The following is a 69,997-nucleotide window of genomic DNA, read 5'->3' as shown; positions in this document are numbered from 1 at the left end:
CATCTTGGTATCTTGGTGGATGATGGGGGCTTTCTAAAAACTCTAGAGGTGAAATTCAGTTCCCACCCCCACCCCCAGGTGACAGGAGCCCAAATTCCTAGAAGCACATTGGGTCTGGACTTGGATAACAGGTTCCCGCACCTGCCAGACCTGGACCATGAACTCGAGACTCTGATCTCTCGAGCGCCCTGTGCCCCTGCCCTCTGACCATGACCCTATTTAGGCCTCTTGGCCCCTGCTGCCATTGCGCCATACCTTGTGTCTCCTGACTCTCCTCAGGGCACGATGGCATCCCTCTTCGACTCTCTATTAGAGTTGATGTGGTCTGTGGAGACTGTTTTCTGCTCATTCTTTACTCTAGTACACTCGGGGTTCGGTATCCTAACAGAATTAAGTATACTGGATGCTGCAAGTTTTAGGGGGACATGAGTCTGCCTGCCATCACCAGCTTTCTAGTAAAGACTCTGGATTCAACCTCTTAAAATGTGACTTCTCTATTATCTTGTGATCATATTCCCATTAACAGCTGAGTGGCAGGATTGGGCCTTCGTGCTGAAATCAGGCTACAGCCAGGATCATTTGCATCCCAGGCAGTTCCTTCAAACCTCAGAGTGCTGAGCCCTGCTCTCTCCTTGGTCTTCTGCAGGAGCCCCTGACTCTCCAAGGCCTGAAGCCAGGGAGGCCACTTGCAGAGAAGGCAGCTGTGAAGCCCCTGTGTGCTGCCAGAGACGACCATTTCAGAGAAGACCCTGGAGACACTGCAGTGGGTTTCTGTGCCATGGGGGTTGTTTGTGGGAGGGGAGTGCCTCTTCCTCATCCCACACCATTTCCATCCAGGAGCAGAGGATGAACTACCTACAGCTGTCCTGGGCAGCCAGGAGGCTTGTGGGGTAGATCCCAGCACTGAACAAGCGCTGGTGTGGGCCCGCCCTGGCATAAACCAGCTCCTGCTGAGCAGTGGACCACCCCTGAGCCCGAAACATTCCCCACACAAGAACATTTCCTGTCTGCCTCCTGACCCCAGGCGAAGCTCATGTGGAGCACCAGCGCTGCCACCATCCCGAGCACCCTGTGCGCCTCCGTCCAGTCCTCCCTCAGCGCTCACCCCGGGACATCCAAGCTCTCATCGTGCAGTCTTCTAGGAGGAAACACTGAGGCCAAGCAGGTTCAGTAACTCACGACAGAGCCAAGTGCCTTAGAGCTAGGACTTTATCCTAGAAATTTAATTCTAGAACCTAGCACTCCACCTTCTCTATACACTAAGGTGGAGTCAGAAGACGTGGACAGCAAGGCATGGGGGTGACCTGGTTGCAGGAAGAGTGACAGGGCCGCTGTGGCAAACATGACAGGCCAGGCACCTGGGAGCCATGGAGGCCTGCAGGCAGAGGCCCCATGGGGGTCTTCCTCATGAGATAGGGATGAGCCTGTGTCCCTGGCGTCCCCTCTGGCCTTACCCTATCTGTACACAGAGCAACCCCCGCCCTCCCACCTCCCTGCATCCCAGAAGTGGTGTCAGTAGCAAGAGGCACCTTTAAACCCAGGCACTGCTGTGGCCCAGTCTTGGCTTCCCTGGCCTGGGGACAGGGCATCTCCTGCCATGCCTATGCCTTACCAGGAGACTGCCCAGGAACTGGGAAGCCTGGGAAGAGGGCAGGACCACAGGGCCTGTGTTACCATGAGACCTAGCCTGGCTGTAGCCAGCCCTATCCTGTCTGCCTCCCTGGGGCCCAGGCCTGCTGCCTGCTGGGACCCGGGGGCCCATTGAGCTCTTCCCGAGGGCGGGCATACTTACGGCTCACTGTGCCAGGGGTGTCGGAGACAGAGGCTGAGGAACACAGCCCTGTCCTTGGCTGTATTTAAGCAGGGGATGGAGAGGGGTCTGGGGAGGCTGCTAGTGAATATTAACTCAGGTCATCTCACAAAACTAAGAAGCAAACAGACTAAGGGACTAAGTCCACTGACTAGCTGCTGAGCCACCTGCCCTCCCACGCTGCTGTCTTCACCTGAGCAGTGCCCGGCCCTGAACCTCGGGGAGTCATGGCACCCTGGTCATTGTCCACAGCTTCCATGGCCAAGGCCTGGCTCTGTGGCCCTGGCTGAGCTCCAAAGGGACTGAGACCCAAAGAAGGAACCTGAGGCTGGGTCCATGCTGGGAAAGAGGAGGGGACAGACCCAGCCCTGGGGGGGTGGGGCTCCTCAGCTTCTGCAGGGAGAGATCAGATCCACACTGAAGACCCCACAACAGCTCAGGCCTGGGAGGAAAAGACAAGGAGGAACAGGCCCGCCAGATCAGCCCTACTCAGTGCTCACCCTGAGAGCCTACTGTGTGCTGGGAGTGCAGGGCAAGGCTCTTCTTCCAGGCTCTGTCTGGAATAGCAGGCCAGCCAAGCCTCATATGCTTGGTTTCTGGTTCTGCCCACAAGTGCAGCATCTGGGTGCTTCTATTCCCCTGTGTGGAGTGGGGATGCTGAGCCTGGCCAGCAGCTCTCAACACCGACCTGAACAGCTCAACAGGAGGTGGATGGAGAAGGACTCACTGAGGGGATCCTGGACTGGACGGTAGCACTGACCTTTCAAACTTTTGCCATGGGAGTTTGGAGAACATGGGAGGGAGATGGGGGCACCAGTGTGTAGGGGACTAGGGGCCTTCATGTTAGAAATGAGCCTGAGGCACTTCCTGAAGCTGATGATGTGTGCAAAGTGCCGCTCCCACCTGAGACCCAGCTTCCCTACCTCCAACTGTCTTATTCCAGGGAATCTAGCTGATTCTAGACTGTCTGGATGGGACTTGGTGTAGACACCCTGGGGTCAACCAGCACCTTATCAGACAGCTGTGAGAAGAGATAATGGGTTCATTTATGTCTGAGCCTGTTCTTGTGCATGCTCCATGATGGCTTCCAGTAAATACCACCTGTTGAGCTCAGTGAGAGTGTTATATGAGAATTTGATCACACGATAGAGAAGCCACATTTTGAGAGGTTGAATTGGGAATCATTATTACAAAGCTGGAAATGCAAAGTGGACTCATGTACCCCCAAAACTTGCAGCCCTGAACATAGCTAGCACAAAGCTGATAAAGGCAAAAACCACTTGATTGGAGTGGGGACTAACAAAGTGTCATATATATAAACAAACCAAACTATCTCAGGGAACAATCATGGGCAACATAGGGCAAACATTCTCTGGGACAAAACTGTCTTGGGGCTAAATATGACACATCGGCAATTCAAAGAAGGATCTATATAGCTCACCTCTAGAGTTTTGGGAACTGGGTGAAAGTCCTCATTATTATTAAGACACCAAGAGGGTGGTGAGGACCAGATGGCATTATTTAGACCCGATACCATATTTCATTCGCTACTAGTTTTATGCACAGGGAATCAAATAATTGATTCTTCAAATCATTGATCTTATGCACAAGGAATCAAATCATTGCTTTGGGGCCTGTAGGACCATGAGCTTAACCAAGTAACACAATTTTGAACAAAGTTTACAAAATAATTGAGAAGACATTGATCTATGATTTTACCCAAGAGAAGCAGAATTAAGGGTCCCATGACTGTAGCTATCAGAGTTGTTAGCCATGGGGACCAATTAAACAATTTTTGGAACAAGTTCTGGGAATTTTTCCAACCTTTGCTTTCTTGTTTCTATGTTTTGAGAGGCTCATCTGTAGTAGACCTGTTGCATCAGCGTAAAAACCACAAGTTTCTCCCAAAGCTGCACAGAGTTCACCCTTTACAGTTTTTGCCTGGGCAGGAATCCTGTCTACTTTTTCCATGGTGGGAATGGTCATGATGATGGTGTAGGGTCCCTTCCAGGTGGGAGTGAGGCCCTCTTTAACAAATTTCTTAACCCAAATGGAATCCCCAGGTTGGAAGGGATGGGCTGAATCTGAGCTGGGCAGTGGCCGGGGCAGTGTCTCTCAGACCAGTTTATGCATTTACCCATGTCTGTAAGTTCTGCAGAAAGTTAAGTAAGGATCAATTATTAAGTTTAGCCGATATTTTAGAGTGAAGCCTGGAGAGTAAGGGAAGGGTTCTTCTAAACATTATTTTGAATGGAGTAAACCCCATCCTATCGATAGTACACCAAGTTTTTAATCACAACCATAGCTGTTTCCTGTTTCATGGGAAATGCTTCTACCCATCCTGAAAAAGTGTTGGTGAAAACTAGGAGATATTTGTAACCTAAGGGGTATGAGTGTGGGGGTGATGCCTTCAGTGAAATCTAGCTCTCAGTGTTCTCCTGGAGTGTGTCCTCAGGTCCTTACTTCTGGGTGGGGTGACTTTTCCCTCTGTTTTGTGTTGACCTGAGCACAGCAGAGTACCTGGAGTCTATTAGTTCAGTTATCTGTTCTAATTTAGGAACAAAGTAGTGTCCCTTTAGAAGGCTCACAGTCTTAGTTGTTCCCCAGTGAGTTGCTTGTTGCACCTGGTTGCTCAAAGTTCTGTCCAGAACTTTGGGTAAGAAAATCCTACTGTCTGGCAAGATCCACCACCCTTCATCATTTTGTTCTCCATCCAACTTCTTGGCTAGATGTTGTTCTTCCTCTGAGTACACTTGCTTGGATGGGGTCAGTAGCAGTCCATAAAATATTTAGGGGCCCCACTTGTTTAAAGCAGCTTCTCAGGCAGTAGCAGCAGCTGTGTGATTTCCTTTTACTACTGCAGAATCCCCCTTCTGATGCCCTGGATAATGTACCAGGGCGCTGACTTTTAGTAACCAGATTTCCTCCAATAACACTAGGATTTCCTGGGAAGACATAGAAGGCTTGGGCCTGTAACCATCTCTCATAAGTGAGGTCTCCACACTCTAGGGAATCTGTACTTGTCATCACTTTGTTCCCATGACTATCTTTCTAAAGTATCTACCCTGCCTCATTTTTTTCCCCCAAAATGACTTCGGTCCCTCTGTCTAGCCAGAGACCTAAAGTCTTGTCCTCTCTAACCAAGGGGTGTCATGAGAAATTCAGTTGTCAGATTGCCAAGATCAGCTGTTATTAGGAGCATTGAAACCATATGAATTGAAACCGTATGAAAAGTTAGGAAGTGTAACAAACCACAGAAACAATATAAGGAACAACATAACTCTCATTATATTAGTACCAAAAAGAAAAATAGCAAATTTTCATCCAGTGGTTCCAGAAAAACATAGGTAAAGAGCTCATTAAAGCTAAGATCAAAGTGCTATATAACATTTAACTTTTTACAACTGTTCAGCTTTTTTATGGGCTAAAGGAAGGATGTTTAAAGGGGTCCTGTTTTGTAGGACAGCTTGTCTTATCATTTTTACCTCTGGATTTAACAAAGAGAACTCTTTGGAAATATCCTTTAGGCCAGCATATGGAATGGAGGCAGAGGAACGTAATCATACCAGTGGGAAAACAGACTTAGATTACCTATGTTTTAATGCTGGCAGATTTGCAGGCTTTGTTAAAGTTGGCACCCATCACAAAAATGAGTTACAGTTGTAGGAGTACTGAGAAGAACTGCACAGGGTTCCTTCTATCTAGGTAAAAGTTGATCTGAAGGAACGTAAAAGCCATTTTTCTACAGCAGGTTTGTTAGTGCGACCTGTTTAGATCTCCAGTTTGCAGAAGCATTTTTCCTGTCTGACTGGGGGACTTGATCTTTGACCCTTATGATACATAACTGTTACCAGTGAAGGTTTCCAGCCAGCATTTTAACAGGGACACAAACTCAGATCCATGTTTTATTGGGAAGTTCTCATTAGCCAACAAACCTCCTTTTTTGTCTGCGTGGATATGTAATACCAAGAAAGCATATTGGAATCTGTACAGACGTTTACTAAGACCTCATTACATGAGTGTGTGAGGTCTATCAGGCCCAACTGCCCAGGTATCCAGAAGAGGGTCCTGACTACTAACACTCCAGCCTTACCTTCTTTCCTCGACCAGATGGATTCATGTGGCTGGTACCAGACCAACATGTACTGCCTATTAGTGCCTTTAGCAGATACTGGGGGATGGGCTTTTTGTTAACTTTGAACTATCTCCCATTTGACAACCCTAGCATTTTACTACCCACTATAACAACTGACTAATAGGTAAGGGTGTAAGTTATGGCCCCATTACAAAGTAGACAGGTATGGGCATTAGATAGGCATGCTTATGAGCTATTTTTGAATGACCTCCTGGCTTTACTTTTGAAAGGACAAGCACAAAGTGACTCCATTTAGGATCTGACACCCTCACCTCTCATCTGAGTAGTTTTTTCCAACTATCCCTGGATGATCCCTTGTTGCCAATATCCTTCATTGCTTACACAAGCTTTGTTCTGGTGGCTGTCTTGTTCTTGCTGAAATAATATCCTAGGTAGCATTTTTGCTTGCTGCTAGGTTGACACGTCCCAGTTGGCTGAATCCCACATTGGAGAGAGGTGACTAACAGGTTGGCTAAGAGTCAGTGCCAATAATCCCTTTCTATTTCCAATTCAAGTGAGAAGGGGGTCAATAGAAATAGTTTTAAGCAAAGCTTACCTGGAACTTATTAAGAATTGAAGCTATATGTGACAAACTTGTAAAAAGCTATCTGTTCCTCTAATAGCCTGATTGTAATTGCTACAGGAGCTCTGTATCCAACGAGGCTTACATGACTGGGAAACAGATATATTAGACAGCAAAAAAAATAGCATTGGGATTAAAAAGTATTCATTTGAAGAACCTTGACATAAACAAATTCTTAAGTGAACTTTGGTTTAGTTACTAGTTTTATGTCATTAAAAAATCTGGCAAATGCCAGGCCCCCATGCCTTATGCCTATAATATTAGCTACTTAGGAGGCTGAGATCTATGGATCATGGTTCAGAGCCAGACCAGGCAGAAAACTCCATGAGACTCTTGTCTCCAATAAACTACTCAAAAAAGCTGGAAGTGGCACTGTGGCTCAAGTGGCAGAACATTTCCTTGAGCAAAAGTAGCTCAGGGACAGCAGTCAGGCCCAAAGTTCAAGCCCCATGATCAGCCAAAAAGAAAACTAACCCAAAACATGACAAGCTTAATAGTACACAAACCATTACTTTCATAGATGGTCATAAAGAATGAGATACTGGTTTTGTATCAGTGTATTACTCTTGACCTTATTTAAGCCACAGCCAACTTAATTATGTAGTAACATTGCTAACTTTACTAATAAACTTTACTATCTTATAAAATTTAAAGCATACTCATACCATCTGCTACTTACTCAAATCTTCTGTGGTTAAATTTTCCCTTTCTTCATTTTGAAACAAACATTTAAGACAATTTTTACTTCCCAAATTCTTTTTTATCTAAAGGAAACCGTTAGAGAAATCAAAGCTCAGAAGTTCCTACAGAGAGGAGAATGGCTTGTCTGGCTTTAATTCCTAATTCCCCAGACCTACTTGCTCATGGAAATTGTGAAAGTGCTTCAGAGTGGAGAAGCGAGGAGCCTGTGTCAGATGCCCTGCCCTGTGCCAGTCTGCGCTGTCAAGCAAAGATGAAGCCGTGGAAGTGGGGACTTGGGCTTGCGTTGTGGACTGGGCCTGCTTAGACAGGTGCGTCCCTCTTACCATGGAAGGAAATGGAATTCACCAGGCCCAGAGCTGTGTGTATCCTGATCCCTGATCAAATCCACTATTTTCCCATGGCACTTCTCCTCCTTGTGACTGTTGATCTCTTGCGTGGCCTCCTTGGGGTCCCTACAGTGGGTGCAGATGGTCTTCAAGTGGTACAGCACCCTGATGTCCTGCACAAACACATCCACCAGCCTTAGATGCGCATCAATAAACAGGCTGTTGCCTGTGGTCAGCCAGTGCTGGTAGTTCAGCAGGTAGCGGGTGTGCAGGAGGTGATGGAAGCATTTGTGGTCTTATCCCAGGGCTTTTCTGTGAGCCTCAACCCCTCCAGGATCTGGGTGCAAGTATCACCCCTGGTGATACTTGCAAAGGCGGCTGTGATGCTCACTGGGGACAAAAGGCTGTTGGTAGGGTTTGGCCAATGGACTTTCTCTTGGAGGAAGTACAAGGAGATGTTGATGAGGTGACAATAGATGCTGCTGTGTGCATAGTAGGGGCTTCTGTGCACACAATAGGTGCAGCTTATGTATCTGTGGTCACAAGACTGATTCAGAGCTGCTGTTTAGTTTACTGCTGCCATCCAGTATCAGGACTTGGGAGTGACCTGTTCCATCAGCTCCAAAGCAGAATTCCTAGTTGATGTGTGTCCCTTTACACCATTGGGAAATCTTAAACAGGATCTGAAGGGTCACAAGAATGCGGTCAGACTCCTCTGCACTGGGGGAATCTGAGGTTTAGGAATGCAGATGTCAAAGCCATCCTGATTTCCCAGGGCAGGTGTCACAGTCAGCCTCTGCCACTGCTCAAGACACAGCTGGCTAAAGATATTTATTTTAGCTATTGAGTCTCTGTGATTTGATCTGTTGCAGAACTGATCTATGACAATGTTTTTTAAAAAAAATTATTGGCTTGCATCAATTGTGTTACATCTCTATAAACCTTATATTGTTGCGTTCCAATTAATTTCACCACCTCCATCACAACTGCCTGTACTCTTTCCACTAAGAAATAATGTTTCTGCATACTACCTCTCAATGTTTTGCTCCTTACTTCCAAATTCACCCTGCAGCCTGAGCCTTGTGCTAATGGAGGGATTCCTTTCTGTATTTCTGCCTCGTGCTGAGAACGTCAGGCTTTCTCAGTAGGGGGCGCTGGAGACGCACTGCTAGGGGACAGGGTGGAACAGGGCTGTGCAGTTGTGAGAACATGGATGATGCGCTGTTCCTGTACATGGTGGGGACATGCTAGGCTGTCTTTGACAGCCTCATCGCCATGCCCAACGTGCTGGTGGCCACATTGCAGCCTCCCCAGCAGAGGCTCTGTGAGTTTCAGGCCTCCTGTTCATGGGCCTGGTGTACCATGTTCATGGAACGGGTACCCTATGTCCTTCTCCTTAAGTTCCGCCATGGCCCTTCTGACCCAATGGTTCTTCAGTGTGGACCTTGTGTTTTCCTGCCTCCCCTCCCCTGGCTCCCTGTGTACATCTGGAGATCAGCTATGATCTAGGAAGTCCAGCAAACGCACACAGAAATATTATCTTCTCCATTGAGGTCCCAAACTCTGGGGAGAACATCTTTCTTTGGGCATTCTTCATCAACTCTAGTATTCTACAGCACTCTCTGTACACAGAAGGTTCTCTCTAGAGCCTTCTAGTTACTCTACGTTTTTTTTTTTTTAGTTTAATATTGTGTGGGGTTTTTTTGTATTAAATCATCCTATGATTTTTCTGCCTCCTGATTGGACGTATATCAACAGAGGAATCAACATTTAATTTGCACTTTCTGTGTTCTGAGGGTACACATGTCATTTCATGTACTTTACCAATGGTGTAGAAAGGTGGGCAAAGGCATGTGCTCTGGAATGAAACAGGGCTGTCCCTCCATTCCTGCTCCTCCACCATCACATTTGGGAGAAGGCTGTGCATCATGGGCTGTTGTTCTGGAAGAAGATTCTCATTCATTCAGCTGTCCACAGTGCTGGCTGCTGAGAACTCATAGCTTTATCTCCTTCTGAAAATTGTTCTCTCCACACCCACAGTTATCACTCCTCTGGGGAGAAATCCACACCAATGATGGGTTGATGGAGGGTACAGAGATCTGGTTCCCTTTGACTCCATCTGGTACGTTTCCATTTCATATTGCCCTGTGGCACCCATGGTCACCATTGCAATTTGTATCAAAATTCTTCTATCCAGGCTTGGTTTTCTTGTAGGATCGTGAGAACAGTTCCAGAGAGTATTCCCTAATAACCTTCTTGCATGAAAATCTCAGCCTGGGTTTTTTACAAGCCCAAATCACAGTAATACATTGTTAAATGGCTCTGAGCTTCCATGTTTTTTTAAACTGCAAATAAAATGTGCTGATTGCTAACATTTCAAAGACTATTGTGCATTTAAATGGGAAAGTGGGAGTCAAGCATTTGCAAAGCACCAGACACACAGTGAGCATTCTCAGGAGACAAGTTATTAGGGTCTTTGCTGAAAAAAGGGGTGTTAGTATCCCCATTTTACACATAGGGCAACTGAGGCTTAGTTTAAATAACTTACTTAAGTCACCTAGTGAATAATAGAGCTGAGATTGAGGCTAGATAGATTAGAGATAGATATGCTGGCAGATAGATAGATGATGGATAGATATATAAGTAGGTAGGTAGATGATAGATAGATAGATAGATAGATAGATAGATAGATAGATAGATAGATAGATAGATAGATAGATAGACACAGACAGACAGACAGATAGACAGACAGACAGATAGATAGATAGATATTCTGCTGTTTCTAACTGGTAGACTTAGTTAATATTAGAAGGAAATGTTGGAGGGCATAGAGGGGCTTGTCTCAGGCTGACAAGTGTGTAGCAGCTTTCCAGAGATGGTGAAACAGTCCCCATGCACACCTGACCTATGGTAACAGCTTCTGTGGGACTCACACTAATGAACAATAAAGATCACAGAGCTATGCCCCAAATCATTATATGACTCTGCAAGTCACAAGGCGGATATTGAGAAATTGAAGCAATATGCTTCCCAGAATTCTTAGCGGTTCTGAGTTATTTCCAACTACTTCCCAAATTATTAGAACTGGAAGAAAAGCCATTGGAATTTCCATTCTTTATATAATTTTCACAATCCACAGGCAGTTATTCTTTTTCTTTTCTTTTTTTTTATTCCAGGATATTGGAAGCAATCATTTTCTCTATGAAGAACCCTCCTGAGCATCCTCTATGGAGAATATTGGAACATAAAATACAAGATGAAGAGGATAAAATGCCTGCTGTGGAATTGGCAGTCCTTGGGCGGGTGTGCAGCTTAGGGATAGAGGACATTTTTAACATGCATGGAGCCCTAAACTTTATTCCCCAGAGCCATACACATACATCTCTTGTATTCTATCTACCAAGTTCTCTTCCAAGGTTTCCAATTGAAAGTGATGGAGATTTCTAGCCACTCAAATACTCACCAGCATCCGCTGTTGTTAGTGTTCTGGATTTGACCATTCTCGAAGGTGTTCAGTGATGTCTCATTGTTCTAATTCTCACTTTCCTGATGACTTATGAGGTGGACAGTCTTTTCACATGTTTACTTTACCATCTGTTTATCTTCTGGGGTGACATGTCTATTGTATTCTATGTCTCACTTTCTAACCAAGTTGCTAGTGCTCTTGTTGAGTTATAAGAATTTTTTTTATGTTTTTGGATAAGCATCCTTCGTTAAGAATTCTTTTGCAACCATTTTCTCCCAGTTTGGCTTGTCTTCTCTTTTCCCTTAGCGTTGTCTGTCACACAGAGCCAAGGTTTTAGTTTCAATGAAGTTCATGGGTTGTGTCTTTAGAATAAGAGTTAAAAAGTCAGTGCCATGCTCAGGGTCATCCAGATCTTTCTAGTTGTTTTCTAGGAGTTTTATACTTTTGCATTTTACACTTAGGCCTAGGATCTGTTTTGAGGCAAGTTTTTGAAAGCCATAAGGTCTGAGCCTAGAGTTTTTATTGTTTTGTATGGGATGCCCACACAACACCTTGCTTCAAGGATCACTGACAACATGGTAAGAGTGGAGTTATAAAGCAGAAACTGGAAGGGGGAAGAGAGGAACAGCCCTCAGGTTCATCCAAGTTGGCTGGGTACCAGGATGTGCATCAGTCCACTGAGAGCAAGTATTACCTAGCCACTAGCACTTTCCATCTGGCACTAAGGAGGTTACTTGAGCAAGTAAAAATCCTTCTGTATGTCTGTGGGTGGGATGAGGATGTCTGCCTTTTCAGGGAAGCTTTTTCCTACAATCTCTACCCCCTTCCACCATGTCACAGCCATCTTTGATCCCTTCGCCTCAGGTCCTTCTGCTGCTCCATTATTGATGTTTGACTGCGGTAGCAGGCCCTGATAGCAGAATTGACTCCATTATGGATGTCTCACTTATGACAACTTTTGAGTCTCATCCCTCCCTTGGGCCCTTCTGCCCCCATCTGGGGTTGGTCATGAGAAGACACAGTGCTTTCTTCTACAGTGTCACTGAGCAGTGCAAACTGAGATGGGGACTCCTTGCCTCATGTTCACCAATATTCACTATAAAAATCCCCAATAGTCTCTTTTGCTGGCTTTCTCAAGTTGCTTTTGAACAAGGATGGGAGATGAGCCCTGCTGATCCTAGGAAGTCCCAATAGCATGACTATTAAGCTTTTTAATGTGTTTATTTTTTTGAGACAGGATCTCATGATAAAACCCATGTTGGCCTCCAACTGTCTAGTTCTGGGATTACAGGTGTTTGCCACACTTCCCAGTTTGGTATTAAACTCTGTCATACCCTCTGAATGCTCATGCTGTAGGACCATCCATTTGGATCATCATTCCCAAACCTCATTTGGGAATGAGGTCCAGCCTGCCTCTGTTTATCAGCCATGTTCTCTAGAACTTGACCCTGATATACTGGGCAGACACCAAAACTGTGCCTTTGTCCCTAGGCTGGAGTTAGAAGTAGAAAAAGAAAGCAGTGATTCTGAGAGCTGAGTTGTAGTTGTGGGGAAAACAGGAAGGAGAGCTACAGACTTCTGCAGCTGGTCCTGGGGCTGTCTCCCCTGTGGTCCAGTGGCTGTCTTCCCTGTGGTCTAGTGGCTGTCTCCCCTGTGGTCCAGTGGCTGTCTCCCCTGTGGTCCAGTGGCTGTCTTCCCTGTGGTCCAGTGACTCAATGATCCATCTTTTTTTTTATCCATTTGTTGAAGCAATCCAAAGTGTCTCTATGATGCTTTGCAAACACAAGGGCTTTGACTAGCACAGCAGTTTTGTTTTGTTTTGTTTTTGTCAGTTGTGGGACTTAACTCTGGGCCTGAGCGCTGTCCCTTAGCTCTTTAGCTCAAGGCTAGCGCTCTACCACTTGAGCCACAGCACCACTTCCAGTTTTCTGAGTGGTTTATTGGAGATAAGAGTCTCACAGACTTTCCTGCCTGTGCTGGCCTTGAACCACAATCCTCAGATCTCAGCCTCCTGAGTAGCTAGGCTTAGAGGCGTGAGCCACCAGCACTCAGCATACAGCAGTTTTTTTTTAATTTAATAAATAATGAAACAACATTATAATGTTGTTTTGATAAATAATGAAAACAACATTCTCTAAATTGGACTAAGTACTTTCTCAATTTTGTCCTTAGTATTTGTTTGCCCAGCATACTCATTCTTCATAGCTCAACCCATCCTTGGGCGGAGGTTTGCTAGGATTAATTGTAATCCTTCAATTAGTGGCAGTGGGTGAGGAGACCATCACGTGCCCCGGGTCCTTCCAGAGAGGACTGAGAAGGGATTGGTCCATCAAGTCGATGAAATATAAATGCAGTCTTGACAGCTCCTCCCCTAGAAGGTAGAATCTATTTCCTCTTCTTCTGACATGTCATGCTATGCTGGGCAGCAGGGAGGCTGTGCAAACTTCCAGAGCTGAGTCCTAGGTACAGTGTGACATTAGAAGTCTGAGTCCCCCAGGGATGCTGCAAGGAAGCCTTAGATAACTGAATAGAGACAAAGAGGACACGTGGAAGAACACCACTCCCAAGAGTAAGCCAACGTGGGCTGCGGGACCCAGCCCAGCATGGTGTGAATGCAACTGAAAGCGTAACACCAGTCAGCCTGAGGCAGAGCATCCATGAACCATCAAATCCTGCAAATGAGGCTGCTGGATTCCACCCCAGAGGTTTGGAGTCATGTTCTCTGTAGCCATCTCAGACATCAAAGCTTTTCTAATGGCTGTCCTGTTTTGTTTTTCTCTCTAAGGAACTCCAAAGTAACTTCACCAAGAGACATGAAATAGTCCAACGTGACATTTGGACTAATGATGTTCTGGTGGATGGGAGAGGAAGCTGAAGCGCAGCCAGGCATGCACAGAGCCATTTACTCAATCGTTAGTCACTGGTTGCCACCTACCTCGTGACAGGTACCATGCAAAACTGAACACTGTAATGAGCAGAGCCAGGTCTCCACCTTCAGGGAACTCACGTTCTCAACAGAATCATGAGCAGCAAATAAAATAATTTTGGCTGGTAGTAAGAGCAAAAAGCATAGCAGAAAGAAGGGGCTAGAGAGTGATGGGCCCACTGAGTCCACACAGAGGTGGTAGCAGCTGAGGCCAGACCCACAGGAAGGGCAGGGCCAAGCCACCCAAACCTCAGTGACAGCGCTCCAGGCTGAATGGCGGGTGTCATCTGAGCCCGACTGGAAGTCAGCAGCAGGGACATCTGAGGAAGGACAGGGAGGCTGTGGAAAGGGCAGCCATGGCTTCTCTGGAGGCCACAGCTCCCGTTGTCATAGAAACCTAACAAGGAAAGCAGTGGTCCCTCTTCCTCACTCTGGAGAGTTGTAGAGATGAACCATGGAAGGAGACGGGGGGAGGAGAGAAGCAAGCAGGGCACTGGCTTCCCACAGCTGTGTTGGTGGGACGACAGGGAATGTAAGGAGGAAGGACAAGCTTCACCACGGAGCCGGCAGGGCAGAAGTCCTGCAGATCATGTGATTGGATTAGGATGAAGAAAAGAAAACACGAAAGGTACAGTAGCCTAGCCGGGCTCTGATGGCTCACGCCTGTCATCCTAGCTACTCAGGAGGCTGAGGTCTGAGGATTGTGGTTCAAAGCCAGCCCAGGCAGGAAAGTCTGTGAAACTCTTATCTCCAATTAACCACCAGAAAACTTGAAGTGGGACTGTGGCTCAAGTGGTAGAGCACTAGCTTTGAGCTGAAGAGCTGAGGGACAGTGCCCAGGCCCAGAGTTTAAGCCCCGCCACCCACCAACAAACAAAACCAAAAACCAAAAACCAAACAAGGTACAGTAGCCTTACTCAGTTGGCTGGGTCGAAGGAAGAGACCGAAGCTGCCCTTCACATACATTCCTTATTGAAGTGGTGGACTCTCCTTTAGCTGGGGCAGCGAGGAATGTGCCTTAAAGACTGGCTGACCCGGTCAGACCAACTCAGCTATCTCATTGAGAGAGGCTTCAGGAGAGGGAAAACCTATGCAGAATGGACTTGGGCAAGGAGCAGAGCAGAACTGTGATGGGGAACAAGGGTTGATGGACGGTTTTCAAGGCAGGGGAGCATGGCTCAGACCAATGTCAGGTGAAGGAGACACTGTGTTTCTAGGTTCCTGTTTGCCCTGGGTCACTGGGTGGTGATTGGCAAGTTATTCCCTTCCTGTGCCTTAGATGAGCCATCAATGAGTGCAGGTGATTGGTGTGATTGTAACTGACCACCTCAAGAGCAGGTGTCACAGCAACAACCAAGTAGGCCACAGGAGTATGTGCAAAACCTGTCTGCGCCCCCAGGACTGAGTTCAGACTGTGTCACTGCTGTGAAAGGTGAGTGCTGGGTCTGTTCATCCTGTGGCAGGTGCTCCGCAAAGATCCCTGGGAGCCAGGAGGGAGCCTGGATGCCCCACCCTGCGGCCACTCCAAACTTCCTCATTTTCAAGAGAGTTAGAGAGTTAGACTTCAAAAAGCATGAACTATCTCTGTCTCTAAATCCGGGCTCCTAGTTTCAGTAAGTATACAATCGGCACGTGCTCAACAGTGCTGATGTGCATACCTTAGGCTAGGAGAACTTCGAGCTCTACCTCAGTCCCAGAGGGACCAAGATGGTTGTGTAAAAGATATGGGAGCAGAACCAAGAACTTCCCCCCAGAGTAAATGTAAAAAGATCCAGACTTTAAAGATCAGACCCAAGCAACCAGGAAGGATAGAAGTTAAACCATGGCCTGGATGAAGGCAATTATGAGGAAGAAAAGCTTCCGTTGCTATCAGGGCCTGGTCAAGTAAACAGATCAGAAAGCCACACCGGAAGGCAGTGTGTACAGTGTGTGTTGAAGCCCATTGGTCTCCAACTTCCTGGAGACCAGAGTCAAAGGCTCTTTCCCACTGGTCACATGGGAAATAGATGTTGGGTCCCTGGGGGTCAAAACTGCCCTCCCTCAACACCCCTTTCCCTTGGAGAATGCTTGGTATAGGGATGTCTGTATCTGTCCTCTCTTTTTGTTCCAACAATCTGGCTTCTGCCCCCAACTTGTAAATCTTCTACAAAGCACATACTCAAGCTTTATGTCCTTGGTTTATTTTTTCCATCCATTCCTCCAGGTGGTTCCAGGGCTGCCTGCCAAGCAGGAGAGGCTAGGTTGGGAGAACAAAGGCTCTGGGTGGCCAGCAGTGATGCTTGCTGAGGCTTTGGTGGATTCTACCTTCTCTGCCTTACCCATTTCCTCATTTATTCCAGAGTCAGGTAATGCTAGCGGAGAGGGTACATACAGCCCCTGTTCTGAACCAAGATTCTACAGCTAGGGCAAGGTGCTCTTGGCATCCAGTAGAGACCCCAAGGATGCTGCTAAATACCCTAGGACATGTAAGACCCTTGTGTGGGTTGGGAACTGATTTTAGAGGGGGTTTGAAGCAAACAAAAGTAAGTATCAACTGTAGCTTCTTTGTTTGTGTGTGCACTGGTCCTGGGGCTTGAACCCAGGGTCTGAGCTCTGTCCCTGAGCCTTTTTTCTCAAGGCTAGCACTGTGCTGCTTGAGCCACAGCTACACTTCTGGCTTTTTGGTGGTTAAAATGGGATCTAAGAGTCTTACAAACTTTTCTGCCCAGGCTGGCTTTGAAGCGGGAGCCTCAGATCTCAGCCTCTTGGGTATCTAGGATTGCTAGTGAGCTACCTTTACCTGGCTCCAAGCTCCTATTTTATGAAGCTCTAAGTCTATGTGGTACCCAGCAGTGGGCAGAAGCTTGAGTTAGAGAAGAGCTGTGGGTTTGGGTGCGCACTGTCCTTGTCTCTATCCACAGTTTTAAAGACCTCAGTAGCCCATGGCCAGGCCATGGGAAGGATGGCTGTGCTCTGCTGGGACCTGGGGCACCCCCTCTGTTCATAGAACACCTGGATGGTCTGACACCACATGCCTTATTGCTGGGACCCAGTGGTGACTCTTGCTTTGAAGGGAGTGTGGACTTCGAACAAGTATACAGGTGTATCAGACAGCTATGGATGTGTAACAACACCGCACACTTTCACTGGCTTACACTCATAGATTTATTGCTCAAGCACAGGCCTGTGTGTTGGCTGAGGGTTGGATGGTTTAGGTGGATCAAGTCTCAGTTTGGGTCTATGTCTGACCCACGTGGCTCTCATCCTCCTGTAGCTATGGGGTCTTGATGCATGTTCTCACCCTGGCCAATCTCACAAGTGGTAAGCTGCACTACACATCATGTGTTCAGCCTCTGATAGCCTCATGTTCTCCCTAGGTTTCTTCCCCCAGGTGGCTGGTGATGTACTATTTGAGGCATCCCTCTTCCAGCATTTTGTTGATTAATTGGAGATGAGGATCTCTCAGGATTTGTTTGCCTAGGCTGGTTCTGAGCCGTGATTCTCAGATCTCAGCTTCCTGAGTAGCTAGGATTACAGGCATGAGCCACTGGTGCCTGGCTCTATAGTTTCTTTTAAATGTAATGAATTTACAGTATTTTATTCCCTAACAGCTTTTCATAAGGTACCAATTGATATACATTATTTGATTTCTCAGCACATTTCATAAAGCAAAAGCAGAAAAATATGATCTATAAAAGCTGTGTGTTGGTTTGGGAGAGTTGCTCAAGTGGTAGAATGCTTGCCTAGCAGGTGAGAGGCTCTAAGTGCATTTCTCAAAGCTGAAATAAATGAATAAATAAACCATGATACAAAACCCAAACTGTGTCCATATTATTTTGCCATTAAAACACCTGATTTTTCTCCTTTCTCTGCATAAACATGTAGAATGAGTGACTATTGTAGTCATAGAAATATCCTTTTGCCTGGGACTCTGGATTGAATGTCTCCTCTATGATTTGATGTTGAAAGTCAATGGCCATTGATACTGAGAAGTGGGGCCTTCCAGAGGTGACCCTTCATCTCACGTGCATGTGCAGTTGATGCTCTTATTATAGGGTATGCTATCATGAGATTGTGTTGCATGCCCTCTTTCACACACTTTCTCATCACACCCCCACCACGAACTGTCTTATACCAGGTTATGAGACTACACAAGGCCAGATGCCAGCCCCTGTCCTAGACTTCCCAGCTTCTAGCACTATGGGAAAAACTCACATCTCTTGTTTACACATGACATTGTCTGGTATTCTATGGCAGCCACAGAAGACAGACTGAAATCCCTGTACCATTCATAGACTGTGGTCTCCTGACAGGGACCTGCTGTATTTCCCCAACCTCACGAATATACCAACATCCATTACATCATGGTCTTTGGAAAGAGAATGAGAATTATTTCTCAATAAAGCTGTTCAAGTATATGGGAGTGACACCCAGTTACACTCATACGGAGAGCCCTGGACAGGGTGTGGCCCTCAGCTCCAAGAGACCAAAGAGCCATTTTTGTACACACTAGTGCATGGCATCTTTTTTTTTTGGTCGGTCATGGGGCTTGAACTCTGGACCTGGGCACTGTCCTTCAGCTCTTCAGCTCAAGGCTAGTGCTCTACTACTTGAGCCACAGTGCTACTTTCCCATTTTCTGGTGGTTTACTGGAGATAAGATTTTCCTGCCCAGGCTGACCATGAACAGCAATCCTCAGATCTCAACCTCCTGAGCAGCTAGGATTACAAGGGTGAGCCACCAGTGTCCGGCTCATGGCATCATCTTTTAAACTTGACAGATTCCTTACTTTTCTTTACTACTCTTTACTCCCCTGCATGAGTCCTGCTTTCTTTTTTGATCGATGCATGTGTATAATACCCAAGATGACATCATTTCATCCCTCTGACCCTTAAGAAATGGTCAGTCCTTAGTTCCCTACAGGAGCTGCTCTTTCACTATCTTCTTTCCCTTTCCCTGAATCCAGAGGGGTTTGGTCCAGGGAGGGTCACCTGACTCAGGTAAGGACAGATCCAGGTGCATGATTAGGGACTTTGGTCAGGAAGACCAAAGGCACAAGATTCGATGGTAAAAGCTGTAAGATGTGAGACTATGTGACACACCAGGCAGGTGTGTCAACTTAGCCCAGAGGGGAGCATGCTTCTCAGATTTCTCCACCCAGCGTGGTTCCAGACAGTGGTGGCTACCTGAGCAATGTGCATTGGAGTTACATTCGGCTCAATATGTATGAACCAGTCACAAGCCTGGCAGTGCACCAATTGCAGGCTTCATGCTGAGCCCTAGGGAGATGTTCCTATACCACTCCTGCAGACAGAGCCATCCCTCAAGGCCTGAATTTCCCACCAGCCCCCAGTTACAGGTATTGGTCCAGAGAACATCTTTTCTATATGCCCTGTTTCTGGACACTGCCTGGATATAAACCCCATGGACCCCACCCACAACATGGTAAATCCTGATCTCCAAGCACCTGCTAGCTTCCCAGGCTGTCCTAGTCCTGGTCCAGTTTGCCCCTTTCCAGCACTGAGTTCTAAGCATTATTCTCCCTCCTCTGCTAGGCATAGCTAGGATGTGAATCATAGCTACTAGGGCCTGGGTGAGACTACCAGCCTGGTGCCCTTGGCATTCAGGCATGTGCCTCTCACCTAGCCCAGCATGCTGAAGGTTGCCAGAGTATGCAAGGCTATTGCCAGCCGTGGCTGAGGGGTGGGGAGGGTGATGTGGCCACATCTATGGAAATACACTGCTTGCTGTGGCTAGTCAACTTGGGGTTGCTGCCCTGAGACAATCAATGCCATCATCAGTGTCATCATAAAACAATAATTAAAATTGCATGTGATAATATAACAATGATACAACACAGAAGCCATTAAGAGTGCTCTGTGTGTCGGGCAATCCTGGGACTTGGAAAAGGGGACCTCCCTTAGCCCCTCAATGTGAAGAGATAAGCATGGTGGATCTCAGTTTATAGCAACGGGAGGCCCAGAAATGTGCCTAGGAGGCTGGCCTGGCACCATGCTGACATCTTGAAACTCTTGTTTCTCCTCACATTGTGAGCCTTCTGCTCAGATCCACTAGAACAACCTACAGATTGCCTATTAGTGGGAGGGAAAACTTTTCTAATCTGGAGCTGCTTCAGAGGGGAGCTGATTGGCCCAGGTTCCTACTCTTCAGACATTTTGTTACATGGAAAATCTTCATCCCATAAAATCCCTTAGTAAACTTAGCTCTTGGGTCAGATTCTACAGATAGGCATGTTAAGCAGATGAAAGAAATCTTTTGTCCAAGACTATAATACGAGTAAGCTTGTCAAGCAGTTTGTCCATGTAGAATCACAGCACTTACTCATGGTTATCTTTAGCCAGGCGTGGTGCCTCATGCCTGTGATCTCAGCACTTAGGAGGTAGATGCAGGAGAATCACAAGTTTGAGGCCAGCCTGGGTTACACAGAGGGATTCTGTATCAATCTCTCAAGCTGCCTTCACTCATTTTGGCAATCACACAGCTGAACCATGCAGGATTAGCTTCCCACTGGCTTTGCTGTGATCACACCTCTGAAAGGTGGGTTGTAACAGCTCTGTTGCATGACTGAATGAAATAAAATGTTGACATCTCTCCTTTATGTTATGCCTGTCCCCTTTGTTGGCTTAACCCTGAGTCAGATTCTATTGAGACCTGCATATAGACATGTTGCGTATTCTCTGAGACTGTATAATACAAGGTTGGCTTGACCTCCTGCTTATTAGAACTGCTAGGAATTTGTTCTTCTCTGTCCCTGTACTTTCTTGGCCACTCAGGAGCCTAAATCCTTTAGTTTTAGGCCCCACCAAACCTTGAAAATTGGGGAAATATTTGAGAAATCCCACCAATCCCTTCGTGACTACTAACTGAAAACCACAACCACGGAAAGACCCAGGCTGCTGTGTGAAGTGGGAGAGCCTCACGGTTAGTAATCACCAAGGGATCGGTGGGATTTCTCAAACATTTCCCCAATTTTCAAGGTGAGGAAATCGGGGCACAAGAGAGGAAGTCACTGGAGAGGGGCTGTACATCCGGGAAGTAGTGGATATGGAAGCCCTGCTTCATTTTCTGACTTCAGATCAAATTATCTGGCCCTCTCACCCCCCAAGTCTGTCATCTTTCTCCTAGCCTGTTTCAGATGGGTACCTTCTGCTTCTTTCCTGGTCATTTACATTTCTGTGGGAGGAACTTTCTATCCATACATTCCCTCAGAAATCAAAATCGATCATTCTTCTCTCAAAATCCGTTATTTTTCATTCTCTTGGATTTTCAAGAACATGCCCTGTCAAGGGACTCTCTGATACCAACCAGCAAGCAGTGGAAGCTCCAAGTATATCTTTGCAGATAAAAGGTGATCTACTTACAAACACGGGCATGGTTTGTGCCTGCCTGCTGCTGCTGCTGCTGCTGCTGCTTAATCGTGGGGTGATGAAAGACATCCTTCCCCTTCCAGGTGCAGTGTGAGCTACATGAGGACCATGTCCAGAGGCCTCCTTCTGCTGGTGGCACGTGTGAGTCCCGGACCCCCCTGAGAGTACACATTCCATGACACTCCTTTGCCAACCATTCAGTGTCCTGGCCTGGGAACAAGCTCTTTCCCGATGTGAGGTCAATAGTTGCTGTGTCTACCTGAATGTCTAACAGCTTCCTATCCTTAACCTGCGTTGTAGCATAGAAAGCACGAGTCACACAGATATGGACATCTTTTACTTTGCAAACTATTTACAGAGCCTGGCCTTCCTTTAAATCCCATCATTCTTACCCAATTCATTATTTATAGCACACTTGAAGGGACAGAAGAGCCCTTCCCGGGTCCTGCAGCTGTATTAAATGCACACATGTGCTCTATACCAGAGGACGGCACAGGGTGAAGTGGGTGACTTGGATGATGCGATCAGCCCTCGGTCTTTACTTCATTATCACCATTATTCATTGCCATTATTGCTGTGATGACTAATTCTTTTTAACTTAGTTCCTTCGGCTTGGCCATTGCTAACCACTTGGTGATGTAAGCAGCACAGGTCTTTCAGTCATTACATTGAGCAAATAGGAAGAATAAGGTGCAATGAAGGCATGGCCGTTGTAGAAGCAAAGTCCACTGCAGGACTTGTGGTCTAGCTCACTGTCACAAGCTTCTGTGAGCGTGGACCTGGGTGGGTAGCCCCCCAGTGGGCAGGATCCAGGTGAGCTGGTTATGGGGATCAGGGACCAAGGGACTGGGAGCCTTGACTGTATTAAATGTGCGGCTCTGCTGGGCACTCACAGAGTGCGACCCATCCTTCCCTGGAACCTGGCTCTCCTCTCTGCCCTCCTTCCCTTCTTTTGACAGTGCCTGCCCCAGTTTCCAGGTGGGTAGATTTGGCCAAAGACTTCACTCAGGCTCAGCAAGGAGGGATGGGTTGAAATCAAGCCTGCACCTGGTGTGATCATGCTGACTTCGCCCTGGCCTCCCCTGGGGCCCTCGGAAAGGGAGGACTCCCAGGATTGAGTGCACCTCAGTGCTTGTGTGTGTGTGTGTGTGTGTGTGTGTGTGTGCATTCCTATAAATAGTCACACTGCTAAAAATCAAATTGGTTCTCATACCACAAAGTATAGTAAAACATTACATTAGGGACTCTCCTTCTTACTTCCCCTGCCCCCTCCTCCTTCCCTCCTCTGCCCTTCCCCTCCTCCTTCTCTTCTTCTTCTTCATCTTCCTCCTCCTCCTCCTTCTTCTTTTTCCTTCCTCCTCCTCTTTCCTCTTTTGCTCTTTTTTCTTTCTGCAGCTGATGATTTAATTTCTTGCTGCTACGTTTTCTGTAATGCTCCATTCTTACGACTTCTGCTAGAGTGACCCTTAGCACAGACATGTCACTAATATTTTAAGTGAAACTGATTGATTATGATTTCCAAGAAATCACACACACCCTCCCAACACCAACCATAGATCCAATGCAGCCCACTGAAATGTGAGTAAACTGGGAATCAGAGGAAAGGATGGTTTCTCCAGCCACCCGATGTATCTCCTAGGCCTGCATCCTAGAACCCAGACTCAGACCTGAAATATCCCAGAGTTTGGGGGTGAGATGGGGTTACACTGTCTGCTCCCTGCATGCCCTGGGGGTTGGGTCTGGAGCCAGATAAGCAACCATGGTGGGTGGCTGGTATTTCACAGCACTGCCAAGGTACCACAGCCGCAACTCCCCTGCCACCAGGAGGAATCTGGGGATGGTTGAATCTGCCCAAAGACATCTCTAAATAGGCCATGGAATGGGCTGGAATAGCAAATGTCATCCTGGCACCTGGGGAGCATGCATTACCTTTCCCTCTGAGGTTTGCGAGGTGCCAAAACTTGGATCTACAACCCAGGTCCCCTTCAATGAAATCTGCAGAGCACTGGTGTGTGCCTCGCACAGAGCGTATAGTAAGTACATTGAGGAGAAGGCAGAGAAAATCCAGCTCCAGTCCTCCGGAGGGGCAAGGACGGGAACTCCCAGATGTGTTGCTACCTGGGCGTGGCTCCCATAGAGCCAATCCGGGGAGGAGGGATCCAGGTGGCAGAGGCAAGCTCAGCAAGTCAGGAGAAGCCCACCCAGTAGGCCGAGGAGGCTCATGGGGCAGGGGAAGGTACGGAGGCATACTAAAAGCCTGAGGGTGCCTGCCAGGGCAGAAAGCATTCTCCAAGGAGGGGAGCATCCAGCCCTGGGGAGGACCAAGGAAGAGACATTAAGGGGAAAAGGGGCCTGTGGGGACTTGTCAAGGTGAGTGTGTGTGTGTGTGTGTGTGTGTGTGTGTGTGTGTGTGTGTGTGTGTGTGTGTGTGTGTGTGTGATAGAAATGCTATGGTTCCAGCTGGTCTTTGTGGTCATTCAGAGTTGATGACAGAATGAAGAAGTCAGAATCAGAAGACCTGATCTTTGAGTCCTGTGCTTGCTGATTACGTGGTTCTTGGGACCTCAGGGGTTTTGTTGTTGTTGTTGTTGTTGTTGTTGTGGGTTTCCCCGTCCCCCCCCCCCAGCTAAAAATGGATCGAGCAGCTCAGAACTTGCAGCCCAAGTGAAAAATCCCTGCTTCCTATCAGTGAGCAGATCTACTTGGAATGAGAACAGATGAAAGGGAAAAGAAGTAAAGAAGGAGGCTAAGTTCAGAAGGAACGCAAGGCTCCCAGCCAGAACATTTTGGGGCGTTCCCCACTCTTGTCTGTTGTCTGCCGAGGGCAGATGTGTGACTACTCTCTATCCCGAAAAGCACCAGTGTTCTGGTACATGCACCCCGAGCTGTGATTTGCCCTTCTTTTGGATGTGCTACAGTTTTAAGACAATATGAGAACATTCTGTCCATCCTACCTGGTAGGGTCTCTGCCTGTGTATCATATTTACAAACTTCTTTCCAACTCTAACATTCTGGACAGATTTCCTTCTCTTCTTCTTCTTCTTCTTCTTCTTCTTTCTTCTTCTTCTTCTTCTTCTTCTTCTTCTTCTTCTTCTTCTTCTTCTTCTTCTTCTTCTTCTTCTTCTTCTTCTTCTTCTTCTTCTTCTTCTTCTTCTTCTTCTTCTTCTTCTTCTTCTTCTTCTTCTTCTTCTTCTTCTTCTTCTTCTTCTTCTTCTTCTTCTTCTTCTTCTTCTTCTTCTTCTTCTTCTTTTTATTTTTTTTTTCAGTTCCAGGCTTGAACTCAGGGCCTGGGCAATGTCCCTGAACTTTTTCAGCTCAAGGCTAATGCTCAACCATTTGAGCAAGAACTCTGCTTCAGGCTGTGGTGTGTGTGTGTGTGTGTGTATGTGTGTGTGTGTGTGTGTGTGTGTGTGTGTGTGTGTGTGTGTGTGTGTGTGTGTGTGTGATTAGTTGGAGGTAAGCATCTCTCAGACTTTCCTGCCCAGGCTGACTTTTAACTGAGATCCTCAGATCTCAGCCCTCTGAGTAACTAGAGTTACAGGTGTGAGCCACCGCTGCCCAACTTCTTCCATTCTTTTTAATCAATTTGATTTTTGGAAATAGTTTGTTTCCCAGAAACATTAAAAGAGTCGTTCACCTTTTCCTCATTGTTTTAAAATGATCTTGAGTGATATTATTCCTAGCTTTTCATGACATATTTTATGTTTCTCCTTTTTCTTTCGCCTGTTTTTGGTGGGACTGAGGTCTGAACTTAAAGCCTCATGCTTGGTGAATACCAAGCATCTAAAGAGATGGTCTATTATTTGGGCCTCAGCCTTTTTTTTTTCTTAAAAACCTAAACTCTTACAATTTTGTTTCAACATTTTGGATTAAAATCTCTGTAGTGTTAGGAAAATGGAGGAGAAAGGAAAAGGAAAAAGCTGGACTTGGTTCTGCACAGGAGAGGGCTGTTGATTGAGTCACAGCGAGGGGCCCAGCCTTCCCAAGGGAATGAAGGTTGTGCAAGGAGGTGGGGTTGGAGTTAGACTTTTGTGGAGTCTGAGCAGGAAGACAGAGGTTACTTGAGTTTAGTACAGGAGACTGCAGATGCAGGCAGAAAATAGTGTAAGTATAGTGACAATTGACTCCTTTATCCAAGGTCTCAAACTTTTCAGTGCTCAGACAGCTCGACACACGCCTTGATGGTTTGACCTTCTTGTGGTCCAGTTCTCAGTCTTCCAACCTCTTAACCCTTTCCTGTTTCCTCAACTCAGCCTCGGCGTTCCCTACAGATTAGGCTTAGGTTGGATTTCCCTGCCTGCATCAAGCACATTTGCATGCACCTGGGAAAATAGGGTAGGAGTGAATCCTTCATATTTTATCTTTGGATAGATAAAAAGGTGGGGACCAAGGATCTTGTTGCAGATTGCCTTAGAAGTGGAGTCTAACTCAATGAATCAAGTGGCATTTTTGTTAAATTTCTCATTGCCTGGCTGCTGGGCAGCAGTTTAATTTGCCCTCTGTGCCTTGGGCACTGTGGTGTGTGTTCCCGATTTCCATGGTGCCTAGCAGACCCAGCTGCACTATGACAAGACACCAGGGCTGTTGCTGCTTTGGGGCCTCATCTGTAAAGCTGTGGTGGACACTGCGTATGCATCTTTGGTGGCCAACAGGTGCTTGTTCCTATTGGGCAAATGCCCTAGAGCACAACTTTCGGGCCAAAGGGCAAGCAAATGGTTGTTTTTCATCATTCCTGTGAAGCAATTTTCCAGAGCATTCATGGCAGGTGATGCCCCACCCCCACTGTGAGAGTCCCCCTTGCTCCATACCCAGCTTTTGTCCGTCCCTTTAATTCTGGTTGTTTTGCTGGGTGTGTTATGACGTCTTGTTGTGGTTTTACTTTATGGCTTTATTTTCTTTACCCTTCCAGCCGCATGGTGAGAGCACTGGTGTTTTCTTTGGTGATGTATTCATTCAAGATTTGGCTGTTTTCAAAGGTCGACTTGTTATTTAATGACAAATTATGGCTCTTTCATTTGCTATAAATTTTACCAATGCTTTCTCCCAGCCTGAGGCTTACATTTGACTTCCTTAGGTGGTTCTGATAAACCAAGTTCTTAGTGGTAACAAAGTCTGGTTTAGGGTCTTCTGTGTGCTGTTGAAGAAGTCTTTGCTCAGTGCAAGGTCATGAAAATAGTGCACTATATTTTCTTCAGGAAGCTTTGTTTACTCTTTTAGATATAGTAAGAAGGTAATTTAAATTAAAGATCTATAGTGAACATAAAATATGTCTTCCTAACTTGTAAGTACAAAATGACCAAGATTGTTCAAATATTTGAATACATGACTTAAAAATGCCAATATTCCAATAATAAAATCAGTGGGGAAAAACTTCAGGAATTCAAATTATTATGAATAAATTTGGTATTGTTTCACAACTATAGCAGAGATAATACATATTGCCTTTGAGTATGCCAAAAACTGACTTCCTTGCTTGTGGCAGAAGGCGTCAAATGGCTCAGCGCGATCTTCTATTTGTTGAAAAGATTGGTAAGAGGAGCTTTCAGAGCAAACATATCAAATAGATGGGGCTGGGAAGATGGCTCAGTGGTAGAGCGCTTGCTTTGCATGCCTGAGGCCGTGGGTTCGATTCCTCAGCACCACATAAGCAAAAAGAAAAAAGCGGGAAGTGGCACTGTGGCTCAAGTGGTAGAGCGCTAGCCTTGAGCTGAAGAGCTGAGGGACAGTGCCCAGGCCCAGAGTTCAGGCCCCCGGACCCTCCCCCCCCCGAAAAAAACATATCAAATAGACTTGTCAAGTATGCCCGTGTTTCAAGATTCGGGAAGCTTTATTGCTTTGATCACTGTGATTTGTTTCCTAAAAGAAGGGAAAACCATTATTTTGTGTGGCTCAAGCTTTGTATACATAGAATAAAAGAGGAGTCCAGGCTTCTTATTCTTCCCCACGTGACTGCCGGGATCCCCAGCCCACTGCAGGCCGGCGGGACTGTCCTTTCCCCTCGGATTCCGACGATGCTGTGGTCAGCTGTCAGGATGACTCCCTCCTGCGCTGTTCCGGAGACTGGTCTGTTCCCTAGATCCCTGTATCTATCTCATGTACTATATTTTATTTTTGCTATCCCCTGATACGAGGTTTTAAAGCAACCCAGATGGTTACCACAAACATCAGATGGGGACGTACATGTGGAGAGCAGAGACTCTTCACCCAGTGACTCACAGTCACCCTGCAGGGAGTTCTTCAGAACTCCCCTGTCCAGCCTTCTCTCTTTACCAACCGACTCAACTCAGATCTCTATAGCAGCTTGGAGAATGGGTTTGCCTAAAGTTCCCAGGTGACTCTCAGGGATTGAACAACCCAAATCTCCAGAGAAATGCTCACTAAGGGACTTCCGTTGTACAGGACAGGTTGGGGACAGTCAAATGTAGCCAAGGACCCCCTGATGGGGGCTGGGCAGGGCTGGTCTCTTGATTGGGGCTGGGTGGGGTGGGTCCATTGATGGGGACTGGGAGGGGAAGGTCCCCAGAGGGGGGCTGAGAGGGGTGTGTCCCTCAGACATCTCCTTCATTGCTCCACACAGCTGCCAACCTGCAAGTCTCCCTGGGCAGGATGGACAGCTCCTCTCCCAAGTCTACTGCCCACCCTGGCCTGTGGCCCATCTCTGGCTTTGTCTCCACCTATGTCCAATTAGTCTGTTTGACTTCAGGCATCTTCATGCAGCCCATGTCACTGGGTGAACCTCCCCACTGGAGACTCTCCCCACACATCTCCTGTGGGAGTTTGCACCAAGCATAGACAATGTAGGGGGCAGTTGGGCAGGGCTATAGGACTCACATGGACCTCACCCTATCATTAATGGGCAGGGTTCTTCTCATCCAAGCCATGGACACAGAGTTGGATTCTGGGTCAGTATCTCAGCCTCTGACACAAGGGGACCACTGGCCCTGGCTTCAGTCCAGTCCTCCATTGGGGGTCACAGTTACAGCCAGAACAAAGGCCTCTTGTCCACTCACAGGTATATCCGACCAATGCACATAGGCTCCTTGAGGAAGGGAAGAAGAAAGGGAGAGAGGCAAATCAGGTCAAACAGGGCCTGGCCACCATCCAGGATTGCTTCTCTCCAAGAAGGCATCACTGGGCCATGTGTCTGTACAGCTTTGGAAACGAGAGTCACAGCTTTGGAAAAAGGAGGCATCCCTTTTCTGGGCCTCTCTGGTTCTCTGGTCATAGAATGACCATTATGAAGCAGCAGCGGTTTACGGGAGAGGCATGCAGGCTCACTGGAGGTCATGAAGAGAAACGAGAATCGAGAATCTGTCTGTGGAGTTCATTGCCCTTCCATTCCGAGGTCCACGGGTGTCGGAAGATTTTCACATCACCTGCATCTTTCTCCGTGAGGTAAAACTGAAAATAAGTTGCATTATATTGCCAACATTTAAAACTTAACTATAAAATAATGCCTGTTCTTTAAAGAAAAATGCATAAAAGCAAGAAGAGGCAAACAAGGGATAGAACCCACCCGGGTACCCAGGGAATCAGCACAATTAACCCACGAAGATGAAACAGAGCCTCGAGTCATTCACTGTCCCACAGGAGCGGAAGCTTTGATATGAATGTCACCCCAGCAGAAGTTACGTATGCAATCAGCTACTCATCTCTCCGCAGTCCTCTTCCCCGGGAATCCACGTGGGCTCGGGTAAAAGAGCCGACAATGTGCAGGGATGAAGAGACCAGGTGTCCCACTGCCCTCCCGCCACCCCCAGGACTCCACTTCTCAACCTCTTGCTCTGATTTTCCCTCTGAGTACCTGTCTAGCCCTCTAGATTTCCTTGGTGCCTTGGAGCTCAGCTGGTAGCTTTACACAGGTGACAGATGATTGGGGGTTGGTTCTTCAATGTCAGGACAACAGGCTGATCTAGTGGCAGAATATCCCGTCTACCAGATCAGACAGCTGTTGGGAAATAAAGGTGTTGCAAAAGATATGAGGTGGACGTCATTAAGGTAGTCCCAGCCCAGTAGGTGTGGTCCACATATATCACCCTGTGTCCAGCCTCCGGCGTGAGGAGCCCCTGGGGAAGTGGTGTGGCCACTACTCTGGAAACCCCCATCACCTGACCTCCCTGGCCAGCTAATTCTATTGGCCATACTCTGCCTCTCCAGCAGACCATGGAGGTATAAATAAAAAAAAAGGAAGGGCAGGTCCATTTGGCTGACCCCGTGGATCCCTTGGATACACTGTGAGTATGCAAACTCCCTTCTGGAAAGATTCAGTGCTTCCACTCTATTCCTCATAAAGTGGGATGCACACGAAAGGGAGGATATGGTACTCTTCAAGGTGTGCTTTTTGGAAGAAAGTTCTAGAACACTTCCAATATGTGCAGGACTCCCCTGGAGGACTTTGTTGATTCATCTCCATGGACATCTACTAGAGGGAAAGCCTGGGTGGGAGTGGGCATGGGGTGGGCAGCTCTCCTTCCACCTGGAGCCCACTCTGCTCTCTGATTGGCCAGCCGGCTTGGTGTGTGAGCTCTCCCTGGAGTAAGGCTGCATTCATCCATCAACCCACAGTCAGTCATTGGAGAAAGTGAAGCCAGGGGCCTTGTGGCCTGCTCAGTACGTTTTTGCAGGGCTGAGATTCCTATTCTGCCCCACTATCAACACACATTGCAGCTGGTCTCCTTCATCCACTGGGGCTGTGATTTCTCCTTCCTCACATGAGGCTTTCCAGTCCCTATTTCCTCACTCTAGAATGAAGCTACTACTAAAGGGTAGGAGGACCAGGCCAGGCAAAGATATGAAAGTCCCTGAGAGTTCTGAGTCTTGTTGCTGTCATTCACCCTTTTTTGAGGGTATGAGAGTGCCATGATTTCTTAGGTGGCAGCAGCCATGTGGCCCCTACCTCGGCATCGCTCTAGGGTCAGCATGAGGACTCAACTGGACTTCTATTTTTCTTTGCTCTTCCCTTTCCCTTGTCTTTTGTTTCCTTTCTTTTGTTCATTTCTCTTTTCTTTTCCTATTTTTTCTCTTTTTCTATTCCTCCTTCCTTTTCTTTTTAGAGACATCCTTTTTGTGTAGCCCAGGATAGCCTCCAACTAATAATCCTTACTCAGCCTCATGAATGCTGGGATTACAGGTATATGTCTTTATACTTTGTGCTCAAAAAATTAAAAAGCATGTGTGTTTCATCTTGTGTTTTCCAGGAAGGCAGGATAAAGTATATTGCAACATGGACTAGATAGAGTTCTCTGTGAATGCTCACTGCAGCTAGGAGAAGGCATTATGTTTCCCTACCAAGTTAGTTCCAGACTTGTTCAGGAAAACAATCATTTAACTTCTAACACATCTAGAGTAATTTCCTTTAAGAAAGAAAATCCCCCAACTGAACAACAGTATCAGTTCCCACTACAGGTGGAGCCTAGAGCATGTGTAGGCTGGCTGTAAGGATTTTTGTGGTGGTCTCCTTTGGGTGGGGGAGAATCAACATGCATATTCAAGAAGGATCCTCTCTGTCTCTCAGTTCAAGGGAGAGTACTTGAGAGTATCCAGGTGTTCTGAACTCTGCATGGAACTCTGCGAAGGAGCTGAGGGAAGCTGGGGTTCAGAGGGCTCAGGGTCCCCAAGCAGGAAAGGTTGAGTGTTGTAGCCAAGCTATGCAATGTGTCCCCATTGACCGGGGAGCTAGGCTGTCTGAAGCTTGTTCCGTTGGGTTGGGGGCATGGGCAGAGCATCCTAAATGTTTTGATCTTGTTAATGCTGGTGATTGCCACACTTCTCCATCCAGTCATCCTCAGGACAAGGTGAAAAGGAGAATATTGAGAGAGAGAGAGCTGCTGGGGAAGGGGAAGCTCCTCTTCTCAGTGAATGGCCCCACTGCACATCTGGTAGACCTTGTGTAGCCTGAGTGCTCTATTTCCCTCTATCTTGCTTTCCCAACCTGCTGGGGTAAGTACTCTATAAAACTACGAATCCACTCATCCACTCTCCATCCACGGGTTCCACATTCACGGATTCAAATAACCTAGGATGGAAAATAGTTGGGGAAAAATTACATCTGTATTGAACATGTACAGGTGGTCTTTCATGTCGTATTCTCAAACAATAGAGTATGCCAACTCTTTCCAAAGTACCTGTACTATATTAGGTGCCATGTGCAAGGCAGGCCTGATTCAAAGGGCTCAGAAGGATGTGTGGATTTTATGTAATGCGGTGCCATTTTATATAGGAGACTGACCATCTGTGAGTTTTGGCATCTATGTGTTGAAAAATTCTGGAAAAAAATCACCTGGGGACAACAAGGTATGAAATGGTTATTATTTGTTTGGTTTTTGAGACAGTTTTACATATCTCAGGCTGGCCTCAAAGTCAGGATCCTCCTACTTTTCCTTCTAAGTGCTTAGATTACAGGCACGTGACACCATGGCTGGCCAAGAGAAGCATGATTAAATCTGCTGTTGTATTTCATTGTCATTTTGCTTAGTGTGAGGGGGGAAGCTGTGACCACTGTCTGTCCTGAGAGCTCTCCTGAGGGACCCCCTCAATGGGGGGGACCCCGTCCACATGTGGACTTTAATCCACTTGTGCCGTTTGTCCAGATGGCTTTGAAGTCACCTGGTTGGGACTCTGTTTCTAGGATCAGTGAGATGTTATTGTATTTCTTTTCAGGAGAAGGAAATTATTTGTCAAAAAAAATAGAGAATGTGAGATGGGAATGGTCAGGAATTGAAATACTTGTTTTAGTTTTATCTGTCCTGTGGGGTAACAACCAAATTCTCTCTCTCTCTCTCTCTCTCTCTCTCTCTCTCTCTCTCTCTCTCTCTCTCTCTCTCTCTCTCTCTCTCTCTCTCTCTCTCTCTCTGTCTCTCTCTCAGCTAAAACTCTGCAGAGGATTGCTCAATAAATTGCAACCTATCAATGTATTGGGAAATAAACAGTGGCTCATCTATTTTAATTATGGAATAAAAATGGAGCCTACTCAGGCATCTTACCCATCTGACAAATTTGGGTCAGTTTAGAACCTGTGATAACAAGTAGAAAGACTCAGAATGTGTAGGTTGTTGAGCAAGAAAGGTCCAGGATGGTGATACCCAGGTGGCCTGGGCAGACGGCCTGAGAGGACTGCAGTGGCACAGGCTGGTAGAGGTGGGCAGAGGCAGAAAGCCCCCAGCCTGGTGTAGCTGTGTCCTTGCTCTGAGGGGTGGGGCCTGCCTATTAGCACTTTGGAATGGGGAAAGACCTCCCATTCAGGAGACAAACATACTGTCAGTCAGGAGGCGGGGAAGAAACTTGCCTCCCATCATCTATGTGGGAGTCCAACACCCAACCCTGTGATCCCCAGTCAGTTCTCATGGCTACAACTGTGCAGTGGAAAGACCTGGTGAGTCTTCTGCTCAGCTTCTCAGCACAGAGCTTTGGGTGAGGGCACCCATGTGCCAGGGAGCTTTTCTAGGGTAGAGCACCCAGCAGTCACTCTGCCTGCTGGTCTGGGGCTCAGCCCAGGCTGCCCTGACTCACAGGCACAGCCCCTGGCAGCTGGCTCACTGCTTTGCCTCTCAGCTTGCTGGCAAACCATCTACTGAGACATTTTTGCTTGAGTGGCATGTCCTAACTTCTCCACTCCTGACATTGGGAAACAGTGCATGCCTGGGTGGCGATCTCCCTGAGTAACCGACGCTTCTATTTTGGTCCTTTATAAACAGTCCAGCCCATGAGCTCCTGAGATCCAGTCTCTTTCATGTCCTAATTTTTTGTTGTGGTTGGTTTTGTTTATCTCTAAAGCCTATTTTCATACATCCCACAGAGCCCTCTTGTTCACCACAAGTTAAACTTTACCAGAGTAGTCCTGGGAGTGGAAGTTTCTTAGGTTAAAAAGAGGACCCTGGGCTCAGAGAAGAGAACTCTTTCCTAGATGTCATCCAGCTGTGAAGGCATGAAGAGAGGGGCTCCTGACTGCTTGGGTACCCTGGGATTATCTATCTATCTATACACATATATGCATATATTATATTACATCTTCTGTATATGTGTGAGATGGTTTGGTTTGAAGTGCAGACCAATAGGGAGCTGGTCCCATCCATCTCTCTGTGTAGCTTGTGTCCACTTGTGCTCTGGCTTTACCTTCACTTTTCTCCATGGGGTAATACAGAGTTTTAGACCCCATATGCACATACTTCTGCCTAGGACATCTGGGAAATTAAGAAGCTAATAACCTAATATGGCAACAAACCAGCTCTGAAGTTCACCCTCATTGGATCACTGAAGTTACCCCTTCCCTGAGCCTGAACTGATTGGGTCAGGTCTATCTTCTGAGCCAAACACAAGCAAAGGAGTTTTGATTGAACCAATCACGAGTAGAGGAGTTTTTATTGTCTCGCACAAATCACATCCTATTTTGGAGCTGAGACTGGAGGCTCTAGAGAGGACCGGTTTTGGCAGTTTTTGCTAGAAGTTTCCACTATCATACCACAAATTTCTTGAAGACCCATGTCTGCTGTGAGGAAGGTTGCATCCCTAATACCTTCACAAACAGAAAGGACTTGGGATTAGGAAACCTCTAGAAATAGGCTGGGCATTAGTGCTTGATGATTCAGTCAACTAGAAGTATCAGACACTTGGATTTGGCTGTGGTGGACCCTGTTGATGTCTAGCACGGCCAAGACACATGTCTGCTAACAAATCATAGCTATCTTTCTCAGACCAGAAGACTGTGGTGAGTTGATGGGAGCTAATGGTCCCAGGGTACATCAAGTCCTACATCTTAAGGACAGACCACGGTCACCCACTATCTGGTTCCATCCAGATTCCATCCAGCAGCTCCTCAAGGCTGGCCAGCTGCTCTGGAGGCCAACCAAGGCTGGATTTGGTCTGGGACAGCACCCTTGCTCTGCTCTTTATCTTGTGGCTTCACTACAGGCTCTCTTGGGACAGCTATCAGTATGCAGCATGGATGGAGTCCTGTCAGGCCTATATAAAGTCACAGAGGAATTGCCATGTCTCAGTGAGCTTCTACACTCAGGCCTCTCACTCGTGACTGGGGTTGGTTATTTCTTGTTTCTGTGGTGATGAGAGAGGCTGAATGTGGTTGTGTATGGCAAAGCACTCAGTGCCACAATGTGCAACACACAGGTCTCTGTTTCCATGCTCATCTGTTCTCATTCCTGGATATTTGAGAGGTGATGGAGTTCTTTTGTTCTCTGCTAACCTCAGACCTATTGCTCCACAGGACAATCTCCAAGGACCATGAAGCTTATGCTGGGCCTCAGCCTGTTTCTGGCTGGCCTCCTCACGGCACAAAATCTTCAGCAGCCCAACCTCTCTCCAAGCAGCTATGAAGCCCAGGGCCAAGATGGAGAGTACAAGGCCAAGAGAAATGCCCAGCAACTGGCCTGGCGCAATATGGAGTTTGGTTTCAAGCTGCTCAAGAAGCTGGCTTTCAGGAACCCTAGGCAGAACATCTTCTTCTCCCCACTAAGCATTTCCACCGCCTTCTCCATGCTGTCTCTGGGGGCCCAGGACTCCACACTGGCTGAGATAAAGCAGGGCCTGAGCTTCCGGGGCATGGCAGACAGGGACCTGCACGAGGGCTTCCACTACCTCCTCAAAAGGCTAAACCAGGAGAAGCAGGACGTCACGATGGACCTCGGCAATGCCCTGTTCATCGACAGGAGGCTGAAGCCCCAGAGGAACTTCCTGAGAGCCGCCAAGAGCATGTACAATGCAGAGATGCTGTCCACCAGCTTCCAGAACTTGAAAGAAACTCAGAGGCAGATCAATGGCTATATCAGCCAGAAAACTCACGGGAAAATCCACAACCTAGTCAGGAGCATAGACCCGGGAACAGTCATGATTCTTACAAACTACATTTTCTTTCAAGGTAAGGTTTGGGGCATGTGGGTGTGAGGAGGGGAGGGTGGGCAGACTTGCATTGGAAGCCCGGATTCACCCCCACTGGCTTGTTCTGTTGAACTCGAACTCCTGTGTATACAACCTTTCGCACTCTCTCAGGTGCCTGCCTTCCCTATCTGTGAAATAAGCAAGCAATACATCATCCATCACCTAGTTGGAGGGATTCAAGGTGAAAATGCAGAGACAAGCTTTGTACATCTGGGTTGCTCATCTCTGTGTGTTCATTACTGTTGATGACCTCAGCATGCCTTGGTTGTAGAGGGTGGAGGGGGGCACTTTAATAGCATTTCTTAGATGAGCTAAGTGAAAACCAGAGAGAGAAAGAGAGAGAGAGAGAGAGAGAGAGAGAGAGAGAGAGAGAGAGAGAGAGAGAGAGGAGAGAGAGAGAGAGAGAGAGAGAGAGAGAGAGAGAGAGAGAGAGAGAGAGAGAGAGAGAGAGAGAGAGAGAGAGAGAGAGTTCAATTAATTCCACTCCCAAGGCCAGCTGGTATGAGTTGGTACCAGAGACCATTTCTCACAGGCCTAGAGCTGTGCACTTTCCTTGACACCAAGTGGATCCCAGAGTCAGGATGCTGATGTGGTGGCCACCACTGTGCTGGGCGATGGGTCTCCCTCTCAGATGTTGTAGATTTCCCAAGACTAAGGGGGAGACTGAAAAAGAAAAAGGAAGGTTACCTAAATTATCCACCCCCCCCCACCTCACAACCTCTCATCGTCTACCTGCCATACTCACATACACAGGAACTGGCCAGAAAGATAAACATCAAAGGCTGACATCCCTCAGTCCAGGCCAGACCACCACTGCACTGCCGGTGCAGGGTCTCTGGAATTCCGTGGGGACACAGATACTCTTACAAGGAAGGGAGAGCATACTTTCCCACCTGAGAGGAGAAGCTGGAATTGCTCACAGTCTCCTCATCCCCTAGATCACTTTAGCAACAGGTTATGACCATGATTCTGACAGTGACCAGCATCTACTCAACATGTACTAGACAGAGAGCTACATACACTGCCTTCTTCCTTCTCGTTCTGTCTCGACGTAGTTCTAACTGATGCTTAGAATTATCATTATTAAATCTGTGAATTAAGGACACCAAAGCCTGGGGAGATTGACACTCTTGCCCCAGGTCCTCCTTTTAGAGCAATGAGGCCAGGATTTGCGCTTGGGAAGTTTGGCTCTCAGGGGCCTATGCTGGGGGCTGTAAGGATCACAGGTTTGAAAAGAGATCTGGATTTATGTGCAAAGGGGTCAGAGCATCCTCAGTATCAAATAGGAAGAGTCCAAATATACACTTTGAGTGTTTGCTGCTTTCTAGAAAGCTCCACTGTCAGTGTGTCCCGTTAGTTTCCCCAGCCCCACACAAGAGGGGTTCCTTTGAGGTTGACCTGGGATCCAATCAAATGCTTTCACTCAGTCACACTCAAGGAGCCACTGCTAATTGCCATCAACTCTCTTCATGATGACAAACTTTGGGCTTTTTTCAGAGCCTCAGGGATACCTAGGCTCTGGGCAGTCTGCTAGGCTTATAGCTCTGCAGCCCTGGTCTTGTGTTTACTGTTTTTGTCTTTGTTTGGATCCCTGGGCCTCACTCCAGGCCTCACCAGAAATCTTCAGAGCATAGAAGGAGAATGGGCATTTCTGGAGTCCAGAAAACCCAAAGCCCTCCTCTCCCAGAAAATCCCAAGTCCTTCCTCAGAATCGGTGTCCACAGTGAGCAGCGACTACTTGGATTTGCTCACTTCCTTTCCTTCCAGGCCCTCATGTCATTTTGTCCTTCCTTCCGAAGCCAGGTGGAAATATGAATTTGACCCCAAGAAAACTAAAGAGGAGAATTTCTTTGTGGATGAAAGGAAGACAGTGAAGGTGCCGATGATGTTCCGTTCGGGCCTGTATGATATCGCCTACGACGACCAGCTGGCCTGCACCATCCTGGAGATGCCGTACTACGGGAACATCACCGTCGCCTTCATTCTCCCCGACAAGGGCAAGATGCAGAGCCTGGAAGAGGGCTTGAAGGTGGACATTTTCAGCAAATGGAAGAGTCTGCTTGCAAAAAGGTAAAAGTGGGGACCTGGCGGAGGTAGGTTCTTGCTGCTTCTTTGCTTCCCTCCCTCTGTTTTTCTTATGGTGGTTTTAGCAAGCTCTTGTCCAATGGCCCAAACCCTCTTTGGGGTTCTGTGATGAGCTTCTTCGAGGGTAGCTGTGGTCAGGGAATGTGTAGCGCCTCACTGGAATACAATGAGCCACTGCATCGATGGTCATGCAATGGAGTTGTGGGAGCACAGAGGATGAAGCTGTAACAGGAGGTGGCAGTCAGGGAGGGCCTCACAGAGGAGGTGGGACTGACAATGCAGGGCTGTGTGGGAGGGAGAGGAGTGATTTAATCTTAGGCCAGGGACACTGTGAGTGGGAACCCCTGGGGTGTCGAAAGAGCTGCCAGAGGTTCGCTGTAAATAGAACAATGTGTTCAATGTGGGTGTTAGACAAAGCCAGTGACGTGGAGGACCATACACTAGTCGATGTACGGTAAGCCTATGGAATGTGTCTCAGCCACGAGCTGTGGGGGGATTTTCTTGGAAGGCAAAGTGCTGGTGTTGTGTCTGGGGGGCTTGGTGTCCTAGCTAGCTCTTGCACATTTAAGGGGAGTGACTGCATGGGATGGAAGGGAAGGGAGACAGTTTCCATTCAGGCAGGAGCCATGTCTGGATTCCCCCTCCCTGCTAGTCCCAGGCTCCCTCCCCCTTGGGCTGGCAGTCATCCGTCGGGTCTCAGCGAAGGTCTGGACTTTAGTGAGCCATGTCTGAGAGAGAGGCAGAGGTGAGGCCAGGGCCGGGCTCCTGTGTGGCTGGCAGAATGGATGCTGACCTCTCAGGACCTCGGCAAGAACCGAATCTAGATTAGTCCGGCATTAGCTACAGAGGATTTGCTTGACTTCCGATCTTTTTCTGATTTGCTGGAGAGGCGAGACCCCACGCTCTGCTGTGGAAGCCCAGCCCAGCAGGCCTTCCTCACCAGGGAAAGGGGTGGACATCCTTGAACAAGTGACCAGCTCTTTTCAGCGTATGCCCTCAGAGCTGCAGAGCTGAGAAAGCTGGAGTGGCCTCCTTAAGAGATTGAGAGGGGCAGAAGATGAAGAGAAGATGGAATATAGGGAGAATCTCAGCCTTCCACCCTTGTTTCATGGCCTTCTTGAGACGGGGCTTAAGACCAAAACTTTAGAAACAGATTGCAATGGCTTAAGACTACAGTTGGGTCTTCCCGGTACCCCAGCTGCCTCGCCATGTTCTGTCTGACAGTTTCTCACCCGAGTTTGGTTCTGGTGCTGGCAGTGGTACGCCACGATCCTTTCTCCATGGCCTTCTGCAGCCTCATGCTGCAGCACTAACCGCACACAAGGGGCTCCTGAGCTCCGCCATCATAAGGTACATTAAGCGTCCCCTGAAAGAAGGAATCATCTCCCCTAAATGCACTCATGCCTATGAAGAAGAAAACAAAAACATTCTCTTTTTTCTCAAGAGAAGTAACTACATCAATAGACAGGCATCTAAACGTACTTGCCCAAACTACCAGTGCATAGGACATGTCAGAATTGAGGCTTTCAGTACTCAGCCTGGCTTCCTGCGGAAGGCAGAGGCCTGCAGGCAGCCTGGTGTGGCCCCGCTCCCTGTCTCCTGTGCAGATCCTCTCTGTCGTCTTCCCCTCTGAGAGGAGAGAGCCTCAGGCTCAGTCCTTGGGCTCTTTGCTGCCGGCCTCAGAGTTTTCACCACTATGCCATCACCCTTGGTGTCTGAGTTTCTTACCCGCCTCAGGTCTGTCTCCCTAAGTCCAGAGTCCTGCTCCTCTTCACTCATAGTTTCCTTGGATATAGACTGCGATCTCTGTCTCCATGGGCATCAGAATCAGCATCTTGGTCCCGCTGGGGAGCCTCCTCCTATTGCTGAGCAACCCCATCTTTCCTTTGCTCAGACCATACCCTTTGACGTCATACTTATCATGATCCCCCTACACCACCCCCCAGCAACCCCGGCTGCATGTCAGGAAAGCTGCTGGCCTCACTGTGGTCCAGATCTCTTCCCATTCTCTGTGCTCTTACCTCTGACTCCCTCACAAGCTTCCGGATGGTCGTCAAGACCAATGCTTGTCCTCCTTGCCCATCACCAAGTGTGTGTGGTTGGCAGAGCTAGCAGAACAAGCTCTGAATATCCTAAACAAGACTACATTATTCCTCTGGTCAAAAGTCTACTGTGGCTCCCTGTCTTCTTCAGAGAGAAAGATGGCACTTGCCTGAACCCTTTGTCTCCAGCAAGGGTTTCTCAAATCTCTTCGTGTTTCTCGGCCTTCCTGATTCCAGCAAGTGTGTCTGTCCTTCATTTCTGTCCCTAGCTCGTGTTCCCTCCTGGCACCCTGGCTGTGTTTGCCTGTGTACCACATCAGGCTTTTTCTGGTGGTGATTTTCCTATGTGTCTTTCCTGCTGGAATGCAGTCAAGAGCAGCCAATCCTGCTGGTCAATTCCCCTCTAGCACCTAGGACAGCATGTGCTTTGCAGAAGGTGCTTCCTGTTGGCTAGATGAACGAATGAGCAAATGGATAAATAGGAAGGTAAAGTTGGGAGCTGGCAGCCCTGTCGATGGTAACTCAAGTCACTGGACTGAATGAGGCTCCTGAGCAAGGAGTAAAGAGAGAGAGATGGCTTACGCCCTGCCGAGCCCTGACCAGCACCCTCCTTTTGTACATGTCTCCCAGAGCCATAGAGTGTGGGCTCCATTGGGACTGGCATGGAAAGGTCATCGTGTGCATGGGGTGTCTTTACTCTGGGGTCTGAGGGTGAAGGAGCCTCTCCTCTTCCAGTGAATAGTGAGGTCTGAGAGATTTGGCTCTGATACAACAAAGCTCCCCCCGGGCATCTCTCCTGCCCCTCTCTCCCCTCCCACCCCCCTATGGGAGGTAATCCTCCCACTCACCCTCCCGTCTCCCCTTCCCAGGGTGGTGGATGTGTTCGTACCCAAGCTCCACATCACTGGGACCTACAACTTGAAGAAGACCCTGTCCCAACTGGGCATCAGCAAAGTCTTTGAGGAGCACGGTGACCTCAGCAGGATCTCCCCCTACCGCAGCCTGAAAGTGGGTGAGGTAAGCCTGCTGCTGGCTGCTCCCTCCCATGCCGGAGCCCTCACAGTCAGGGCCACAGGGTCACAGCCCACGCGCCCGCCAGGACCCCACCCACCAGACAGACAGGATTCATAACTGATCAGGATGAGAAGCAGGCCCAAGCCTGGTCTGTCTGTGGTCTCTGACAGGGTGAGCATCTTCCTATTTGAGGAAAAAAGAAGACTATCTAGGTAGGGTTATCACATTTAGAAGATACACTATAAGATATTTCATTGAATTTGAAATTTAGAATAATAATGAATAGTTTGAGCATAACTATGTCCTAAATATTGCATGTGACATATTTCATATTGAAATATATTCACTATGAATCTTGAATTAATTTTTTTCTGCCAGTTTTGGGGCTTGAATTAGGGTCCTGAGTGCTGTCCCTGAGTTTTTTTTGCTCAAGGCTAGTGCTCTGCTACTTGAGCCACAGCTCTACTTCTGGATTTTTTTTTAAATTGGAGATTAGAGTCTCGTGCATTTTCCTTGCCAGGCTGGCTTCAAACTGCAATCCTCAGATCTCACCCTCCTGAGTAGCTAGGATTACAGGTATGAGCCACTGGTGCCTGCCTTTGAATTAAAGTTTAACTAGATGTCTTGTATACTGTACCAAATCTAGTTCCAGTGGGGGTGGTGTTGAGGATTTCAGAAGCAGGGACAAGGGTGGGGAGAAGCTCAATACAGGAAAGGGCAGACCGAAAGCAGAAGGTGGAAAGTTAGGGTGCAGTGGGGGCTGGCTGTACTAAGTGGGGTTAAGGAGAAGTGAGGCCAGTCTTGGAGGGATCTGGGTTGGCAAATCTGACGGTACAGAATCTGTTTTAGATTTGTATGAAGAAGACACAGAATTTTCTAGTTTGATTTTTTTCCTTTCTCAGTTTTTAGACTCCCCTTCCCCCCAAAAAAGAAGTTCAAGGCCAGCTCATCATTTATCATAGGCCGTTGCCAAGCTCAGTGGCTTGTTTCTTTTGCGTAGTTAGCTGTGCTGAAAACTATGGCCCTAACGTAGAATTTTCAGTAAGGGAAAATGTTGACGTTCTGTAGACCAGAATGAAATGTGTGCGTCTCACACCGCCCATCCACTGCCCTGTATGCATCCACCAAGACACAGGGCAGTGGATCCGCGGGGAGGAACCTCCTACAGCTGATGCACAGCCTGGGTCCCTCTGTATCATCAACAGAGCTGAGCTGACCGCCCAGGTCCTTCTGACCATCACACCTGATCAGTCCCTGGAATTCCTGGGATAGCAAGTCCCCTTCTCCTCTATCTGCTCATTAAACATCATTCAGGTGACAGCAGGAGTGCCAGTGTCCCCATATGGCTGGCACCAGAACTGGGTTACAATGAGACTGGGCAACTTTGGCCAAGATGTGTCCCTCTCTGACCTCTTTCCTCTGGCCCACAGCCTCTGAGTGGCTCAGCAGGCACTGACTTTTTCCTTGCTTCCCACAGGCAGTGCACAAGGCTGAGCTGAAGATGGATGAGAAGGGTACAGAGGGGGCTGCCGGCTCTGGAGCCCAGACACTGCCTATGGAGACCCCTGAAAAACTCAAGTTAGACAGACCTTATATGCTACTGCTTTATGAGAACATCACCCCTTCCATGATTTTCCTGGCAAAGATTGTTGACCCTAGAGGGCAATAAAGAGGAATCTTGGCTTACTGCTGCCCTCCCCACTGACTGAAAACATTGCATCTGCTAGAGATGAAGCTGCAGACATATTCTGACCAAATCCTGCTCATCTCCATCTCCCAAGGCTGCTGCGGAGCCACATAGCTGGTTCTTGGGGTTTCCAGGCTCCACAGCTGTGTGTCCCCCTCCCTGCCCATGGGGATTTCCATGTGAGGTGCCACACCCCACCCACTCGGCTGTGTCCCCCATTCCTCTGTGTCCTGCTTGCCAAGGCTGTGGTGGGTAATTTGAGGAAGGTCCAAGCCACAGCAAGTAGCTGGGGTTTGGACTCATAGAGACCTGGAGACCTGGGCTCGAATTCTAGAATATTCTGAAAGGAGGATCCCAACCCACCCGCTGTGTGTCTAAGGGAGCCAACACCATTGCCTTAGAGAAGTTAGCTCCCCATTGTGAGTCTTTGGCCTTGAGTCATTTGTACAGTCTCTGCTTGGTGTCCAGCCAGGCCTTCAGAGGGATGGAAGAAAAGAGATGGAAACAGTCCAGTCCCATGGCCTGCATCTGGAGGCCATCTTAGGACTCACTGCAAGTTTTGTTCATTGAGGCATAAGAGGATCCTGGGGCTCCCCCAGCTGGTGATCAAAGGGGCGCTTACCATATGAACAGTTAGCCAATGGGATCCTTGCAACCCACTTCAACACACTGGCCTTGTGGTGTCTGTGTGTGAACACTAGAGGGCACTGGGGCTCTCAGTGCCACTTACAGTCACTAGTGTGGGTCAGCAGCTCCTTTCCCCCTGGCAGGGAGTTGCCGACATCCCCGGTGCTTTGGGATGAAGGCATCCTGATGTACCTGGCTCCAAGAAGCCTGAGCCAGCAGCGCTTATCCATTCCTGGGTGTGCCCGGTGATCTTTGGTCCGCTGTAACTTTGAGTTCTTGTCTCAACCTACCTATTGGCAGCCAGATTTGACAGGTGTGAGGCTCAAAAGTGAGTGGCACCCTTATGGCCACAGAAGAGCCGCAGGCAGCAGGGCCTGAATTCAACACTGACCGGGAGCTCAACTGCTCTCCATGTCCCTTAGCATGTGAAGCCCCTATAGGAGCTTCCTCCTGCATCCTGGGCTCCACAGGGCACTGAAGGCCCAGTCACTGGCTAATGGACAAGGTGGCCTGGGGAGGATGTCCCAGAGGATGAATCTTTGTGTCAGACAGGGCACACCTGTCCACTTCCTCCGGGAGGCCTGTGGTCCCACTTCCCTGCATTGGATTATGTCATCGCAGCTCACCCAGGTGCTTTCCCCACAACCCCTCCTCCGCCACTCCCTTCCAGAGCATTAACCAGCCTTACAGGAAGTCAACTCCTTCTAGAAATTGACCTGAGCCACTGCTTGTGGACTGGCTGACCTCACGAATTAATGAGCAATAAATCAATGGGTTTTCCCCATTGATTGAAATCAACATGTCTCAACAAAGCCTACACTGACGAGAGCTCCCAGTAACCCTACAGATCCCCAGCCCTTCGTGGAGAGGAAACCAGGGCTGAAGAAAACCACATAACCTGCCTGTGCTCACAGTTAATAAGAAAGAAAGAAAGAAAGAAAGAAAGAAAGAAAGAAAGAAAGAAAGAAAGAAAGAAAGAAAGAAAGAAAGAAAGAAAGAAAGAAAGGAAGGAAGAAAGGAAGGAAGAAAGGAAGGAAGGAAGGAAGGAAGGAAGGAAGCAAGAAAGGAATGAAGCAAGAAAGGAAAGAAGGAAGGAAGGAAGGAGGGAAAGAAGAAAGAAAGAAAGCAAGTGTGCTAGGGCCAAATGCAAGTCCCCTGAGCATTCTTGGCTTTCATTTACTCAACCAACCATCCATCCACTCACCCATTTGTGCATTCATGCATGCATGCATCCATCCATCCAGGGTCCCCTCTGTGCCAGGGATGGTCCTAGGAGCTTGAGATGTATCAGTACATAGAATCTACAAAGATCCTTACCTTCACAGAGGTTTCAGGCTATTAGAGAGGCAGGTAAAGAAACAAGAACATTGAGTTGCACAGGTAGAGGCGGGTGGAGGTGCTGGTGGGCACCCAGATAGAAAAATACAGAGCTAAGAGCAAAGGCAGGTCCCCTGGGCAATGCCTGTATATCAGTGTGAACTCAAGCAGACCTGGGTATCTTGATCTGGGGAGAGAGGGGCATTGACCATGAATGTGCATGGCTGATGTCGGGGAGAGGCCTCCGCAATACACTCCTGTAGCTCTACCACAAGCTGCAGAAGGCATTCACACAGCCCTGAGGGTCCTGATGGGCTTTTTAAGCACATGCATGAAGAGATGTGGTTTCCTGGCTATTCTGGGTCAGTGTATTGCAGCCAGACCCCAGACCCACCTAGGAGGCTCTGGGGAGCACTGCCCATGCCACAGGTCCACGTGAGGACTGCAATCCCACCTTGGGAGGATTCTGGCTAAGATGGTACTTAATTTCAGCCTGTCAAAAGAAAGGAGCAGGCTGGTGGTGGGGCTCTGGTGTTAGAGACCTGGTCTAGCCAAGCACAAAGCCCTGGGTTCCATCTTGGTGTTGGAAAATGGGGGAAGGGGATAAGTAAATGTAAAAATAAGTATCAAAACATCAAAGCATAAAAGGGTAGCTTGATTTTAAATGAGACACGGACACGAAACCAGAAATGGAGCAAAAGCATAAAGATGTGTGTAGTTAGCAAGAGAGTCTTGGGAACAGAAGATTCTAGAAAGTTGATGACCTGGCTGTGGCAGAAGAGACCCTACGGAGGAGGCAGACTGGGGACAGGTTACATTGTGCTGAGCCTTGCATGAACCCAGGGTGTCTTGTTCCTGTTTTTGCTGCTCTGGCAGGACTGGATTTATGGAATAGCTTGGCCTTTGCTTTGCAGCCATCTCTGACAGCCAGGAGTGGAAGTCGGGGACCTGAAGGTGAACTGAAGAGCTCCTCAGCAGAGCTAGGACAGATGCTGAGGTGGGGGTAGTGGCTGGAGGAGCACCCAGCTGTCTTCCATCTCATGCCTTCTAGGGATTCCTTGGAAGCTCTGATTCCATAGTTCTGCATCACAACAAGCGTCCAATTAACCAAACTTAGAAAAGTGCCCCACCCCCTCTAGCTGCCTCCCCCGGGCTCACCATCAGACTTGACAGGGCAGCAGGTCAGAGTTCCCATCACCTCTCCCTTGCCATCCCAGTCCCTCCTCAGTCTTTACTTCCCCTGCATCCTCCCCCTTCTCTCCATCTTCCCCTCACTGGGGAAGACCTGTGGGAACTGCATGGGGTGTAGATTGTCTAACCAGAGATAGAGAGACAGAGAGCTACGATGGCTGTGGCTGGTTTCAGTTATTTATAAAGGGAGTGGGGCTCAGGGAAGACAAGAGTGAGCAGTTTCGAGCTGGAGCTGTGGGAAGGAAAGGAGGATGTGCAGGAAGTCAGGGGATGGGGAAAGATGGCAGACTGAATGAGAACTACCAGGCACCATCATCAGAATAGGAAACGAAATCACAGCGCTGCCTTTATTTTATTAAACTCATTGGTTTAGTATTTTCTATTTAGCTATAGTTTACATAAAGCCCACATAGTCTTTCTACTCATTTCTTTTTCTTTTCTTTCTTCTTACCACCACCCACCACCCATCAACAATCCACTCTCTTTTTAACCTAGGACTCCAATTACACATATGCATAATAGTTTCCTGTGGGTCACTGGGTTCTTTTCTTCCTTCCTTTCTTCCTTTGTTTCTTTCTCTTTCTCTGTCTCTGTGTCTCTTTCTGTTTCTCTGTCTCTCTGTCTGTCTGTCTGTCTGTCTGTCTGTCTGTCGCTCTCTCTCTCTCTCTCTCTCTCTCTCTCTCTCTCTCTCTCTCTCTCTCTCTCTCTCTCTCTCTCTCTCTCTCTCTCTCTCCTAGTGGCACTGGGGTTTGAACTCAGGGCTTCCTGCTTGTTAGGCAGATGCTCCACCACTTGAGCCATGCCTCCAAGCCTTGAGGCTATATTACTTCTTTATGTTATTCCTGCTGATTTGTTTTCAAGACCATTTACCTTTTCTTCACAGTGCTAGGCTTGATCTTGACTCAAGCCAGTGACGTTTAAGTTTCTTATCTCAAACATCTCCTGGCTAGAATGGCAGTGGGAGAAGTAAAGTCTTTCTCACATTCCTTATTCCCATAGGGCTTCTTTCCAGTGTGAAATTTTTATGTATTCCAGGAGCATTAAGACAAAAGAAAGATTTTCCCACATTGCCTACATTTAAGTGCCTTCTCTCCAGTGTGAGTTCTTTCATGTCTTTGAAGGCCACTGAACCTAGGGAAGGCTTTCCCACATTGCTTATATCCATTCAATTGCTTGCCAGTGTGAGGTTTTTCTTTCATGTTCTCAAATGGCACTGGATCTAGAAAAGGCTTTCTCACATTTTCTCACATTGCTTACCTTAATATGGTTTCTCTCCAGCGAGTTCTTTCAGATTTTTGAAGGTCACCAGAATGAGTGAATGCTTTTCCACATTGCTTACATCCCTAAGGTCTCTTGACAGCATGAGTTCTTTCATGTCTTCCAAGAGTGCTAGTTTTACCATATGGCCAATGTCCTCATGGTTTCCTCTCCCATGTAAAGGTGGCTGGGGCAAGGGAAAGCTTTCCTATGCTACTTACATAGAAGGTGTTCCTGTCCAGTTTGAAAGATTTCATCTTTATGAAGGGCACTAGAACAACTGAAGGCTTTCTCACATTGCTTACAGCCATAGGGTCTTTCTCCACTGTGAGTTCTCTCATGGCCTTGAAGGTCATTGAAAACAGCGAAGACTTTCTCCAAAGCTTACATCCATGGAGTTTCTCTTCAGTGTGAACTTTTTCAAGTTTGTGAAAAGAATTGGTACACAATTTGAGGGAAATGGTGGAAACGTGCAGCAGTGGAGCTCACTGGCCGTGGATGAAAGTGAACTATACAACTCGGGGGTGGACAGAAGGGAGGGACTAAGAGAGAGTGATAGAAGGGAAGATATTGTATGAAAGGAAATGTACTCATTACTTGACTCATGTAATTGTAATCCCTCTGTACACCACCTCTAAAATAACAGTAAAGAAAATAATTTTTAAAAGAAAGGAAATAAGATAGCTGAAGTCTTCTTCCTGGTTTCTACATATAAAAGGTTTCTCCTCTTTGTGAATTATTTCATGTACTTCCAAATCACTCAGGTTCCTGAATGCTTTGCCACAATGATTATATTCATGGTGTTAAAATGCAGCATTCTCATGAGATGGATGAAAAATGAACTTCATTTGCACAACACATGCGAAGGTATCACACGGCTGAGTCTTACCAGGTTCTCCCTCTTCATGTCTCTGAGAGCACTGGGAAGTGGAGTCTTTCCCACAGTCCTTAGAATTGTAAGGCCTCTCTCTATATCCATGATATACACAGGTTTTGTGTCCAGTGTGATTTGGAGGGACACATTTACTGGTGAATGAGATTTGTTTGTTTTTTTTTTTACATGCATGGTGTTAGTCCACTAAGAAGAGGTTTCTTAATTCACAATATGGTCTGGAGCCTACTGGAAAGGATTCTGCACAAATGCCACATTGTTTCTCTTCAGAGTCTTGCTACCCCTTCAGTTCTAGAGAGGCCATGTTCTTGAGCCTTTCCAAAATCAACTTTCCAATGGATCTACCAAAACCCACTTTTCCAAGGTGAAGTTTATGGCCACAGTCTCAAAGGTCACTGGCTTTCATTTCCCCTTCTGATAATCCCTGTTGTCACATTAGGTTGCAAAGGCTGCCAAAGCTGTCACCCAAAGTCTTCCAGCAACTGACACACAGTGGGTCTCTATTTGTGTGTGTGTTTACAACAAACAAGAACAAGATACAGGCTTTTTGTAAGAAGTTTAAAGACCATGAAAACACGCAAAGAAGAACATAAGTTACCTCTATTCCATAACTGAGCTATTCTCTCATAACAAGTGTTCCTTTAGGTCCAGACTTCTTCCTAGACATTTCAAAGACATGAGTGAATGAGAGTCTGGGGAACCATGCCAGGGGCTTTAACTGCAGCTTGCTCTATGTATTGATTTTCCCTCTGGTCCCTCCTACTCTTGTGGATTATATTGTTTATTGTAATGAATAATATGTAATAAGCAATGTATATAAATAATATCTGTAAATGTTATAAATATAGTATGAATGTAAATCCAGGGTGACTGGATTCTAAAACGCCCCAATACAAGGTCAGCAGCGGCCACACTGTCTCCCCCACCTTCATCGCCTCCATTGGCATCACTGTCACGTGCCCCAGAATCCACGGGACCCTGAAGCACAGGTCGTGCTTGTTTGAGAGACAGGGAACCAGGATCGGCTCTTTGGGGGAAAAAAAATCCTTCCCATTTGCTACGCTCACATTCATCCCAGTTCCAGGAATCTGCCTGACAAATATTGACCAGGCTTCAGAGGTCCTCAAACACCATTTCCCAGTATCAGGAAGCTGTCCAGGCAGAGGACCCAGACCCAGCTCAGTGACTTCGCTCTGTGAGTACACACTGGTGCCCGAACTGAAGCGGCCTGCCACCTCCTCCCTTCTCCCTCCTTCTGTCTCTGTCTCTGTCCCTGTCTCTGTCTCTGTCCTTGTCCCAGAATCTCTCTGCCTTTAGAGGCAGAGATGGGAACAGAGGCCTCTGAACAAGATACTAAATACTGCCTCTGAGTCTTGCAGTCAGAACTTCAGGTTTTCAAAAAACACTATCACAGAAAACTTGGCCTTAAAGAACTTGGAAAGAGGAAGTCAGAGTAATCCTAGCAGGAAGACAAGGAGATGGGAGGAGGACAATCCAAAGGAAAATGACAACATTTACTAAGAATTCTCTTCCTTGAAGAAACACACTTAAAATTCATAGTCAGGGATTGCCTCCTGCTCCTGCCTCTTGCTGGCTGTGTGCCCTGACTTCCCTACGATTTAAGGGATTTATAAGGGTTAAACAATACACAACCAAGGTTTCTCCACAAAGGTGTAAGCACAGTTGTGCAGGACTGCTCTCCACTGGATGTGACTTTTCTAGGCATTTCAAGATTTTCCATGTTTGAGTCAGCAGCACCAGTCACCCCAAACACCACCCTCCTTCCCTCCCTCCCCCGCACCTGTTTGTTCACAAACAGTGCTCTTGATTTTTTTTTCTTGGACCTTTCTGGAAAGGGCATTGAGGTGATCATTTCATGCAGCCTTGGTAGAGGGGAAGAAAACTTCCATCTTTTCCATGTGCGGATGCTTTGCATGTTACATGTCATAGAATTCTTACAGGCCCACCCCTTTTCCCCTTGCATTTTGCAGAAGGAGATACAGTTTTAAAAATAGTATTACTCTGTGACACACTAGAGGCCCAGCTCCAGCTAGCAACCAATTGGAGTCTTCTTTGGGAAGCAAACCTTTCTGCAAGTTTGGGGTCCTTGGGGGTACATAGGGTGCTGACTGCAACAGGGCAGGCCAGTGTTTGAATAGCTCTGCGTTTTCCAGGTTTCCTGTTCAGGGAAGTCCCTGTGTGAAGAGCTGTGACTGTGCTGGAGCGAAGATGTGGCCTTGGCGAGGTGCTCCCTGCACTTTGTCCAGCCAGAGGGTTTCGACACAGCAGATAAGGGACATCGTTTATCCTTTGTGGCAGCAGGCCTGCGTGGGTGGCCACGTGTTGCCACCAGGGACCAGAAGCCAACCTGCTGCAGTAGGCTCTGCCACTAACACAAAAGGCACAGGAGGGGCTGATTACGAGGATGAAGTTTTCAGGAGGACAGACAAGAGCTTGTGGTCATCAGCAGGCAGCCACTGCGCCTTGAAACTAAGGAGAGGGAACTGGAAGGCAGCAGGGTCTGGGAGGATTCAGGCTACAGGGTGGCAGCTGTCCCCTGTGGGACACCGAACAGCAGAGCTAGGGTGGGGACCGGCTGGTCCACAGTGTAGTTTTTCCTTGCACTCACTGCCCAGGCCGGACTCCTTCTGCTCCTGCACCTTTGCGACTTGGATGGGAGTAGAAGAGATGTGACACTCTGGGCACAGTTGGACTCACAGCTCTGCAAGCTGGATGTCCACAACCAAGGTGACCAGAGAGCTGATCTGCACTGACACGGGGCGGGGGCGGGGGGATCTGCTCCAATGCTGTCCCCTGGCTCCAGAGAGCAGCTTAGTTTGATTTGTAGAAACATGGTCTGTTCTTTCTCTCCGTGTCTGCATTAAACCACGGGCCTACTTGAATAACCTCATCTTAACTAATTGTATGTGCAATGACCTTATTCTAAGCAAGATCACATTTTCAGGTCCCGGAGGTTGGGAGTTCAGTTCGTTAACTTGGAGCACACACTCAACCCGTACAGATATGGTTCCCAACTCACTGCATAAGTGAAGACAGAGGCTCTCATCACCACAGAGAATACCTGCCATAGAGGGTAGCACCAGGTGTGGCAGTGTGCACCTGTGATCCCAGCACTTGGAATGCTGTAGATTCCAGGCAAGCCTAGGCTGCAGAGTGACACTGACCCTGTCTTAGAAAAGAACAGATAGCAGAGGCATGACAGAGACAGAGGTGATCTCTTTCACTCTCCTCGCAAGATCTACCAGCCCAGTTACTTTGCCCACTGGACTTGCAAGCTGTCCTCTTCCACACAGTTTTTACTGCCAATCATTGCCCATCCTCCAACTAATGAAAGAGAAAAACAGAGCACACTCATGTCCTGGTTAGGAAAGAACTGGTACTTATTATATCATCCTCTCTCTTGTTCTATCTTCCCTCCCTCCTTCCTTCCCTCTGTCCCCCCTCCCTTTCTTTCTTTGATGAGTGTTTGCCATCTTGTTTTCAGAGAATGAGTCCAACATGGCTGTGGCTGCTGGGAGCTGGGACCCTGGCCTCTGTCCATTGTCAGCCTTTTCCTGCCCATGGAGATAAGAATCTGGGGCGCCCCTCAGCCCCCCACCACCAGACCTCAGAGCCACAACCCATCTACCACAAAGTCACGCCAACCATTACCAGTTTTGCTTTGCATTTGTACAAGCAGCTGGCAGTGGGCAACCCAGGAAACATCCTCTTCTCCCCCGTGAGCCTCTCCAGCACCTTGGCCCTGCTTTCTCTTGGGGCCCAAGCGGACATCTCAACTCAGATCCTGGAGGGCCTGGGCTTCAACCTCACAGAGACCCCCGCCACGGACATCCACCGAGGCTTCCAGAGCCTCCTGCACACCCTGGCCCTGCCCAGCCCCAAACTGGAACTTAAAGTGGGAAACTCCTTGTTCCTGGACAAGCAGCTCAAGCCCCAGAGGCACTTTCTGGATAGCACCAAGGAGCTGTACGGAGCGCTCGCCTTCTCCGCCAACTTCACAGATTCTGCCGCCACAGGGAGGCAGATCAATGCCTACGTGAGGAAGCAGACGTACGGGAGGATCGCCCACTGCCTCCCAGAGCTCGGCCAAGACACGCTCATGGTTCTCCTGAACTTCTTCTTCTTCAAAGGTGAGTGAGGGCAGAAGATTCTGACAGAAGAGTCTGCAAGTAATTGCTCTCATACGAACATGCCTTGGCCAACCTCATGGGACTTGGTTGGCATTGACTGTGTAGCTCACACCCCATGGGGACTGGGGATGGGTAAGGCAGCAACACAGCTCAGAGGGAGGAGGATGTCCTTCTGTGTAGCGATGGGTGCTCTGGCACCGGGAGCCAAGGGAAGGCTTCCTGATAAAGGAGGCATTAAACGGAGACATGAAGACTGAGGAGACATGATGGAGGAGTTGGGCAAGCTCAGGTGAAGAGGCCATGGGAGAGGAGAGAGAGGAGGGCTGAGGCTGAGTAAAGTCTGCGGGAGAGAGACATCCTTGCATGGTGAAAGAACTGAAGCTAAGTTAGTTTTCTGGGACATAGAACACAGAAAAGCGTTGCCTAGAGAGAATGTCAAGAGTTGAAATATGGATTTGCACAGGGGCCATGTTGAGGATACCAGCCTTTATCAACAGACCTAAAGAACGTCCATAGAGACTGAAACCACAGAATGACATCAATGCATCTTTGTGGGAATGATTGCCATGGCAGGGCAAAGTTGTGCATGCCTATAATCTTGGCTACTTAAAAGGATGAATCCAAGAGTTTAAACTATACAGTATAATGAAATCCTATTGAGAAAGAGAGAGTCAGACAGACAGACAGACAGAGACAGAGAGGGAGGGAGGAAGATAACAAGGAAGGAAGGGAGGGAGGAAGGGAGGGAGGAAGAAAGGAAGGAAGGAAGAGAGGGAGGGAGGGAGGGAGGGAGGGAGGGAGGGAGGGAGGGAGGGAGGGAGGGAAAGAAAAGAGAGAAAGATCACTTTGTTTGCCATCTGGTTTAGAGAGGAGTGATGGGGACAGTTTGCTCACAGTGGTGCGGTGTGAGCACAAACCATAGCCTTGAGGGAATCCAAAGCATCTGGCTTCTCTTTAGAAACAGATTGTCCAGAGGTGTCTGGGCTAAGAGAATCCATTCAGTGAGGTTGCCAATGTGTCCCAAATTGGGAGGCTTGAGCACATTCACAAAGAGTCCATTTCCTCATCTCTGGTATGGAGATAAAAAGAAATGTCGCCTATTGATTTCTGTGATGAGTTAAAGATGTAGTGCCTCACACGTGGATGGTTTAGTAGATGGAAATCCCTTCTGTGGCCCCTTATACACGATCATTCTTCCAAACCAGAACTAGCCTGTAGGACCTTAGAGCTCCTGCCAGGCCCTCCTGACTCTCTCCATGGTGCAGCTTTCCCTCCTATCCAAGCCCCTTCCCCAGCAAGGCTGTCCGAAGCTGCTCTCTGCCTGGGTGCTCACGGCCCTGTGGCTTTTGTGTCCCCAGCCAAGTGGAAGCATCCCTTCGACCGCTACCAGACCCGGAAGCAGGACAGCTTTTTCGTGGATGAGAAGACCTCGCTCCGTGTGCCCTTGATGCAGCAGAAGGAGATGCACAGGTTCCTCTATGACCAGGAGGTGGCCTGCACCGTCCTCCAGATAGAGTACAGCGGCACCGCCCTGCTGCTGCTGGTCCTCCCTGACCCCGGGAAAATGCAGCAGGTGGAGGCCGCCATGCAGCCCGAGACCCTGAGGAGGTGGAGCCGACTCTCACCGCCCAGGTGGGTGCTGAGTGGCAAGATGTCGGCCATGTGTGCTCAAGCACTGGAGCAGGTTTTGATCTGCTCCTGTTTCATGAGCTCAACCGGTAGGTTGGCTCACTGGCCTGCCCTAATGTTTCATTTCTTTGAGAGTGTGGAGATAAGGACATGATGTTTAACTAACGCACATCTAGCACACATATTATGTACTTCGATTACATTTGCCTTTCCATTCCCCTCTTAGGCATCCCCCCTTCCGACTTCCATTTTCTTCCCCAAGAATCCCCTTCAGTAGACAGACTTAAGATATAGTTCAGAAGTTGAGCCAGCAGAACTCACAAATGAATCAGATGTGGAGGTGGAAAAGGGGAAACAGTGTTTACTTTACATGACATCATGTCTATTCATCCAGGTTAGCCTTGTCAAAACCTAGCTCACATCTGGCACCTAGAAAGCCCACTACCAAGGCAGTGAAGATGAAGAGGACAAATAGCTATGCCGGGAGACTTCTCATATCCAGCCCCAGGACATGTTGTGAAGTCTGAATCGAGGGAGTATCATGTGTGGTCATGTGATACGCTGCAGTGGGAAGACTGTGGGTGCCCCGTGCTGACAACCCCGGCTGTGTCCCCCACGGTGTGGGCTGCCAGCAGACAGGGCCCCTGCAGCACACGTAACCAGATGGAACCTTTCCTGTGTCTGATTTTCTCTGCAGTCTGTTGGATTTGCACTTGCCGAGGTTTTCAATTTCTGGAACGTATAACCTGGAAGAGATCCTTCCTCAGATTGGCCTCACCAACATATTCAATGTGGAAACTGGCCTGTCCGGAATCATGGGGCAGCTCAACAAAACCGTCTCCCAGGTGAGGCCATCAATACCTACCTCCCTCCTCCCGCAGGATGCATCTGAAAACCACAGTCCCCATTCATTCTGTGACACCTCCACACTACAGTCAAGGACTTTGCATAGGGTAGATGCTCATTCTAGATCATTCATGAAGATGTAATTTTCCCAGGTATGGGGTAGTTTTATTTTTATTCCTCAGATTTTCTCCTAGGGCTGCTGTTAAGCTCTGTTTTCATTACAGCTCTGGAGAGGTGTAGGATGTGAGCGGCGAGCGTATCAGTCAGCTTTCCTAAAGTAACAAGCATCCCTGAATCTCAGCACATGAGATTATAACCATCAATATTGCATGTCAGGAATAGATCACTACCATCAGCTACAGATGAGCTTCCGGTGATTTCTTCCTGCCTGGATGGAGGTTGAAGAAAAAGCTGCTGTTTGGGGCATAGCATTCTCAGATGAGAGGGGGAAAGCAAGAGAAAATGTACTGAGCTGAGACTCTCACCTCTTCCCCCTATGGCTCTATCGTGGCCACTGTCATTCTACCAGATGAAGCAAGTCCCACTTGCCAGACAGTTACCAATGGGGACACATAGGCCATGTGAAGTGGGAAGGACTGATAACCCTCTAACAAGAAGAGAATCAGGGGATGGGAATCATTGAATTATTATTCAGTCTTTTACAGGAAGGAAGGCAGCAAAGATTGGGTTATTGTTCTTATTTCAGAATAGAATTGTTCATTGCCATTGGACTGTTTGCTAGGGACTTCATTCTGTCTTCTATCTGGGAACAAAAAACTGAGAGTGGAGTGGCCAACCAAGGCCATTGTGTGTGTGTGTGTGTGTGTGTGTGTGTGTGTGTGTGTGTGTGTATGAGTGTGTGTGTGCGCATACATGACTATCTGTATGTGTATATGTGTGTAAGTGTATACATGCCTGCTCTGTGTGTGTATGTGCATAAGTATATGTGTGTGTGTGCACTTGTGTGGGTTTAAGTGGACACATGCCTGCTTTGTGTGTGTGTGTGTGTGTGTGTGTGTGTGTGTGTGTGTGTAGGAAGGGTGAAAAACAAGGAAAAAATAGGTCAGCTTTTTAAAGACCATTTTCACAGTGACCTAGACTGATACGGGTGTCTTTTCATAGAGCCTTTTAGAAATAAAAGGGAATGTCAAGGCTCCATCTTTCAACCTCTTTCAAAGCCTCAGAACGCTTCATTCCCAGGAAGTTGTGTAAAAGAGCAGTTTTAAAAACAAACCACAGCTCCTGCCCTGGAGGCCAGTAGATGGCCTGATTTCACCAAGCTCATTAAGAACCACTGCTTTAGGTTGACCAGTCATTTTGAAGACAACAACACTGAGGCACAGTGAGATTAAATGCAGCTCATTGCAATGCAAAGACACACCAGGACATGGGCAGTGCTCCTGCAGGTGCTGCTGGCTTTGCAGCCTGAGAGGACTCAGGAGCCCCAGCCTGGTCGGGCTCAACTGTCTCCTGCCAAAGGGCACTCATTGTCATGAGGCAAACCCACTGGGGTAGGGAAGGAAGAGAAACGGAGAGGCAGAAGGGAGAATGAGGTAAGGGCTGGGGTTACTCCCTAGGCAGGCAGGACTGTGGGCCTAGATGTGGTCCTACTCCATCTCCCCATTGTACTGCAGATGTAGCCTTTGCCATGGAAACCCTGGCTTCATAGCAGCCCTCTCTGTCTCCTCTCCTAGGTGTCCCACAAGGCGGTGATTGACATGAATGAGAAAGGAACGGAGGCAGGGGCCGCCTCCGGCCTCCTCTCCCAGCCCTCGCCTCTGAATGTGACCTGGACACCACATGCCCACTTCAGCAGGCCTTTCTTGCTGCTCCTTTGGGAGGTGACCACCCAGAGTCTACTCTTTCTGGGGAAAGTGGTCAACCCGGCTGCAGGGTGACTGTGATGAGGGCCAGGGGTGTCTTTTCTACCCAACTGAACAGAAAAGCCAGCCCCCACCTGTGTGGCCGGACCCTTGCAGGCCAGAGCATCATGTTCCGATTCTAATAAAGCTGGCATTGGGTCTGTGAGCACGGAGGATCTGCGCTGAGGAGGAGGGCGCTCCCCAGAGCCACTTCTCGCCATTCGCCCCAGCACCACCTCACCTCTGGCACTAGCTGAGACGAGGAAACACTCATGTCCCAGTCCTCTTGCAGATATCTGCTGAGTGTCCTTTGAGTAAGGGACACTGTAAAGACACCGGGGACCTGCGGACAAATGAGCGAATGCACTCTTCTATGGTGTCATCACCAAGACGTTGAGAACTAGATCACTGTGCTGGGTCAGACTAGTGCACTCCTGGGGCAGCTAAGGCAAATGAGAAAAGAGCATCAGAGCATCAGAGCTGAGTCACTCTAAAACCAAGGAAAGTGTGAGGCCAGAAGGATGATAAATGTAGGACAGAATGTGGTTGGTGGGTGAATTTGGGACTGTGTTCTGTGGAGATGGAGCCCCTTCAGAAAACAGAAGTTCAGCACCCCCACACATGCATCTGTAATGAGTCGGGGCACGGGTGCCAACTTAGTCATGTCCCATATGCACGCATCTGACACCTGACACGCACCTGAAATCTCCCCTGTGAAAATGACCCCGGGAGCAAAGGGTTGCTAGCTGTATGCTGGATCTTTGAGCGTGGAGAAGAGGAGATTTTATTCACTGAGTGTTCAAAACCGGGATGTTCTTCAGATTCTAATAGAACAGGAATCTGGAAGCAGACATGCCATACTCCAGTTCAGACCCCAATCTCTCCAGCAGTTCTCCAATGGTAGTATGCATAAGAACTGTGTGTTAAAAGAACATGGATGACCAAGGTTGGTGATTGTTGGCTGTGACTTTGAACCAAGATTCTTCAGGAAACCCTGTGCACTTGAGTAGGGCTCCTTGACATGAACCAGGGACCCCAGAATCTTATTGCTCTAAAGTTCAAACGCAAACATTGGGTCTTAACACCAAGATGTGACCCCACACAAAAGCCAGTGGCAGGTGGGAGATGAGGGGAGGTAAGGAGAGGGAGATGTGGGAGAAAACAGAAAGAGATTATGGTTACCCCACACCCACACTGCAGGAGCTGTGGTCCAGGTGAGAAAGAAAGCTCTCCCCAGGAATCTAGACAGACAGACCTACTAATGCAGCCTTACATGATATCAGGAAGCAATTAGCCAACTGCACTTCACCCAGACATGGGGCAGAGACTTGCACTGACATTTTAACCCTCTGAGTCTGTAAAGTTCCCAAATCTGTGTCGCTAGCACAGCTGTGGGCCAGTAGTGTGACTGTCTATAAATGATGAAATAACACCAGGGTGGCCTGGGCTGGGAAGTGCCTTGGCTTCCACATGCCTGTTACAGAGTTATTAACGAAACAACATTGAAACCAGGACTCTGCCATCTGCCTTCCCAGCCTCATATCTAAGACGAGGCATGCTCCTCACAGCCATTCAAATCCAGATAACAGGAACCCTCACCTACCTTTTACCACACACCTTTTACCTAGAGAGAAAATATGTTGGCCTTCTTGGGAGGCAGGTGCCCCGTGCTGGGTACCCAGAGGCATCGACCTATCCCTCTCTTTTTGGACTGACTTTTAAAAAGGCTTAAAATAGATAAAACGCAATGTGCCCTCAACCCTACCTAACACTCAGGAGTCTGAGATATGAGGATCACAGTTCAAAGCCAGCCCAGTCAGAAAGGTCCATGAGACTCTTATCTCCAATAACCTACTCAGAAAAAGCTGGAAGTGGTGCTATGGATCAAGTGGTTGAGTGCTAGCCTTGAGCCAAAGAAGCTCAGAGAGACCATCCAGGCCCTGAGTTCAAGTCCCATGACACATGCACGCACACACACACACACACACACACACACACACGCACACACACACACAATTTTTTACAATAAAAGTATACAAACATGTTGCCATTTACTTAATATTTAAACTGTCAGGGTTATTCTGTGGTTTTACTTACTCTATCTGGAGCCCAGGGAGGCATACTTTTTTTCGATGGATTAGAAAGAAGAGAGTTACATGATGCTGCAAAATAGGCCAGCCAGCATCATGGCAGAGGGAGGAGTATTCAGAAGGAAGTTGTGAGCTAGACCCTTGTGTCTACGACATGAACAAACCCTAAGGAGCTTCTTGGGGAATTAGACACGTGGCTCAGTTGTCCCAGTGTCCAGGTGGGCATGCAACCTCTTGCCACACTGTGGGTGAGGCCCCAGCTGATCACAAAGGTAGGGCGGGCCCAGTGAGGCCTGGCCCAGAACTGCACAGCTGGTTGTCTCTTGTTTGGAACCACTAATGTGGAAGGAAGGCGTGATGCAGCAAAAGGTAACAGAGGCAATCGTGGGTTTGCCTCAAGAAGGCTGCGCTGAGATCACATGACACATTGCCGTTCCCGAGTGCCAGGTCCTGGCAGGTCCACCCTCACTGTTCTCCCCAAGGTCTGAGGGAACAAGTGTTGGGGTACCTACTGGGGTTAAGGGACCCTACAGGCCTAAAGGGCTCTGGAACTGGGAATGATAGAATTACATATGAGCTGAATGCTGATGGCTCACACCTGTAACCCTAGCTACTCAGGTGGCTGGGATCTGAGGACCATGGTTTGAAGCCAACCCAAACAGGAAAGCCCATAAGACTCTAATCTCCAATTAACCACCAAAAATCGGGAAGTAGAGTTATGGCTTAAGAGGTAGAGCACTAGCCTTGTACAAAAACACACAGGGACAGTGTCCAGGCCCTGAGTTCAAGCCCTAAGACAGCACACACAAAAAAATGAGGTGTGGATCTTGGTGAAGGTAATCCACTCATATCCCACCACCCTGGAAGCAGAGAGAAGAACCAGTTCTCTGGTTCAGCACCAACTTAGTGCTCCTGATTGGTCCAGGAGCTAAAAGTTCCTCAGGCTGGTTCAGTCATGGAGGGTGTGCTTTAAGGACAGGGCTATGTAAAGGAGGGCAGCTTCTCGATCCACCCTACAAAATCTGCTCCTGTTAATGTTTAAATAACAACAAATAGTAACAGATAGGGGCTGGGAATGTGGCTTAGTGGTAGAGTGCTTGCCTAGCATGCACCAAGCCTTGGGTTTGATTCCTCAGCACCACATAAACAGAAAGAGTAACAGATACTTACAAGAATGGACATCAGAACACTGGTAACAGCAAACACAGGCGAGGATGAGTGAAGCCACCATTTCGAGTGGGGTACAAACTGGTACAGCCACCTTAGGGACAGTTTGGCAATCATCAGGGTCCCTGAGAGACCAGGCAGAGACTTCTGTGTGTGTGGTTCTGGGGAATCAAGCCCAGGACTCCATGCATGCTAAGATACCACTACCACTCAGCTCTGCACTGCACCCTAAGGTTGCCAGTCCCACAGCAGGGCATTCTATCCACTTCATCTCATATTTTATGTTCCAATATTCTCCATAGAGGAGGCTCAGGAGGGTCTTTCATAGAGGAAATGATTGCTTCCAATATCCTGGAATTTAAAAAAAAAGGGAAAGGTAAAATAAAAAACTGCCTGTGGGTCATGAAAATTATAAGAAGAATGAGTAAAAGGAGGAGGCAACAATGCTTGATAAGAAATGTACTCATTATCTTGCCCATGTAACTATAACCCCTCGGTACGGTATTTTCACAATAAAAAAAGAACTAAAAAAATAAGAAGAACGAGAATTCCAATGGCTTTTCAACCACTTCTAATAATTTGGGGAGTAGTTGGAAAGAACTCAGAACCACTCAGATTTCTGGGAAGCATATTGCTTCAACTTCTCAATGTCTGCCTTGTGACTTGCAGAGCTCAGCAATGATTTGAGGCATAGCTCTAACTGTGATTTTTATTGTTCATTAGTTTGAGTGCCACAGAAGCTGTTACCACAGTTCGGGTGTACATGGGAGCCATACTGCTCTTAGGCTTTGAACTTCTACTTCATGTACACCTAAGTGAAGACCAAGCAATAAGAAGTAAAGATGGGTTGGGGGTGGGGGCAGTGTGGGGAGGAATAAGGTCTTCCTGGGGGCTGATCTTCTATGTCCCATCTGGCACTCAGACACCCATCAGATGTGCCAAGTCCTCTTTGTGGAGATGTCTACACAGACTGACCAAGAGGGTGCCAGAAAGCAATCAGAATTCAGGTTGCTTTTCTGGGAATAGGTGGGGCAAGGAGGTCTAGGTGAAAGGCCAGGTCCTGGCCAAAGAGAGCCCTAAGGGACCACCAGAGATTGGGAGGAGGAGCTTCTGGTCATCACAGCTCAGCTTTCCCTCTGTTTCCTCACCAGGACCTGCTCCCCTTTCCTCAGTGGGAAAAGGGGAAGGGCAGTACTAGGTGTGGTGGAAGCTGCCGAACTGCCTGCCCTCCTCACTCCAGCTCACAAACAAAGCAACTGAGTTTGTTTTGTTTTCCTTCTTTCTTCCTTCCTTCCTTCCTTCCTTCCTTCCTTCCTTCCTTCCTTCCTTTCTTTCTTTCTTTCTTTCTTTCTTTCTTTCTTTCTTTCTTTCTTTCTTTCTTCCTTTCTTCCTTTCTTTCTCTCTCTCTCTCTCTTTCTCTCCCTTCCTTCCTTCCTTCCATTCTAAACATCTTGTATTAGTTTTGGTCTCAGTATAAACCCTACAGTCAGATCACCTGCAGTCTAGGAATGTAAACAAGCTTTGGGATTACGTGCTACCCCTCCTGCCTCCCCCAAACATTGTTAGAATGTCCCTCCATCCTTTACCAGCTTTGTGGTGGCCTACAGCTCATTACTTGGCCCGCTAAGATCCTTTCTTGACATGTCTAATCACCAAAGTATGAAACTCAGGGGTGCCATGTGAGGAAAAACAAGAAAACCTGTGTTACAAACTCAGAGTCAAATAGAGCAGGTGCCACATGCTCTGGGATGTCAGCCATCACCATCATGTTAACAGGTGCTGTGTGCAAATAGCTGTGATGCAACAAAAATGGAGGAAGGGAGGGAGGTGAGGACGGAGGCAGACATGGTCAGCATAGAGCTAACTTGCTGGGCCTCAGTGTCTCACTCCTTCTGAGAGGTAACATCCAAATCAAAATGGATGTAGAAGAGTTAAGAAAGAATAAAGGATCATGTCTGGAATTGAAGCCACCAGAAGCTTCCTTCTACACAATCTCACACCTTGAAAGGTTTGAGACAACCATGAGCCTGACTCCAGTGATGTGTGCTGGCCTCCAAACACTGTGGCTGTATCCCTTCCTCCTGCCCCAAGGAATGCTCCTTTTCCACAAAGGCCTGAGTCCTGCTTCATCTTGTTGAGCCCAGGCCACTTCCAATCCCAGTCTCCCACATGCTCTGTACCTCATTGCCCCCCACTCCCCTGCCACCCTCATGAAACTCTCTGTTTTCTCCCAAGCTTATTGGACTTTGTGGTGTGCCAGAGGTACTCCCTCTTGGCCAATCTGTACTTGGGACTGGATGAGTGGATCCAACTACATCCTTTAGAACCTGGCAGGCAGTCCATGTTCTAGATGAATCTGTAAGGATCGAAGAGGTGACGCCCCTGTTGGAGTGCATCTAAGGATGTGTATTGGAAATGACAGCAGTGGAGGACTCAGAGAAGTCAAGCAAACAGAAACACTCTGGTAAACATGAAAAAGTGTACAGGGCCGATGGATCTACCTCCTGCCAGCCTCTGAGCTGGGCAAGTTCCAGGAAGCACAGCTCTGTGGTGTGAGCCACCTCCCCAGGGCTGAGCTATGGACAACAAGGCCCAGAGGCCTGCTGCCTGCCCTCAGCCCTCGGGCCAGGGGAGTCCTGCTCGCCCAGCCAGCCCTGCCTGTGCTTCCCTGAGGTCCTGGCCACCCCCTGATGTTTTTCTTCCCAATAGGAGCTCAGCACCCCATGTCCTGGGACAGCAGAGGATGGGGTGGGGTGGGCAGTGTCAGTGCCATTGATAGAGGGGAAAAAGTCAACAGGAACCTCCGCAGATGGAAAGAGCCCACTCAACAGGGCAAAGTGACAAACTGTCCAGAACGTTCATCCTGGGTAGAGTGAAATGGGACAGGTTGACTCTTAACCTTTGCCGGATTCACGATGTCCTTCCTGCTCAGAATATGAAAAGAGCAGAGATAAAGTAAGGTGCAAGGAAGGACCATGCCAAGAAGAGGTTCCCTACCTCCATGTGGAAGGGGCGGAGCTGAGCTTCATTTTCCCTGCCTCTCTTCACCCTGTTGCTGGCCACAGCCCACAGACTCCCCTTCTTTGCTCTAGCTGAGAAAGGATGGGTGGTGACATGATTCAGCTGTGAGTAGGCATACACATTGTTCCAGAAAATGCTGGAACTGTCCCCACACAGGAAACCACCCCACAGGTCACCCACAATCAGGATTTGGCAAAGGTAGGTTTGGCAAGAGCCAAGTAGGAGGGAAGAAGATGGTGCCACACAGTTCCTCTCCCAGAAGACAGAGGCTGAAGCAGCAGGCAGGAGAAGGGGCACAGGTGTCTGCCATGCCAAGTTCAAAGGCTGTGTGTGAAACCTCTCCCAGAACCTTTCTCCATCCGCCTCACAGCTGCGTGAGGAAGAAGCCCATTGCTTACTGCTTTACAGATGGGGAAGCGGAGCCTCAGAGAGGGGAAGGAAGATCTGTCCTGAATGTGTGTCTCCGTGGCCAACAGTGCCACATGGCCCAGTTCATCACTGGAGCTCGGGAAGATAGGAGGCACACCCAGCCCACATCCTCAGGGAGTGAAATGGGCAGGAGTCCTCTGAAAGGGGAACGGGCGCCATTTTGGAGAAGTAGAACCTTGATCTGAGGAGAATGCTGCTCCTCTAGCTGGGGCCAAACACAGACTTCACTGTGCTGAGCCCCATCAGGAAGACTTCCCAGGCCCATCACCCACCAAGACCACAGGTAGTTAGCAAGATTGTCAGCCATGATAGGCCAGAGGCTGCCTGATACCGCTGGATGGCAGGGTGGAAGGCGCCTTGACAGACCCAAATAAAGACCCTCCCCCTACTCATGGTGGCCCTGTACTCAAGTTCTATGTACGTCCTGACCAGCACATTGTGAATGTGGGACCTCAGCCACCAACACAGGGGAAACGCCTCGCGGGTCACACAGGCAAAGCCGTAACATGTCCCAGAGGCCGTCTAGCTCCTGTCACCCACTCTAACTCGGCCGCAGGAAGCTATGCATGGTGGTCAGCGCATCACAACTCCCCATGGCTGTGGAGCCCAGGGCCCAGGGGATGACACCAGCGTGGGCGGGCACGAGGCTCAGCACTTAGCCAATGGACTTAGTCCCATAGTCTGTTTGCTGTTCTGCTATGTAGGTGAACTGGGTTAATATTCACTAGCAGCCTCCCATGTCCCTTTCCATCCCTGCTTAAATACAGATGAGGACAGGACTCTGCCCCATGACACCCCTGGCACGGTGATCCGTAAGTACGCCACCCTCGGGGAGAGCTCAATGAGCCACCAGGTGCCTGCACCACCCAGCAGGCAGCAGGCCTGGGCCCCAGGGAGGCAGAGGGGATAGGACTGGCTGAAACCAGGCCACGTTGTCATGGTAACGCAGACCCTGTGGTCCTGCCCTGCTCCCAGGCCTCCCAGGTCACGGAATGTCTCCTAGTGAGACACAGGCATGGCAGGGGACCACTGGTCCCAAGCCTGAGGAAGCCAAGACTGGGTCCCAGTGGTGCCTGGGGTCTAAAGGTGCCTCTTGCTACGCAACCCCCACCCCACTTCTGGAATATGGGGAGCTTGCTCTTTGTATGCATAGAATAGGCTAGAGGGGGCACCAGGGGCCCAGGCTCATCCGAATCTCATGAGGAAGACCCTCATGGGGCCTCGGTCTAAGGCCTCCATGGCTCCCAGGTATCTGGCCTCTCCTAGTTGCCACAGCAACCCTGTCACAAACCAGGCAACCAGGCCACCCCCAAACTTTGCTGTCCATATCTTCTGACTCCAATGTGACAGGGGAACAGGGCTGGGCAATTGGCCTATTGCACCTTGTCTGTAGCTTGCCTCATCTTTGTTCAGTGCTGAAAACACAGCAAAGGGCAAGTCCCAGGCGGGCCCCATGCAATGTCTGGTGCACTGAGTTGCTCTCACAAGGTGTTGAGGAGACCAGGGGGTGAATGTGGTCCTGTCTCAGAGCTGTGTCCCTTTCTCTGTCCTGCAGGACAATGCCATCTTCTACCTCGTGGGGCCTCCTGCTGCTGGCCAGCCTGTGCTGCTTGTTCCCCGGCTGCCTGGCTGAGGATGCTCAGGAGACTGGAGCTCGCCAGGAGGACCAGAAACACCCAGACTTTCACAGAATCACCCCAAACTTGGCTGACTTCGCCTTCAGACTGTACCGGGAACTGGCCCAGCAATCCAACACCACCAATATTTTCTTCTCACCCGTGAACATGGCCACAGCCTTGGCCATGCTCTCCCTGGGCACAAAGGGCACTACCCACTCAGAGATCCTGGAGGGTCTGGCCTTCAACCTCACAGAGATTACGGAGGCAGAAATCCACGCAGCCTTCCAGAGCCTCCTCCACTCCCTCAACAGGCCCAGCAACCAGCTTGAGCTGACCATGGGCAGTGGCTTGTTTGTCAATGAGAACCTGAAGCTCCTGGAGCCATTTTCAATGGATGTGAAGAACCTGTACCAGTCAGAGGCCTTCACTGTTGACTTCACTGACCCTGAAGAAGCCAAGAAGCAGATCAACAAATACGTGGAGAAGGGCACACAGGGGAAAATTGTGGATCTGGTGAAACACCTGGACAAAGACACTGTGCTTGCCCTGGTGAATTACATTCTCTTTAAAGGTAAGGCTGCACAGCCATCCCAGCTGGTTCCCATGGAAACACACCAGTCAGTGCCCCAAGTGGTTAACTGAGAGGCCGATTCACAGAGGAGAGGAGCCCCAGTGAGCAGGTGCCAAAATATGACCTATAATCCAAACTCTCTTTGTGATGCTCCTTTTAATAATCATATATGCAAATGCAGATGTCCCCTGATCAGCCAGGAGGGCGGCCTCCCATGTGACACAGAAATTCCCTATCTCCTCTCATCACTGAGTCTCCAGGGTGGTCAGGACGACTGAACCCAGATCTCCTGTGCTTGACGCAGCTGAGCTCCAAGTCTCACCACAGACACCAGAGTCTCCTGCCCTCCCTAAACCTAAGCCCACCACCTGTGTTCCCCTCCAATCCAGGCAAGTGGGACAAACCTTTCAACCCGGAGCAAACCAGCGAGGGGGACTTCCATGTGGATGAGGCCACCGTGGTGAAGGTGCCCATGATGCACGAGACGGGCATGTTCCGAGTCCATTACTGCAGTGAGCTGTCCAGCTGGGTCCTACTGATGGGCTACCAGGGCAATGCCACCGCCATCTTCTTCCTGCCAGACCAGGGCAAAATGTCACATCTGGAGGCCACGCTTACCAGAAGCATCATTAGCAAGTTCCTGCGCAAACCTGACAGAAGGTGGGCCCTCAGGCAGAGACTGGCCTGAGGGCCCAGACCTCTGAGCCATGTCAGGGCTGATCATCGGGACAAGACAGGAGGGGGGAAGGTGGGGGAGCAGCCCTAAGCCGTAGCCAAGTATGAGACCTTGTGCTGAAAGACACAGAGTGTGCTCAGTTCAGGGAGAAGCAGCAGGGGCTTGGGAAGAGACAGTGCTGAGAGTGAGGAGCCCGTACACTGTTTGGGGGCTTCCTCCCCAGAGGACAGAACTTCTCCATCCCCAGTGTCCAATGCAGGGACAGCACAGCAAAACAGGCCACAGCACCAAGGCCTGTGATGGGTTGAACTCTGGCACAGTGGACAGTGGACTAAGGCAAAGAGTCCAAGATGGCCATGGGAAAGTCTGTCTTTAAAGGCCCAGAACATGGAAGGTCAACATGAGACAGTGCTGGACACACAGGCAGGAGGCTCCACTGCTCTGACCCCAGACCAGTGGTTTATCCACTCCTAGGTGTCCATCATCCTAGAGCATGGCCCTCAGATCAGCATACACTGGTGCATCAGCAGTGAGCAGGGCCTGCTACACAGAAGAGTGGTGAACGCTGTGAGACACAGAAACACAGCAGACACAAGGCAAGGCCGACCGTGAGCAGAGGGGTCACCACTCCACTCCAGCTGGCTCCTCATCAGACCCTGAACCAGGCTGTGCACAGACCACAAGGCCAGGCTGAGGCCAGAACCAATTGCAGGGCCTGAGGGCCAGACACTAACAGAGGCCCAGCCTTCAGCATCAGGGGCATTTTCTCTCCTTGATGAGAGGTGGAAAGCACGCTGCTGCTTGTGCACAGATACCCAGAGTATGAAGTCCAGGCATGTCCCTGGCAGAGGACAGATGAGCAGACACACAGGGCAGGATGAGCCTGACTCCAGGAGCTCACTCTGCATCTGCCTGCAGGGCTTCTCAGACGCAGGGACAATTCAGCCTCTTCAGGACACAGGGAGTCCATTGATATTAAACTCCACTGGCACTGGGTGTAGAGGACCCAAGGAGCTGCCATCCTGCTGTGGACACTGGCCGGGGACTGTGGGAGGAAAAGCCAGAAAAGAAGCCAGCCTCCCATGGCATTCTTGGCACATTGGGAGAAATGCTGAAATCCTCCTTTGTGATCTTTCCCTCATGGCAGCTCTGCAGATATATACTTCCCCAAACTGTCCATCTCTGGAACCTACGACCTGAAGTCTGTCCTGAGTGCACTGGGCATCACCACGGTCTTCAGCAACGGTGCTGACCTTTCCAAGGTCACCGAGGACGTCCCACTGAAGGTCTCCAAGGTGAGGTCACCTGATGAGGGTGTTTTCCCGGGTGCCTTTGGGGCCTTAAAAGGAGCTGGAAGTCATAGCTCAGGCTCGTGGCTGAGGAAGGGGCCACATCACCACTAAGGTCCAGGCTGAGCTCTGAGGGCTCGTGAGAGAGCGGGTGCAGGAGACAGTGGGAAAGGCGGCCTCCCATTTGGCTCATGTGCTGGGAAACTGCTCAGAGGTGTCTCTCAGACCCTCACTCTCTTCTTTACCCAGAACCCAGGAGTCCTTGGGGCTCATTTCTCCACTCAGTTTAGAATTACTGACCTCAGAGAATGTTCTAGAATTTTCCACAGGCACCATCTAGAAGGGCTGTTTCACTACCAAATCTAAATTAGAAACATCAGCTCCTCCCAAAGCCTTTTTTTTTGTTCATGAAAGAGAAAATACCGAAAGACATGAGTGCAGCACGTCTGCACAAGGTGGGAACAGGGTCCTGTGAAGGTCACCTTCAGACCTGTCCAACGAGCTCCCAGCATTCAATGAGGGGGAGCCATGTGCAGGAGACATGGAGTGCAGGGCGTCTCCACTCTGAGCTCTGGGTGGAAGAGACGAAGGGAGCAGACAGGTGAAGCTAGGGTTGGACAGACAGAGGCCTGTGTGGCCAGTGGTGAGGGTGGGTGAGCAGCAGGACTTTCCTGCTGAGACGCTCTAGGGAGGCCGTCCCTGGAGCTGTCTGCAGCGTGGGTCTGGGCTGGGTGGTGTGCAGAGCATGAGAGCACAGGTCAGAACCCATCTCCACATCTCTCCTGCAGGCTGTGCACAAGGCTGTGCTGACCGTGGACGAGAAAGGAACCGAGGCTGCAGGGGCCACCTTAATGGAGATCGTATTTTATTCTCTTCCCCAAAAGCTGAAATTTGACCGCCCATTCCTTGCCATAATCTTTGATGAAGAAACTGAGAGTCCCCTCTTTGTGGGCAAAGTGGTGAACCCCACACAGCAGTGACCACTCTGGCCAGGTCCCTTCCTTGGTGGCATTAAACAAAGGCCACCTGGCCCATATGTCACTCAGGATGACCTTCACACCTGTAGTCCTTTACTCCCCAAGAGTGTGTATAGACTCCAGTTCCCGCGTCCCTCACTGTCCTTCATATTCATGAGGTCTCTGTCCTGGGCAGGCAGGACTGGCACAATCCTCAGTCCATAGCCCTGAATCCATATGAGCCACATAACTGCATTTAAACTGGGAATTCTGGAGTTCCTATTGCTCAGAAACCAGCATTAGTCCCAGGATCCACCACATCCAAACTCCATGTGGGAGTGCTCTCCACACCCACTCTCTCCCCACAGCCACTCCCACAGAGATGGCTGTGCCACCCAATGCTGCCCTCTGTTCCCAGAGCCTCCAGCCCATACTTGGTATCCATGCTCCTGTCTAGCCCTGGCATCAGCGGCTGCCTCTCCTATCCCTGAATTGGAGGGGACCCTATTCCCTCTCCTCCCCTTGTCAGCTCAGTCCTGGCCTGGACTCCACATCTGCCTCAGACTCACGGAGCATAGCTCAGGGAGGTGGAGTGGAGCTTTCCTATATGGGCAGCTGTGAACACCAAGCTCTGTCCTTGTGATCCAGCTGGGGACACCCAGCTCTGTCCTCGTGATCCAGCCAATGCCTTCCTTCTCCCACTGAGCAGCTGAGACCCTTAATTGGACAGAGCCACCCTGGGCTGCCCATAGCCTTGGTCTTCAGGACAACCCAGGTTTTGTGTCATGCAGGAGGCTGTGCTGGAGCAGCCCTTGTCATGGGCTAGGCAGGGCCTCCAGCAGTAATGAGCCAAGGCTGGGGCGGGGGGTCAGCATGTCCACCACACACCCTATGCAGACCCCTGAGGCACACCTGACAAACAACCATCACGTAGCCTGTCTCCACACTCCCTGCAGCAACAGTGCTGCTCCTGCTCCTGCTCAACCTCAGAGGGCACAGGGCATGGGTGCAGGGCTGAGCTTGCTCCTCTGCCTGTGTCCAACAGGGGAGATGAGGAGATAAGTCACTGGTGGGAAGGAGGGAAGACTAAAGGGCATGAGAGTCTGCCCTCTGCTACACAAAGCCTCTGCCACAGGCTGGACATTTTCATTTCCCTGCCTGCCCACCCCTCTCCCAGGCAGTGAGCGCTGAGAGGAAGGAGCTCTGGACAATGGGCAGAGCTGTGTCTAACTGAGCTCAGCTCCCTCCTTAGCCTGCTTGGGGCAACTTCTGTTCCTCTGTGAGAAAGCCAGAGGCCCAGGAAGGCTTTCCCACAACCCAAAACCACCCTTGCTACTGAAAGCCACAGGATAGAAGTATAAGTTCACCTGAAGATGCAGAGGAGGTCCCCAGTGGGGAGTTGGGACTGTGCCTTCTGGTGGTGGCACACCAAACTGCAGACCCTGACCCATCACTGGCTTTGGGGCGGGGTTGGGTGGGCTCCTTCAGGACAGGTTCCTAGACCACCCATCCCACCCCTGCCCACGGTTCTGAATCAGAAGAATGACCAGGAAAAACTGATTCTCACCTCCCCAAAGCCCCTCTTCCAGGGACTCCAGGGCCATACTTGGAAGAAAGCTGGTTTCTGGCAAAAAGCAGGTGAATCTTTCTTTTTCCAGCACCTCTGAGACCTCCTGGGGCCTGCTGTGCTGTGTGTATGGGTGTAGCACAGGCCAGAGCAGCTCGGAGATGGGCCTGGTAGCATCATGGGGATGGTAGCCCATCATGCAGCAGCCGGGCCTGGCACGTGGACGCTGGGAGAGCCAAGGCCAGCGTTGGGTCCCTGCTGCCTGTGCCAGCCTGGACTGCTGCAGACCACCCTGCTCCTGCTTGAACCTGCCCTGCTGTGCTCCCACTCCCCTTTCCTGAGAGGGAAAAGGGGAAGGGCAGTACTAGGCCTGGTGGAAGCTGCGGACCTGCCAGCTCTCCTGTCTCCAATCTTCTCTTCTAGCTCACAAACAAAATAGCTGGGTTTCTTTTTTTTTCCTTTCTCTCTTTCTTTCTTTTTCTTTCTTTCTTTCTTTCTTTCTTTCTTTCTTTCTTTCTTTCTTTCTTTCTTTCTTTCTTTCTTTCTTTCTTTCCTTCTTTCTTTCTTTCTCTCTCTCTCTTTCTTTCTTCTCTTTTTCTTTCTTTTCTCTTCTTTCCTTCCTTTTTCTTTTTTCTTTCTTTCTTTCTTTCTTTCTTTCTTTCTTTCTTTCTTTCTTTCTTTCTTTCTTTCTTTCTTGCTTGCTTGCTTGCTTGCTTGCTTTTGTCCTTTTTTTCTTTTCTTTCTTTCTAAACTATTTTTATTGAGCTTTAGTCTCACTATTAGCCATGCAGTTGGATCACCTGCTGTCTA

At 48.8% G+C, this 69,997-nt stretch overlaps 3 protein-coding genes across 4 annotated transcripts; all 3 read left to right on the top strand.

The window, feature by feature from the left end:
- The first annotated feature begins 29,536 nt into the window (after positions 1-29,536).
- LOC138810573 (serpin A12-like) lies at positions 29,537-42,012 on the top strand. Its single transcript, XM_069997784.1, has 5 exons — positions 29,537-29,549; positions 34,532-35,182; positions 37,002-37,272; positions 40,199-40,346; positions 41,821-42,012. Exons 2-5 carry the CDS (start codon positions 34,549-34,551, stop codon positions 42,010-42,012), a joined length of 1,245 nt encoding a protein of 414 aa, XP_069853885.1. The 5' UTR covers positions 29,537-29,549; positions 34,532-34,548.
- Positions 42,013-48,396: 6,384 nt separating this feature from the next.
- On the top strand, positions 48,397-55,961 carry LOC138810572 (serpin A11-like). Of its 2 annotated transcripts, none has more exons than XM_069997783.1 (5): positions 48,397-48,509; positions 50,820-51,465; positions 52,824-53,097; positions 53,792-53,939; positions 55,635-55,961. In XM_069997783.1, exons 2-5 carry the CDS (start codon positions 50,823-50,825, stop codon positions 55,836-55,838), a joined length of 1,269 nt encoding a protein of 422 aa, XP_069853884.1. In that variant the 5' UTR covers positions 48,397-48,509; positions 50,820-50,822; the 3' UTR covers positions 55,839-55,961. The 2 variants fall into 2 exon arrangements, with proteins under 2 accessions (XP_069853884.1, XP_069853883.1); XM_069997782.1 differs by lacking the exon at positions 48,397-48,509 and adding an exon at positions 49,777-50,062.
- A 7,281-nt stretch (positions 55,962-63,242) lies between these two features.
- Positions 63,243-67,709, top strand: LOC138810480 (alpha-1-antiproteinase-like). The gene is made up of 5 exons (XM_069997650.1): positions 63,243-63,321; positions 64,065-64,699; positions 65,089-65,359; positions 66,523-66,670; positions 67,453-67,709. The coding sequence occupies exons 2-5, from the start codon at positions 64,069-64,071 to the stop codon at positions 67,642-67,644; spliced, it is 1,242 nt and encodes a 413-aa protein (XP_069853751.1). The 5' UTR covers positions 63,243-63,321; positions 64,065-64,068; the 3' UTR covers positions 67,645-67,709.
- The last annotated feature ends 2,288 nt before the right edge of the window (positions 67,710-69,997 follow it).

Source organism: Dipodomys merriami, unplaced genomic scaffold (genome assembly GCF_024711535.1).
Source record: "Dipodomys merriami isolate MVZ:Mamm:240054 unplaced genomic scaffold, mDipMer1.0.p SCAF_50, whole genome shotgun sequence".
NCBI lineage: Eukaryota > Metazoa > Chordata > Mammalia > Rodentia > Heteromyidae > Dipodomys > Dipodomys merriami.
This window is presented reverse-complemented; position numbering and strand designations above follow the sequence as displayed.

Bases quoted from the DNA above. Each gene is read 5' to 3' on its own strand.
- LOC138810573 (XM_069997784.1), top strand. From the start codon at position 34,549: ATGAAGCTTATGCTGGGCCTCAGCCTGTTTCTGGCTGGCCTCCTCACG. The intron at 37,273-40,198 runs GTAAAAGTGGGG...TCCCCTTCCCAG, and splicing joins AAGAGTCTGCTTGCAAAAAG to GGTGGTGGATGTGTTCGTAC. The intron at 40,347-41,820 runs GTAAGCCTGCTG...TGCTTCCCACAG, and splicing joins GCAGCCTGAAAGTGGGTGAG to GCAGTGCACAAGGCTGAGCT.
- LOC138810572 (XM_069997782.1), top strand. The intron at 53,098-53,791 runs GTGGGTGCTGAG...TTTTCTCTGCAG, and splicing joins AGCCGACTCTCACCGCCCAG to TCTGTTGGATTTGCACTTGC. The intron at 53,940-55,634 runs GTGAGGCCATCA...CTCCTCTCCTAG, and splicing joins TCAACAAAACCGTCTCCCAG to GTGTCCCACAAGGCGGTGAT.
- LOC138810480 (XM_069997650.1), top strand. From the start codon at position 64,069: ATGCCATCTTCTACCTCGTGGGGCCTCCTGCTGCTGGCCAGCCTGTGC. The intron at 64,700-65,088 runs GTAAGGCTGCAC...CCTCCAATCCAG, and splicing joins GAATTACATTCTCTTTAAAG to GCAAGTGGGACAAACCTTTC. The intron at 65,360-66,522 runs GTGGGCCCTCAG...CCCTCATGGCAG, and splicing joins CTGCGCAAACCTGACAGAAG to CTCTGCAGATATATACTTCC.